General features: G+C 47.6%; 2 protein-coding genes and 1 long non-coding RNA gene across 3 annotated transcripts in view; 1 reads left to right on the top strand and 2 right to left on the bottom strand.

Annotated features, from left to right (window-relative positions):
• Positions 1–3596, top strand: part of TYSND1 (trypsin like peroxisomal matrix peptidase 1) — a 6058-nt gene extending 2462 nt beyond the window's left edge. Inside the window, exons 2-4 of the mRNA XM_082222085.1 lie at positions 46–176; positions 1639–1824; positions 3324–3596. Of these exons, the coding sequence (XP_082078211.1) occupies positions 46–176; positions 1639–1824; positions 3324–3541 (535 nt within the window). The 3' untranslated portion in view covers positions 3542–3596. The remainder of the gene's footprint in view (positions 1–45; positions 177–1638; positions 1825–3323) is intronic.
• Positions 3597–20672: 17076 nt separating this feature from the next.
• Positions 20673–61906, bottom strand: LOC309532214. The gene is made up of 2 exons (XR_014219659.1): positions 61772–61906; positions 20673–24999 (listed from the first exon to the last, which is right to left on the bottom strand). It is a non-coding gene; the product is annotated as an uncharacterized lncRNA (long non-coding RNA).
• Positions 26099–50861, bottom strand: LOC309532171 (testican-2). Its single transcript, XM_082222214.1, has 9 exons — positions 50817–50861; positions 45680–45794; positions 44349–44463; positions 37022–37136; positions 34845–34964; positions 31328–31546; positions 29438–29500; positions 28231–28368; positions 26099–27223 (listed from the first exon to the last, which is right to left on the bottom strand). Exons 2-9 carry the CDS (start codon positions 45709–45711, stop codon positions 27078–27080), a joined length of 948 nt encoding a protein of 315 aa, XP_082078340.1. The 5' UTR covers positions 45712–45794; positions 50817–50861; the 3' UTR covers positions 26099–27077.
• Positions 61907–71208: the final 9302 nt, after the last annotated feature.

Genomic DNA, 71208 nt, shown 5'->3' with positions numbered 1-71208 from the left:
TCTGTATCTGCTGTCTCCCTAACGCTTCCTTCTGTTTGCTCCTAGGAGTTCTGCAGCTAAAGGGAAAGTGGTGTTTGCTACCAAGGACTCTTCTCCCTATGATGTGGCACTGGTAGAATTAGAAGATGACCTTCCCACTTCCACAGAGCCCGCCCTGGCGTCAGAGTTTTACAAAGGTGAGATCCGGACACTCCGCCCATCTCCTTTGGGTCACTGCCCATTGGGTCTTGTGGTTTTATTGTGGGGAATAAACCAAAGACCATATAACATTCTGCCTACTAAATCATTTTGATATGGGCTGTTCTATTGAAAGTGGTATTTTAAAAAAATCTTGCTAGACTCCTTCCCCTGAGTAACCTCTGTTGAGCAAGTACAAAATCTAAGCTTTGAAACCATTTTGGGGTGTGAATATGTCCCCGTTGTGCCTCCCCCCTCCCACACAGGGACAGCTGGGATAGCTCAGTCAGTAGAGCATGAGACTCTTAATGTCAGGGTTGTGGGTTCAAGCCCTACAGTGGGCAAAATATTCCTACATTTTAGCGGGTGAAGATTACGTGGCCCTTGTGGTCCCTTCCATCTCTACAATTCTATGATTCTGTAATTCTGTGAATAGTTGAATTAGATGGTGGATTCAGTTCAAGTACCAAAATCAATCAATCAATCAATCAATCAATCTTTATTATGGTCCAGAGACCCAACAAATCGTTACAAAGCAATGCACAATTCAGACAGTCTACCTCCAGGTTAAACAAGCATTTTGTTCAGACTTAAAGATAGGGATCATTGGTTCTTGCATGCTATAGTAGTCCCAATCTTTAAGAGAGGCCACCCAAATGTACCCTCCAATTATAGGCCAATTAACCTGCTTTCAATAATTGGGAAGCTCTATGCCCGTTTCCTCAGTAGCAAACTGACAACTTTTCTAAATGAACATAATATACTATCTGAAGCCCAGGCAGCCTGGGCGAGAACCATTCAACATCAGACCACTGTCTAATGTTGCCCTTCCTAGCCAAGAAGTATACCAGGCCTCTACAGGGTAAACTCTTCGTGGCCTTCATGGATCGGAAATCAGCGTTCGATTCCATCCCCAGATCCCAGCTATGGTCCGAATTAAATCTGACCAAAATCAATACAATATGTTGCCTGTGGCAAGCAGGGCCGTTGATTTCTGTACTTCATTCATTTTTTATTAAATGTTATTCAATTAATTATTAAATTAAACTCTGATTTGCAATATAATGCTCCTGTTTTGGGAAGTCTAGGAAGTCACTGGAAATAGATTGGAAAGAGATTTAGTCTAATGTTGCACCATGGATCACGGCCTCCAAGGAAGATGGGGATGAAGTGTCGATGGCAAGTCTTTTGCTGGCTTCCGTTGTGGCTTGCTTCTGAGCTCTCCTGGAGTTATTTGTTGAGGGTTCTTGTAGGATTTTGTCTTGTTTCTCCCCACTGGGAACTGTGCATCTCAGAACTGCTTCTCACGTTGCAAAGAAACAGGAACTTCCGTTAGGTGGTAAGGGCGATTTGTGGGTCTTCTTCCTTGGAGAGACTTGGGAGCTTTGCCATCTCTCTGTGATACACAAACTGGACTTTTCATGCAGTTTTTCATTGCTTTGGTTTGTTCTCTTCATGCAGGAGAAGATGTGAGTATCGTTGGTTTCGGCGTCTTTGGCCAGGCCTGCGGCCCATCAGTAACATCTGGGATCCTGTCAGCAGTCATCACTGTGGGAGATGAGCCTGTGATGCTTCAGGCAACCTGTGCAGTTCATGGTGGCTCCAGCGGGGGAGCCCTCTTCTCCACACACAGTGGGAAACTCCTAGGTACAGCCTCTTTCTCCTTGTTCCTTGCTCTCCCATGACCTCACTATGTAGGTGTAGGGATTGGTGCAAGTATGGAATCCTGTAATCTCATACTTGCTGCTGTGAAGAAAGCAAGTTCCTAGTCCTTAGTGTGCAATGAGCTGGGTTAAGCGTGGAAGCAGTACTTGGTGAAATCTTGTTCAAGGCTGCTAGCATTTAAACAACATTGGTCTTCAACACTGTCTCTGTTTATGTGGGATGGATTTCTCCTAGTGCAGAGCCTTCCTCTCTTCCCACTTACAGCCCTCACCCACCCTCAAAATCTTCTCTGGAGTGTGGGAGGACTAGTAGATTTTGGGGGGAACATCATGGTGGCTGCAAGGCGAGGAGGGTGGAGCGAAATCCCACCACCCAATTTTAGAGAATTTCCCATGCAGCCCCATACAATGCATCTCCTCACTGTTGAGGGGGCGCCTTCTAACCCTCTGCAGAGGGTTTTAGGAAGGGGGAGAGAAAGATGGCTGTTGTGAGCTCACACAACCCTTTTTACATGCCCAGCAGGTTAAAAGCAGCAGTTCAATAGGCCGAATGCCCGCAAAAAGGAAATGTCTTTGGGTAGTGGAGACCAGGGAATTGGACTGGGCCAAGTGGGTCTCTCGTGGTAGAGACTTTCCAGAGTCTAGGACAGGGGTCTGCAACCCGCGGCTCCAGAGCCGCATGTGGCTCTTTTACATCTTTGCTGCGGCTCCGGGGCAGATACTAGCGAGGGGAGGAGGTGCATTGTGTGCCCCTACACTCCTCACTGTGGCGGGCGCTGTACTGGCTGTGACGTCGCATGGGGGCGGTGCGTGCGTTCGTCACGCACCATCCCGACGTCACCTTCCCACCCGCTGTCAGATCGTGGCTCCGGAGATATATTTGTTTTAAATGTCGCAATGGTTTTGCGGCTCCCAGTTGTTGTTTTTTCTTCGGAAACGGGTCCAAGTGGCTCTTTTTGTCTTAAAGGTTGCAGACCCCTGGTCTAGGACCAGCTACAGAAAAGGCCACATAAATCAAATGCAAGGAGGAGCTGGGTTCTTTACCCCAATGATGCATGCCTGGGTATGGCGTGATTCATAATCCTCATTTGTCTTTGCCAAGCCAAAGTACATTACACAACTTTCTCACGCACATGCACTGAGCCTTTGATAATTGGTTGTGTGTAGCAACGCTCTTGATAGGTTTTTATTCTTGCCAACCGTATCTGATCACGGAGGCAGGTTTGTTGTGGGTTGATTTTATCTCTCGATTTCAACCATGTGCAGTCGAGAGGTTGCAGCTCTGCAGGATGAAGCTCTTTTATTCCTCTGAATTATGAAATCCCCTTTTTAAATAACAGACTCTAGTTGCACAAGATTTCCTCAAGGTCCTCTCCACCCGCTTCCTTGCTCAAATACTTGTTTAAGTAGCCACTTCTTTGCAATTTGATTTTGGGTTCTCCAGATGTTTGGGAATACCTAATATTTTTTCCCCAACGGCAGGTATCGTTGCCAGCAACACAAGGGATAACAGCATAGGAGTGACGTACCCTCACCTGAACTTCAGCATTCCCATCACCGTTCTGCAGCCGGCCCTCTTGGAATACCTTCATAGCAGAAGCCTGTGCGGCTTCCGGGAACTAGACAGGGTGAGCCACAAGATCCAGGTTGTGTGGAGACTCCAAAGAGAGCCTGTGGAGGGACCGCTCAGCAAGCTCTGAAGAACTTCAGAAGAGAGAAGAAAAGCATTGTTTATCCATGCCCTGGTTGAGCTATAGCTAGCTATACCTCTCAGACGAGGCCGCAAAAAGTGCTTGTGGGCCACACATTGCCTTGTCATGCCGGTGAGGGGAGAAAGGCCTAAATTTGACACACATACACCCCCCTCCGGCCCTCGTGTTGCCTTCCCAAAGCTGGCTAAACAAGGCGTCAGAGTCCTAGAGCCCTTCCATCTCCTTCCCAAAGCTTGGAAAGCGATAACTAGGCTTTGGGAAGGAGGAAGGAGAACTCTAGGTACCTGTCAGAGACCTCAGGCCTCCTTCACATAGCCCAGTGCCTCCTGACCTGGCTTTGGGAAGGCAGTGTGAGACCCAAAGGGGGCGGCAAAAGGCATCGAGGGCCACATGCGGCCCTTAGGCCTATATTATTGGGCCAATGAACCATGCTTATGGGTGGGCTTGAAATCAGCTTTCCTTGGCTGATTTCAGTAGGGCTGAACCTTTTGCCCTCGTTTCCCATCATGCACCTCGCTGTGTTCTTCGCTTCTCCAAATCTCACTCGAGCATCAAAACGCCCCCTGTTTCCCTTGAGCTCTCTCCTGCAAACCCCTGTGTGCTGTTTCCACCTGTCTTCTGTCAGTTCTTTTTCTAAACCCTCCTTTTCTGTAGACTTCGCTCGGCAGTTGTCCTCTGTGCCCCCCTGGGAGGAGGAACCTCTGGCTCTCCTGAGGTTGTTAAGACTCCAGCTCCCATCAGCCGCAGTCAGCATGTCAAGGATCCAGTGATCAAGGATGATGGGAGTTAGCCTGACAACATCTGGTGGTGGTGGGGTTTCCTCTCCCTGTCTTGCCACTTCTCACAAAAAACCCTACGTTCTCTTACACACGTACAGAATCACAGATTTTGAACACATCTGCATTTGCTTATATGTATCCCCTGATACCTTCCTCTGTTGCCTTTATGCATGGATGAAATTTCTACTGTAAGCTCCTGGAGGCTGCTTAGATTTTGATTATATAAATAAACGATAACATAACTACAGTCCTAGCATTCTATACGAAGCTGTTGTTGTTGTTTAGTCATTTAGTCGTGTCCGACTCTTCGTGACCCCATGGACCAGAGCACGCCAGGCACTCCTGTCTTCCACTGCCTCCCACAGTTTGGTCAAACTCATGCTGGTAGCTTCGAGAACACTGTCCAACCACCTCGTCCTCTGTCGTTCCCTTCTCCTTGTGCCCTCCATCTTTCCCAACATCAGGGTCTTTTCCAGGGAGTCTTCTCTTCTCATGAGGTGGCCAAAGTATTGGAGTCTCAGCTTCAGGATCTGTCCTTCTAGTGAGCACTCAGGACTGATTTCCTTAAGAATGGATAGGTTTGATCTTCTTGCAGTCCATTGGACTCTCAAGAGTCTCCTCCAGCACCATAATTCAAAAATACGAAGCTATATGACATCTTTTATTAGTTGGTTGTAGTGTCCCTGCTTGCCACCAAGTGGTGCCACTGTTCCAAACACCTATGTAGATAGACTGTGTTCTAGCCGGGTCTGGTGTTTTGTTTTTTTCCCCATTTCAGTTTGCTGAAATTGCTTTTTAAGTTTTCAGTCAATAACCTTTTATGCAGAAGTTGTTTGCCGCTGTCTCTTGTGTGCGAAACAAAATGAGCTTATTTCAGCGGCTCCCTCTTGCCCGTTCTCTCTGGATCGTTCATTCGTCGCAGAATTGAGTATTTAGGAGGAACATAGGTAATGGTTCTTTTTTCTCAACAAGCCCAGTGCTTAGCCACAGAGAAGAGCTGCGCTTTTAGAGGCCCTGACTGTGCCCAGGGAGATCAGTTCTCTTTCCATGATGGCAATGTTCTCCCTTCTCTGACGGGGCCCGTGTTGCTTCTGAATGCCAGCGGCTGGGAATTGGGGGTGGAGAGAATGTCTGCTTGCCCTCAGGTGCTTTTTTAAGGCTCCCCATAAGCATCTGCTTGGGCCCCGTGAGAACTGTGTGCTCAACTAGAGACCTGATCCATCAGAGCTGCTCTTATTTTCCACTTGTGCTTTCCTGGACAAAGTAAACAAAAAACAAACTCTTCAAGCCCTGCTTGTATTCTCAGCACGAGATTGCAAGTGCTGCGATAATCGAACAGTAGCTCACCCCGCCCCCCCATGTAGTGCTCAAGGGGACTCATGGGTGCTCATGTCCGCTTCTTAAAAATAGACGGTAAAGGGAAACGCTGCTCTCCACTTCTCGGCAAAAGATGGACTCAAACCATTCTTCTCTTTTTCCTTTCCTCTTCCTTGGGGATGAAATGGACCAGGCCAGCAGGGCAGTCTTAGTTCATTTCATTCCTCTGTCGACTCAGAGGAGGCCAGGAAAAAGATTGCAATTTATGGAAGCAGGCATCCTGTGCTATGTTATGTTCATTCAGTTTCCAGTGCTGAAACTGAACAAACAGTTGTTTGGAGGGGCGAGGAAGTTGTGCTGCATAATTATTTTTCTGAACACAGCTTGCGCAGTATACATCTTGCTGTTGAATGTGTTCAAGCCACGCTATGAATTTCTAATAGATATGGTGTAGAGCAGGGGAATGAACTTTTACTGCTGGCTTCAGAGCCTCTCCCCTGCTCACCTGTAGGAAAAGTTCACAGCCAGCGCAGTGAACCCCACTTTGCATCTGACAGGCTGAGATCCCCTGAATTTCTGGCTTGGAGGGGCTTTGACAAATAAGTGGTATAGCTTCATAGACTCCATTGATCTGGGGAGCTCATATGAGCAAAGTCCTAGGGATAGGAGATGGCATGTGTCATACCCATTTATCTCCCAGTCTCCTTGAGACAAATGTCCACACAAGGAGCTCCACCGCTGTTGAAGAAAATGAAGACTTCTCAAATGGTCTCGCCAGCAAGTATAGCTCCTTCTCCCTCGAGCCATAAATATCTCTTGCTGCAGCCAATTCTTCCAGACACAGAGCAGAAGAAAAATACTGTGTGTTCTTAAAAGGATGAGAGTTTTTTACCACTTGAAGTTGTGAAGGGAGGGGAAGAGGCCAGCATTGAAATCTGTGTGGCTCCTGCTAGGAAGAAGAAGAAGAGTTTGGATTTGATATCCCGCTTTATCACTACCCTTAGGAGTCTCAAAGTGGCTAACAATCTCCTTTCCCCTCCTCCCCCACAACAAACACTCCGTGAGGTGAGTGGGGCTGAGAGACTTCAGAGAAGTGTGACTGGCCCAAGGTCACCCAGCAGCTGAATGTGGAGGAGTTGGTGGTCCTCACCGCCTCTTGAGGGAGAAAATTCTGTAGGCTAAACACTCTGCTCCTGTTCTGTAAAATTGTAAATAGGACTGTGATAGTATAGGCAGCAAGGAAGGCAATTAAGAATCACTTGGTGGACCCTAGCAATGTTGTCGTTCAACGGAGTGGGCCTGATCTAGATTCATAAACAGAGGCAGAGTTAGATCATAGAACCGTAGGGTTGGAAAGGACCCTGAGGATCGTCTAAGTCCTACCCCCTGCAATATGCAGCTGTCCCATGCGGGGATCGAACCTGCAATCTTGGCGCGATCAGCACCATCTCTAACCAACTGAGCTGTCCAGGCTTATGCCTGTTACCCCTTACTTGTGGATTCTGCTTTGCACGCCACCACCTGTGTTTTTCTGAAACCAGACACACATTACAGTGGTGCCCCGCAAGACGAAAAACCCGCTAGACGAAAGGGTTTTCCGTTTTTCGATGCGCTTTGCAAGATGAATTTCCCTATGGGCTTGCTTCGCAAAACGAAAAAGTCTTGCGAGTCTTGTGATTTTTTTCGCTTCCCCCCCTTTTTTTCTAAGCCGCTAATAGCCTTTTAGCCGCTAAACCGCTAAAAGCGCTAGTCCGCTAAGCCGCTAATAGGGTTGTTTCGCAAGACGAAAAAACCGCTAGACGAAGAGACTCGCGGAACGGATTAATTTCGTCTTACGAGGCACCACTGTAAAATCTTGTTTTATGCAGCAAGGCCTAGATCAAAGCCGGAATACTAGCCTGATCTTTTATTTTGAAGAACTGAATGCTGGATGTTTTCCTCGTCTGAGGAATGACTTCTCATTGTAAAAGCAGTGAGTGGACACTAACTTTGGAACATGCGTACAATGCAATAGGCGCCACACAGGTGAGCAGTACAGTCCTATACACTCAAAGGTAAACCCCATCGAGTCCATTGGGGCTTGCTCCCAAGCATGTATTATTGTATACGACTGCAGCTGAGGAAGACCATTCAAACATTCCTTCTGAAAACATCCTTTGTCATTCACAAAATTTTGGTTGCCAGTTGTCCTGTTCCCCGCTGCCTATGGGAAGCCTCCAAGCAGGACTGGAGGAGAATAGCCTCCTCCTGCCCATGTTCCTCGCCTAGTATTTGCAAACGTGCTACTTCAGATCATGGAGGAAATGCAGGGGCGTCTTGACAAGCACCCAGGAGTAGTAGCCTTATCCTCCATTCATTTGTCTTATCCAGGGTTTCCCAAACTTGGGTCTCCCGCTGTTTTTTTGGACTACAGTTCCCATCATCCCTAGCTAGCAGGGTCAGTGGTCAGGGATGATGGGAGTTGTGGTCCAAAAAACCATTGGGAGACCCAAGTTTGGGAAACCCTGGTCTAATCCCTTCCTAAATGGATGGGTTTGTGCTCCCAAATTCCATAGGGCTGAATGAACTGTGTCCTTCAACGAAAGGAAAATGCGTATTTCCCCCAGTCCTGTACAACACTTTCTTTTTTCTCCAAGGAGAAAAGGTCTTGGCTCAGCACAGTGTAAATCCTGCAAGGAAGAGCAAGTGTAAAAAGGCTTCTCAAACGCCTTAATGCAAGGCAGCATTGCATCACCGCACTTTGCAAACCATAACTGCTGATTTTGTTACACATCTGATCTGTACGCTGTGCAGCTTCATTTGCAAAGGGAGCGCCTTGCTGGAGAGCCAGTTTGCACACAGCTTGTGGATAATTGTGGACTGAAGCCCCCCAGGGACCTTCTCGTTGGTTGAGCTGGACCTACTCTTAATGCCCTCCCTTTTGCCTTTTACTGCTTCTCCTGCCACGGAAGCCATCAGAAAGCAGCCCTGCCAAGTTCCTAAATTGTGGGGTAAGCTGTGACTTCCGCTCGCACGCACTAGGGGGCAGTGTGGTCCTTCGGCAGCTCCGCTCTGCCTGCCTCCAATCTCAGCCTATGCCAGCAGCAGCCTATAGAGCTGCAGAGTGTTCATTTTGTGCAAATGGTGTGATCAAAGCGCAACATGGGGCTGCTGCTCTTTTGCCGGCTCTTAACAGCCACGTGATGGGCAACAGCCCCACGTTTTCTTTTTCCTGGGGTGGAATCCCAATTGCCTGGCCCACTTTGATTTCTGCAGAGGCCATAGGGGTTGTTTCAACGTTGGTGTGAGTTTCTGGAGTTCTCCTTCCTCTGGCTTCATCCCCCGCTTGCTGGCGTGAGATTTGATACATGGAATTGTAAGAGCTCAAAAGGGTTCTTTGGGATCAAAGGACAAGCACCCTGTTTTGCTTTCAGACCAGGGCTAGCTCTGGGCTTGTTAAGTATAAAACCCATGTACTAGCACAGTCACTAAATAAATATTGGAAGAGTGAGAGTAACGAGGATGTTGCAAGTAGCATGTGGTGCAATTCTAGGCATGTCTACTCGGGAGTCCCATCGCCTTCCGTGGGGCTGCCTGCCAAACAGGTGTATTGCAACCTGTCTGTCTCACCTGTTAAACACAGGAGGGTGTGGCGCTGCAATCCCTGCAGTCCAAGAATGCCCTCTTCTTGTGTGGTCTGATAGGCTTCTTCTGGTAACTGAAGAGTTATGCTTCTCCATTGCCTTGCCCATCGTGATGTCCCATTATTATTATTATTATTATTATTATTATTATTATTATTATTATTCCCCACCCATTTGGCTGGGTTTCCCCAGCCACTCTGGACAGCACCCAACAGAATATTAAAAACATGATAAAACTTCAAACATTAAAAACTTCCCTAAACAGGGCTGCCTTCCGATGTCTTTAAAAAGTCAGGTAGTTGTTTATTTTCTTGACATCTGGTGGGAGAGTGTTCTGCAGAGTGGGTGCCACTGCCGAGAAGGCCCTCTGCCTGGTTCCCTGTAACCTCACTTCTCACAGGGAGGGAACTGCCAGAAGGCCCTCAGAGCTGGAGCTGAACGATGGGGGTGTCAAAAGAGCAAAGAGGCTTTTGCTTAGCTAATTAATGGAACTGGAGGGATCTTCTTAAAGAACAAAAACTGTTAATTTTTAAAAAACAAAGTTGAGATAGAGAGAAAAGAGCCCAGATTCCAGCCTTTCATTCATTTGTGGGGTGAGGGAAAATTGAAATAACTTGACTTCAAGAATGGAAAGAAATTTCCATGTAGTTTTGAAGGAATGTCTAAATTCCTCATGTACCTTGATTATCAGCCTGCTTATACCCACAGGATCACAGAACCATAGAGTTGGATGGTACCCCAAGGGTCATCTAGCCTAACCTCCTGCAATGCAGGAATCTCAGCTAAAGCATCCGTGACAGATGGCCATCCAACATCTGCTTGAAAACCTCAAAGGAAGGAGAGGCTGTCACCTTCCGAGGGGGACCGTTCCACTGCTAAGCAGCTTTTACTATCAGAAAGTTTTTCTGTATGTTTACTCAGAATCTCCTTTCTTGTAACTTGAATCCATTGATTTGTGGCCTACTCTCTACAGCAGGAGAAAAACAAGCTTGGACCATCTTCCACGTGGCAGCCCTTGAGATATTTGAAGATGGCTATCATATCAGTCTCCTGTTTTCCAGACTTAACAGCTGTTTTGAGAATCAGCCCTGAATCTAGCATATTGTTTTGTAAAGTGGGATTACCTGGCGACTAGGTCACAACATTTTAACATAGCCTCTCATTATCCCTGTCCGTTGAACATGCTCTCTGGGGCTGATGGGAGTTCAACAACATCTGGAGGGCCACAAATTCTCTCTTCTCCCTCTTAGAATACAATTGTGTGAGCTTCTACACACACACACACATTCAAATTGCCACGATTATTTCTTAAAACTTAGGCAGTAGGTTGCCAACTTATTCCTCAGCCCCTGTGCCTGAAACAGCTGCTTGCTACCTAATAGAGACATGCCAACCAGACGTCGTTTTTGTCTCTGCCGTGTAAAGTGTCCCCTCCTCATTTCTGCAGATCAGGCCGGCGCTAAAGGCGCAAGAGCATACTGGCCTGGGGTTCTTTTTCGGTCAGTTGGCAACCCTATGCAACAGGAAGGCTTGGTCGCTGCTAGGGGAAGGCGGCCTCATCTCGCCACCCTGTAAGGAAAGTTGTTTCCAAGGAAACAAGCTTAGGACCTGCATCCTTCAATTGCCTTCCTTTCAGTGACTGCACGAAATCACCTCCAAGGAGCAAACAGGCAAATTTGCTATAGAGGTTGTGAATCAGCTCTAAGCTCACCACACAACTGTTGTTTTCATCTGCCAAATCCAGTTTCCTTCCGTCTCGGGAGACCTGACACAGACTTTACCTTTATGAAATCCTGGCTCCGTGTGTCCTAGTTTTCCTAGCACCTCGCTGGATTTATGGAGCTGATGAGATTCTTGGCTCTGCCAGCTTTGCTTCGAGCCGCCCTTGCTCATTCCTACGACCCATATTTCAGGTGCTGGGCGGCTTCTGCAAGGGAGGAGGCAGAATTAGATTCAGAGCGGTTGAACGGATGGTAGTATATTGTGCCTGTCTAGGTGCTCTTTTAAGTTTGGGCTCGGGAGTGAATTTACTGCTTGTTATTGTGGATATTATTCCGTCTGATGTATTTGTGTAGCCTCCCACCAAATAGGATTTGTGGGTGCCCTGCAATGTTCCAAGTTAAGACTGTGCTGCTTTGTATTTCTGGGGCTGCAGGAAATGGAAGGGAAGAATAAAGCACCACAGCCTAACCTGTATATTTGGGGCAGAGGAGGAATGATGTGGGGTGGGATCTCGCAGCATCAGTCGTGACCCCTGCAATTCACTGGGCCAGGGTCTGCTTGTTTCAGGGGTGGGGAACTGGTGACCCCCCCAGTCCTGTTTGGACTCCACTTCCCATCGTCCCTGACCATTGGGCATGCTGGCTGGGACTGGTGGGAGGCAGACTCCTGCAATGCCCAGAGTGCCACAGGTTCCCCCCCCCTGATTTGCAGGCAGTAGGAAACAGCACATCTGCTCAGTTGGGAGACCACGAGACTCTTAAAACAAAACAAAACCACTTCACTTTAATTCCGGAGTGGTGGACCTTTGGCCCTGCAGGTGCCGCTGAAATATAACTCCCACCTGCCCCAGCCAGCTGGCCAGAGATGAGGGGAGCTGGTGCCCAATGACAGATGCACCTGCAGCTCAGCCATTGCCCTGACTCCCTGCAGAAACTGAGCAGAGCGATCTGTCGCTTCCCCAGCTTGTTGTTTTGCCTTGCCGGTTCAGTGTTAGGCACTGGAGGCCACATCAGCCGGATGGAGGTTTCGGAAAGCGACAGCCCGTCGCCACTCGAGGGACAGGGAAGATGCTGCTAGCTAATGCTAGCCTCTCTGCTGGTTTCCTGGTGAGCATGCTTAGTCCCTCAGATGGCAGCTGCGGCTCTGGAAGGTCCTTCCTGGATGCTGTGCTGATGCTGGAGGATCTCAGGTGGCCTTTGCCTCAGCCGTCTCCAGGAGGGTCTTTATTTTCAGTAAAGGTCTTCCAGGATGACTGCAGTCTGGGATTTCGTGATTTCATTCTTGATTTCCTTTTGCTTTTCAACCTGCTTTCCCCCAAATAATACTACATTCTGCTGTTGTCAGAAGTGACGCGGTAAATCGTACCGTGCATGTTGGAGTTAACTCTTTATTAGCAAAAAAAACCATGTTCTGCAAGGACCTGGTGGAGCGTCAGGCCTAATGAGCACAGCAATTCAACTCTGGTAGGTCTGGCCCCCATGAAGCAGTTGCTGAGATGGAAGGTCCCTGCCTTCCCAGGGTCCTTTCCAAGCAATCAGAGACTATGCTGATGTGCTTGTCTCTGCTCCTCCCTCTTCATGCCTCTTCTGGTTCTGGGTGAGGGGAGCTGGTCACAGTAGGAGGGGGAGACCCTCTGGCTTCTTCATCCTCAGCCAGAGTCATCTCTGTCTCTTGGCCTCCCTCCTCTCCTGCCTCAGGAGGCCTTCCCTCTGTCTCAGCCTCTTCCTGCTCACTAAACCCTGTTACCTTTTCAGCTTCCTACACCACCTCCTCCCAGTCTTCTCCCTCTGACCACTCGTAGCCATCCCACCAACAGTCCCCGGGCTTCTTCCCTTAAGTGTTCCTTAGCTGGTTCCTCCCACCATTCGTCCAACCATGCCTCCAACCAGTCCATGGTGTCCGTACATGTCATTTTGCATAATACATTGTGCAAGGAGTTTCCTCAAGGCTCTGAAGGGGACTTTCCTTCAGGCTGATGGTCTCATCCCCTTCTGACAAAACTTACCCCCGTTGCTCCACCCACTTTTGCTTCTGGCCCCGCCCACCTCTAGCATGTGACCTCCGGAAGATTGCACACAGAAAGGAATGTGGCCCTTGGGCTTCCTTGCTTTTGCCCCGTAGGGGGGCCTAAAAACCCACCAAAACAAACACATAAATAGCAGCCTTACCCATCACCCCTTTGCCTCACCTTGGCCTACAGAGATGTCCCCGTTACAGAAGCAAACAGATGAATTTTCCCAGCAGCTGCCAAGGTGTCAGCACTTGTCACCTAGGTGAGCCCTCCAGGAAACGCAGGCAAATGCCCGAGGCGTTGGCATGCCGGTGGCTGCTCGGATAATAAGCTCCAGTAATGAACCGAGCTGGGATTAGCCTCACCCTTTCCCCGAGGAGGGCTTGCGGGCTAAACATAGCCCAGGCAATTAAAAAAATGTAAGTCCGCAAAATGGTTCATTCGTGACAACGGCACATTATAAGGTCCTCCTTTGGGCAGTGGAAGCCACAGGGTGGTGTTATGGGGTTGGGGTTGGCAGCCGTTAGGCACAAGATAGGACACCTTTCATGCTGTGCTAGTATCGTGCTAAACATAGCCTGGGGTAAGCCACTGGGGCGTTTTATACTTGACTCCGAGATAGGGGCAAAGCTGGGAATAGTTGGCTCTTCCTGTCATCGGGCTGCCCAGCTGCCCTCCCTATGAGTCTCGTTGGGCACAGGCCACCCCTGGATTGTGGAATTTCCCAAGGTTCTGCTTGCAGCAGGAGAAAGCAGCAGAGGACCCAAATATCCACATGTGGATCTGCTGGTGGACACAGCCTGTTTGAAAAGGTGTGACCCAGAATGCAGAGTCCTTTTTGACATACGCTGGACCCACCTCCACCAGAGTCCTAATCGGATGTGCTAATCGGATGCAGCGAGGACGGCAAATGTCGCCTCCCCACTTTCTCTCTCTCTTCAGCATTCATCCTCGTGAAGGAGGTTAGATGAGGTTGGCTCTTTTGTGAGCATTCGGATTCGTTTGCGGTTGCAAGTATATGACGTTGGGTCAAGCAAGTGTTATCTCACACTTTTCTCCTCGCTTTCCATATTGCAATAAGTCCTGTTTGTGGGAATGGATTGGTGGTGGCGGCGGGTTTGTTGCTCAAGAGTTGCCCGTTCAACTTCAACTGTGCAACCTGAATTTGCCAGTATGCAATTGACTCCCACCTGAAAATAGCAGGCGTCTGGAAGCACCCAGAGAGTCTGGAAGCACCTTAAAGACAAGCCTTTTTATGATCCATCCATGGACTTGACCAGAGTCTTCTTCGTCACATCTGCTGAAGTGGGCTCTGGCTCCTGACAGCTTATACCACTGTGAATGGTTCATATTTAGTGTGCGACAAGTAGGGAAAAGAGAGTCAATTCATTTTGCATTTAAAGCCGGGGCAAAATGTAGCCATCCTTTGAAATCCACACTTCTCCAAATTTTGCGGTGCAGGCCTTTAGCAAAGCAAGTTTTACAATAAATGTGTATACTGGGTAAAGTATGCATGAAATTTTCTTTTTCTTTTATTTACTGAATTTGTAGACCGCTCTATACCTGTAGCTTGGGGCGGGCCAGAACATAAAACTACAAAATAAAAAAACACACCTGTTAGTGAAAATGACATACAAAAATACGTTAAATCTGGGGAAATTGCAATGTGAAAATGTGTGCGTCGGGCAAAATTGCATACAGAAATGTTTATATTAGAAGAAATTCACACCAAAATGATTACTTTTTTTTTTTGGCACACTGACGTGGAAATGTGAAGAGCTGAACTTAAGATGGGAAAGGTGAGAAATTTGAGAGAAACCAAAATGGACAGATTTGGCCATCGCTAGTCACAAGAGACTATTCTCTCTTTCTGTGTGGGTTTTGCTAACCTGCTGTCTGATGCTGATGGGAGTTGTAGTCCACCAGGTTGGCAAAGGCTGCTGTAAGGCGTGTGCTGCTGAGGTCAGCGGGGCGGGCGGGTTGGAGGGACATAAATTATGAGCAGGATGTACTGTGCAGTCTGGCACAAACAGGCCATCATAGAAAAGCCTCTAAGCCTTTGCACCACTTTGATAAATCTACCACACTTCTCCCTCTCCTACAAATATGTCATGACCAGGCGGAAAATGATTAACCAACTGGGACTCTGGCCAGGGGATGACAACTGCTGTGTGCTGTGCTAAAGCCCTTGAGCTGTGAACTCCACAAAGCGCTCCTGAGAGCAGAGGAAAGCGACTGGTCAGCAGTTTGCATCTGCTGCCTTGGGACGCTGCTGAGCCATGCCTGGCCTCTCCCCTTAGAGAAGTGGTTAGGCACATTGGGGTAGCACGTTCTCCGAAGAAGGGATGCCCACAGGAACCATGCAGCCGAGATCAGAGAAGAACGGGGCCGTCTTCCGAGGGGGGTGACTAGGCAGCTGAACACAGTTTTCATTTTATGAAGATGAACTTGTTTGTTGGTGTGTGTATGTCATCATTCTTCACCTTACCTAATTTTAGAATGGGCAAAACTAGGGCATTCACTGCGGCAGCCTCGACATGGTGGAACAGAAGTGCGCTATAATTTTTTTAAAAAATGCCATTCACATGAACATAATGGAAAAGGTACCTCCGTCTGGTAACAGTCGTGCTTCTTTAAGAGCAGTTATCTTTCATAGTGTTGTTTCCAAGTGACAGAAGGTGGAGTGGTCAAAGAAGAAATTCCTTTAGCAGGTAGAATCGTGGACTTTTGGGGGAGGGGTTATCTAGGTAAGTTCTTTATTATTATTATTATTATTATTATTATTATTATTATTATTATTATACCCCACCCATCTGGCTGGTTTTCCCCAGCCACACTGGGCAGCTTCCACCAATAATACTAATAATAATAATAATATGTCAAACAATACAAACTTCCCAAAGATTAGTCTTTGTTCCATCATTTCAAGGCCATCCACTTTAAATCAGGGGAAGAGAACCAATTCCAGCTGGGGAGCCAGATCATTATCTCTCCAAACCTTGGGACATCAGGTGATTCTAATATTTCTTTTTAATCCATTAAATTTCTGTACTGCCCTTCATCCAAGGATCACAGTTTGGCTTCCAATACATATGCTGCACTTTGAAGCCCCAGGTGTTTTTTAATAAAAAAATGGAGGTGGAAAGGAGTAGCGTGGGATTAGTTCAGAGAGCAGCAGTGGGAGATGCTTTGCTCCAGCACAGTAGAACTCAGGAGACCACTCCAACCCGCCCTTACCTGTCCCACACCTGGGATGTCATGTATGTATGAGATCAGGTATAGGGTGTGCAGGCCTGGCTTTACCAGAACAGCTTTGCAGGTCCAAATGAGGAGCCTGGTGGTCCAGGTTTGACCCATGATCTGGAGATTCCCTACCCCTGTTTGCTTTTAAAGTTTGTGGGGCTTGTGTGGAGCTTAAGCAGAAAATGAAACCAGGGAATCTTTCCATATGGCCGGTCTCCTTGTCACTGTGAATGGATGTGTCATAATTCCCCCTACCATGTCTCTCGCCAAACCATCTGCATGTTTCCGGAGCTAGGCAATAGCTTGCCTCACAACATGACATTCGCAAGCATTTTAGATATTTTACAGCATTGTTTTCGTTATCCTTTACACTGGAAAAAATTAAGGATGGCAGCACCACTGCTTGTTTCGTTACTGTTTCTTCCACACGGTATGCTACTTTCTTCCGAATGGTGTTTTCCAGAAAGACATCGTTTTTCGTGCAATTCCACCACATGTGCATAAGCGCTCTGTGTTGCCCGCAGTCTCTCCAGCACCCTGGGAGACGTTGTTTGACTATTTGTGCCTCCAGGCTGCCACTATTTTGCGGGAGGGATTCAAGTGAACAAATAATTGCAGGGGAGTTGGCTTATTGCTATATGAAAAGGTAAAGGGAACCCTGACCAGTTGTGGATGACTCTAGGGTTGCGGCGCTCATCTCGCTTTATTGGCCGAGGGAGCCAGCATACAGCTTCTGGGCCATGTGGTCAGCATGACCAAGCCGCTTCTGGTGAAACCAGAGCAGCGCACAGAAACACCGTTTACCTTCCCGCTGGAGCGGTGCCTATTTATCTACTTGCACTTTGATGTGCTTTCGAACTATTATACTTACTGGTATATATTGCTATATAAGTATCCTGCAAACAAATCAGAATGAAAGCTACATAAAGATTGGGCATTGTCTAGCTTCCATATTTGTGCAACTGAATCAGAATGAGTGCTCAGTTAACAGGCTGTCTAGACGAAATCTGTGTGCAATAGACTATCAACTCTAAGGCCCCTTCCCTACTTTGTGTACGAATAGATTTATTCTATCTTTTACAGTATATACTAGTTTTTGCAATGTAATGTTTCTTTTTTGCTATTACAATCTAGTGTCTGTTTCATTTTCTGTTGCATTTTTTAAAATTGCAGAACTTGTTGCCTGATATTTTTCAAAGACCGTTCAAATTCTCCGTAATGGGGGAAGGATGAAGAACACCTTTGGGGTAATGCTGGGTCTTCATAGTGGTTGCCTCCATACTATGGAGCAGTCTAATGCAGGAAGTTTGGTCAAGCCCTGCTCTCCTGACTTTTGAAAAGGAATATCAAGCACATCTTTGGGGAAAATTTGTAACCTTACAGGCAGTGATATGGGGCTGAAAATTTTCCACTGCTCTATTTTCCCACCGAAAGTTTTGTTTCCTGGGTTCATTAGTAGCAATTAATGGGTGCCAACTGCAAATTAAATATTAGGCAAGCTTGGTATTTTCACAGGTTTTACTTTTGTTTGCTAACTGCAAGTAAAGGAAATATGCTTAATTAAATCACAGCCTGGGGCATGAGAAAATATTTCAGTGCAAAGTAAAAAAAAATTCCAAACTTGCCTAATTTGCATTAGAAAATTTTCCCGTCAGTTTTTTTCCAGAAAACCTACATCACTGCTCACTGGGGGGAAGTGCCTATTGTCTGTTGTTAACTAAGGATGTTTTATCTGGCAGGCTTTTTATTTTTTGAGTGTGAGTCTATCTTATCCGCTGCCTCAAGCGTTTGGACAGGCAGCAGACAAAATGACATTGGAAAATGTTGCTGGCGCCAGCCTTCCATTGGAACCCAAAGTCTCGGGGAAACAAACCAGGCAAAAAGGATTCATCTGATATTTGATATTGCTTGTGAGAAGCTGGCTGCCAGAACAAGCCACCTGGAAGTTGGTGCCAGGAAGATACAAGCTTTGAGAGGCAGAGTCAACCGAGAGCCAAACTGCTGTTTGAAAACGAGACATGCTGTGATCACGGTGCAGCCTGGAAGCTTCGCTGGTGCGGTTCCAAGTGCCCATAACAACCGAGGGCTGCATCTCACTTTACACTTTGAAATCCAGTGTGACGGACATCCAAGGGCAAAAATACCCAGGCCTCTTATCAGGCACAGCCCTGAGACAATTTGGAGAAGAACTGAAAGAATACCTCACCTCACTATTTGCAGGGCAGCGCATTCCACATAAACGTTCCTCTGCAGAGTCCTAGTCAGTGCTGTCGCTCTTCAGTTTGTTGCATATTCCATCCCTGATGTCCCATTGTGTCCCATCAGTAGCAGACAGCTTGTTGGGGCAACATCACTCACCTAGTCCCTTTGCTTCATGTTCCCTCCCCTGTAGGGTCCTTGACCAGACTAGAACTTTGCCCAACAGAGGCCTGGAAAGTTTGGCTTAGGGGAAAATGGGAGGTGCCTCCTGGTTTTTCCTCTTTCTGTCTTTCTCCAGAGTCTGTCTCCTAATGGTCAGAGAGTGTCCTGTGTCTGCACCCCCATATTGGTATGTGAGCTGTTAATGGCCTTTCCTGGTTGTGCAGGCCCAAGACATTTTGCCACCTGAAGCAGAGCTCCCCAGAACGATAGTCTTGCTGCTCCAGTCAGAGTCAGACATTCGTGTCTTTTATTTCCCGCTAGGGCCAGCTCGCCCATGAGGCAACTTGAAGCAGCCGCCTCAGGCAGCAGAAACCCAAGAGGCAGTGCTCCCTCTGCCCCACAGCAGAAGGTGCTGGCAAGATCTTGCAAGATTTCAGTGAATTCTCGCTGGGACCTGCTGTCATTTTGCAGCAGCCGCCATGAAGCCCAGGTAAGGGTTCAGGGCCACATCTGAAGGCAGCCCTGTTTAGGGAAGTTTTTACTATTTAATGCTGGATTGTTTTTAACACTCAATTGGGTGCCAGCCAGAGTGGCTGGGGAAACTCAGCCAGATGGGCGGGGTATAAATAATAAATTATTATTATTATACATTTCCCTTTTGCCTCGGCCGGCAAAATGGGATGTGCCACCTGATTTCCCACCACCCTCATCCTGGGCCCTGCTCTAAGCAGGTCGCCTCAACTTGCTGCCATACTAGGACTGACCTGGCATGCTCAATAGGCAAAAGTGGGAGTTGCGTGCCTTTGGTGTCCAGAAACCTATTTTCTTCGTACAAAATGCAACATGGCACGAGCCCCTGAGAAGCCAAGGAGTTAACCCTCTCTGCAGGTGCTGTCCGTGCGAAGCCTCGGCAAACAAGCCCGTCACTGTTCAGGCCCTGGAAGTGGGCCTAGAAATGCAGGCAGCTGAGGGGACAGCTGCAACTTGCGAAGTCTTGGCCTGGCGATAATGGGAAAGCAAGGAGAGAGAAAAATCCTCTGTGGCTTTGTTGGCTCGCGGCCTGCCAACAGCCGCCGCAGAGTGACAGTGAGCAATGTGCCCACACTGCAGCAGGAAGAGGCCTTTGGCGTTCTGCAGCGGCGACTCAACGCTTCGTTCCCATTTCGAGTTGGCATCGCTCCCTTTTTCCTTGTGGCTTTATGTGAGAGCAGAAAACCGAATCCTCGCCAGCAAGCCAGGACTGCTTATCTGGCAGAGCAAGGACAGCCTTTGTTGCCTCTTATTCTCTCACAATCATTAGGACTGCCAGGAGCATTGGAGCTTTGCAGTGTGGATGGCAGAGAGCTGCACAGTACTTGCTTCCGAATGCTACCATCGAGGTAGAGCAGATTCTCCACCAGGTGAACATTTTGCAACATAGGAATGCAGAACCTGTGGCCCAGCAGTTTAGTGGACGCCACCTCCCACCTGCACGGCCAGTTGCTGAGGATGAAGGGAGTTGTAGCCCACCCAAATCTGGAAACCTGTTGGTTCCCCCAACCCTCCTGCAAGATGTGCTCTGGGGTGTGTTGGGGGAGATGCTTTGAAAAGCACTCCAGGCTGATGGGAAGAGTGTCAAGGCTCAACAACTTTTGGGCTGTCCTGGTTTTTACTTTTTGAAACACGGCAACTGTAGTTTAGGCGCTTACTTGAGGCTGGCTCGGGCCTGCAATGGACACGGCCTAAAGTTTTGGGTGTGCCATGAGAGCCACATTTGGTCTGTGGACCAGACCCTCGCCATCTCTGCTCTAGGAGTTCCACATTTACCCATATGACTGCATACGCCCATTGAGCTGTTCTGCCCCTCCAAAGCAGTTCTGAGGCCGCCTCCCAGCTCAAATCACAGAAATGCCTTTCCTAAGCTAGCAGACGGCAAGAAGTGGGGATTCATCTTGGAAGTGCCACAGCTAGGTGAAGCCCAACAGGTGGGCATTTTTGCTAGCAGACGTCAGCACCCTTCCGTCTTCTCAAACTCTTCCCCGATCCCAATCCCCTCCCCAGTGCCATTACAAACCACAACGGAGTGATGTTTATAAATTTTTATTTTCTTTTTTTAAAAAATAAGGTTGTATTTCATTTCTTGGAATGGTGTACGTGTGTACTTGTTTCCTTAGGTTAAGTAAGTTAAGTTATTAGGCAGAGAACCGACAATGTGAAACAGTTTCCCAGGGAGCCGCTGGGAAAGCGATACAGGAGTGTCACAGCTGGGAGGGAGGGGAGAGGGCGCCCTAGGAACAGAAGGAGCCTGGGGGGCAAGGTCTCGCCCAAGTTGAGCTCTTTAAAGTCCCAGAACTATTTCGGTGGAAGGAAGTGTTTAAACTTTCCCATTGGAACCAACTGGACAGCTTTTGCCAACATGGCACCCTCCGAATGTCCTGGACTCCCATCAGGCCCACGCAGGGTCTGATGGGAACTGTAGTCCAAAGTGGATATCCGGAGGGCACGAGACTAGCAAAGGCCGCAGTAGGATTTCAACTTGGGCAGGCTTGCCCCCGCTGGTGTTCCAGCGCCCACCATATGCACACACATACGTTCTAACACTTTTTGTTGTTGTTTCATTTTTAATCGTCTAGAATTACCGAGATACACTTGCAGCACTGAAATATACAAACTGAAATCAAAGCACTTGAACACGATGTTTAACGCTATAAAGTTCAGAAGTTATTATTGCACATAAGACTTAAATATGTTATCAGGCTATAGGCGAGTTTGTTTCTCGATTCTGGTTTGTTAAGCGTAAAATGCTGTTGGTTTTTTTCCCCTTTCAAAAAAAAAATAATCAACTCATTTTAACACTTTAAAAATACACATTCTTTCCATCAACACTGAGCTGAGATTCAATACAGAGAAGAGAGAAAGGTTTAATAGAGTGGACTAGACAGAGCTACTTTCATTTGTTTGGTGTGGGGAGACTTGCGATAAATATGTAGAAATGATCTATTTGAGATTTGGACACTAAAGGGAAGAAGAGGGGTGTGTTTGTGTACAGGGCAAATTTCAAAAGCAGCACACCTGTGAGCCTAACTCCCCCAGGAACTAACACAATTGTCTTGATACAACATGAAGGGAATCCCTTATGTAGAAGCAGACACACTACAGCCAATGTGGATGAGTGTTTTGATCCAAATCTCAGGGCTCATCCGGAACTTAATGGACTCACAGGTTTCAGTTGTTGGTGCAGATTGGGCTGCACACCTCTGGCTGTTGCGCAGAATGAGTGCTGTATATGGAAGTCACTTCCAACTGAGCTCACCTCTGAAGCGTGCTTAAGAGAACTGCAACCTTTGGCTGCCGTCTTCAAGTCACATGCTCTACACGACGTTTTTGCATGAAAGCATCAGAACAGGAACACATCCCAATGGCCATTGACCAACTTTTGAGGAGGTGGTTCAAGAACTGCAGCCTACGCTCCACATTTTAAAATGAATTGAAGTCACTTCTGAATATAAGAACCTTTGGATGAAATGGATAGCTGCAGTCTTAGGAGTTTAATGCATTGCAAAGATTTCCTTCCCTTGGATGTTAATTCTTTTCAGCTGTACTCTGGAGAAGAAGAGTGGTCCATTTCCTTCCCCTCCAGCATCCAGAATCAATGAAGATCAAGGGGAAATAATATTTGCACACATGAAAACCAAGAGCTCTTCCAGATATATTCATTTGTCCTCTGATCATCGGCCGGTCAGGGGTTCCAATGGAAGGCAATTTCTTGCCCACCTGAGCTCTCCCAGGGAGGATCAGGGGAGCTGGATCCTCAAAGCTCAAAAGAATAGAAAGAGGACTTCACCAGCTCAACACAGCAAGGACCAGGCCCGTAGGGCTGTTTCATACATTACATAAAGGCAAATCTGAGTTTGCTACTGAGGGCACACTCGCCAGGTAATCGCTGCCAATCACAGTTCCTTGACAAGAGCACTCAGATGACACACAGATTCAAAACATGCTATGAACACCATACTACAGTTGCTCGTGTACACCTACGGTTGCAGCGTACACCTAAAAATGTGACCACCTTAGGGGCAAACCTAAAAATGTATGAAGGGAGACAAGCAACCAAGAAGAGGAGCACCTGCTATTAGGGAGACCCCTTTGGCCAATTGGTTGAAGCAACCAAAACATTACATACTTACGCTCCAAAGCAGGCTTGCTCTTTCTTATTTGCACAGGGCTCAAGTAAATGCATGAAAAAATAAATAAAATGGCGGCAATGCAGCCTGGTATTTTCAGAAATCCGAATCTGGTTGATACTAACGGTATGATAAGAGGCTTCCTCGCTTGTCTCTTCTCCCTCTCTGCCAGCACAGAGATGGCAAAACAGGTGAAGTTGTCACAACTGCCTGATACACACAGCTCCAGCGCCGGCATGGCTGCTTGATATGGTGATGATATCCTAGCTGCTTCCCTCAGGGAAGAGACTCTTTCTTTTTTATTTCTTTTAAGTCGTCTCTGGTGTTGAATTCCCAGGCTGCCTAAGACAGTTCCTGCTCTTATTGAAAACAAACAGCATTGATGGGGCGAACGTGGTGTGGAAAGCAAAGCTGTGAAGAGGAAGAACTTGTGTGTGCGAGAGACAGAGAGAGGGCGTGCATGCGCCAAGTGTTGTTTCCTTATTTACAGCATTCAGACTAGCTTGCAGGTTTGGAAGAAAAGAGTGAGATTTTGAAAAACTGGGATGATCTAACCAACCCCAGTGAAATCTAAGCAAAGTCAAGGGTTGCCAACTCCTTTCCCCAGCAGGGCCCTGTCCTGAGAGTCAAGCCTGCTCCAAAAGTAAGCCTCTTATCTTGAAAGACCTACCATGTAATCCCAGATATGTGAAAGAGGCCTATTTCAGATTACCCAGTAGGAAGGGGCACTGCACATGCTCAGAAGTTATTTGGACTAATCCACATACTCTTAAAGTTTAACCCTAGCAAAAAGGTTCGGGGAGCTGAGATTCGATTAACTAACTCGACACAAAGTCTTGCTCTCATGTCTTTGAACAGCTGCATGACAGGGGAAGCGCTACAGATAAATTAATCCCCACACTGCCAGTCATGAAGTCACAGTGATTGGGAAGTTTGCTCCTGCATATTTCTCTGCTCTCTGTTAGGAAAGTAGTTGGCAACCCAAAGGAGAAACAGGACGTCTTTAATTCTGCACCCAAGTCCACTTGACAAGCTGAACCCTACAGGGACGGCAAGAGTTTCTCCTACGGACGTCATTTGGGATGACGTATCTTCTGCTTCTGCTACCCTAGAAGTCAGAGAATGTGTCACGAGGTAATACAAATCAGCTAAAAATGCATTAAAACAAATGGGGTGTAAAATTAAGGCTGGAAGCAGAGAATAGGCAAAAGACATTATGTGTTCACCATAAGAAGAAAAAACGCTCTCCAATTACTTTTTAACTCCCCTTAAGAAAATGGAGAGGTTTCTCTTCCATTGGTGAATAAGTACGTCTTTTGTCCCATGGGGAAGTTTTTCTTTCAAAACTGGGCAGAGCTAGACAACCTGGAGAGAGAAAATAGTTCTTAAGAAGAGAGTTGAAAGTGGCATGGTTGACTTATCGTTTTCCATGGCACTGACACTCATTCCTTTGTCTTCAGTCGATGCAATACATTTTTGAGAAGTTGGTTTTTGAGCAGTTCTTGACAGCCAAAACCTACAAAAACCTGCGATCAGACACAACGCCAGGAATGAGGATCCATCACGGGCCACCATTTGTCTGCCATTCTACCTTCAACCCTCTGGAAACAAAACAAAACCCTATCATCCGTCTCCAAGGCTGTCGTCAAAAGGTGTCAAGGAGGACAAGCAATCATCAACCATAAGCCTTGTTATCAACACAGCACGCACACACACACAAAAAAAAAAATTGTCACCCCCCCCCCCAGTTCTACAGTATTCAATAGTGTCTGGTGTGGAGGGGCAACATCATTGCTGCTTCCCTGGATGGGGGAAACCAGGTTGGCAGGGAGAGGCGGGGGCTGGAAGAGCCAACACCGCTCCCCCTGGCATGTCTGCACAGATTTGGTCCTGCTGCCATCACTGTGCCATCCATTAAAACACCCCATCTTGGTCACTCCTGTGTCCAAATAGATGGGCAATTCTTCCCCTTCGCATTAATTTTGGGATGCTGCCCTGCCTAGTGAAGTTAGCAAAAATTTGAAATTTGAAAGATGTATTTACAGGTTATTTAAACATGCACCACTGGGAAATTCAGTCCCAGACACACAGGCAGAAGGGGGGGGGGGGAGGCAACAACAGTGGAGGAGCCCTCAAAGAGGGGCTTTCCAGAAACCAAAGCTTAAGTCACTGGATAGTTGGTGCTGAGGCTGCAGGTTCAATCCCTATATGGGGCAGATGCATATTCCTACATTGCAGGGGGGTTGGACCACGTGACCCTCAGGGTCCCTTCCAACTCTGCAATTCTGTGACTCTGTGTATTAACAAGATGCAAATGGATCTCTTTGCAGCAGAAAGGGAAGGGGCGAGGGTACAACAGTGCAAAGTCTAAGGAGGAAGAGGAGGAATTTCCCAAAGGACATGGACTGAGAAGGCCACTCCCTCCCGGCAGTGACAAGTTCCAAGTCTCACTCGGTCATAAACTATTATTCTCTCTGCAGAAAAGTAGAAGAAATAGTGGAATAAAGGAGGGGTGTGAAGCGTGCGGGTGTGTACATAGACAGAGACAAATAGAGAGGGAAAAGCCTAGGCAAGAAGGAAGGTTAAGAGAGGTTGACACAGCAAGGCTTGTTTATTATCACAGCTGGGCTACACAAGTGTTCTCTGTTATGGTGCCACCGCAAGCATGTGGCCGGGCTCACTGGGAGGTTTAGCTCACGTTAAAAAAAATAAAAATCCCACAGTTATTCATATTTTTGTGTGTGTATTTGAAGGATATGGAGCTGCACAGAAAGCCTAGATGGCTCTACCGGAAGCGCAGTTTTTGCGTAAGCTCTGGAATGCTCAATGTAATAAGCCAAGCTGGCCCTCCCTCATTCTCCACGCACGCACACAAACACCCGCCATCTGCTCACACTGCGTGAGGGCACCCGTGGCTGCAACACCCATGCACTTGCAACACACTCACACACAGAATCTCACACCTGCAGGAACCCAGGCCCACAAAGCAGTGGGACGCCTGTCTCTTTCAAAGGAGAATTTAAAGTTTGCCATGGTGCACCCTATCCAGGCGAAAAGCCTACAGTTCCCCCGACATGGAAAAGAATGTAGAAAAGAGCATCTTGCCAAGCATCTTTACCTAGAAACAAAGCAGCCAATAGCAACGCCACACTGCAACCCAAATCATTCGGAAGCAAACCTCCTGGGGTGGCTGTTTTGCTGTTGACGGATGATGCCCCCCCCCTTTTTTGTTTCTAGCTAGGGATGCCTTTTTGCCATCAGTTACCCTAGCCTGCCCCACAAATTTGCATTCCACAATCAATAATGTTATTTCTCCTTTTTTAAAAAATAAATCAGTGTTTCTCAGCCAATTGTGTGCCCAAATGCCTCTGTCACTCTGCCAGGGCACCGAGAGGCCATATGGAAGCCCATTATTCTACAGTGACCAGAGATAAAGTTGAGACATGTTTACAATGGGACCCTCAAAATTGGCGGGCACAACCCTGTGATCACCTGTTGGTTCTTAAATCAATACGAGGATGCCAAGCCGCCTGTGGGGAATATTCCAGGGAGGTAGGATTTTGCAGGACCCTCTCGGTGTCTGAGAAGTCCGTGATATGCTAGCCAAGTTTGCAACCAGCGCTGTGCTACCTGTCCCAGCCTGATACGGATCTAACATATGGTCAAAGGAAGAGAAAGGGGCTGCTCTTCATCCCTGACCTGTCAGCCGAAGTCCAGGTGATCACACCTCTTCCATTGCAACGAAGACCCAGGAATGCTTGGCAGAACTCCTGGGCGCTTGCAGAGCATGTGCTTGAAAGCAATCTGGTGCACCAGGGTGTACATAACTAACAATGTGTAAATTATTGGAAGCTATTGCTAGGAACCATAACACGAGAGATGATGGGGCAGGTAAACATATTTGGGGGTCTGGCTACGAGTGGAAATGTGTGATAAGACAATTTAAACATTAAATTAAATTACATTTTTTAAATATATTTATATATATAAAAAGACCACCCGAACCTACAGTGCAGAATACTTTGCCCCCTTTCCCATTTTGCTTTGATACAGCTTTGATCTCTGCTAAGCTGGGGGGTGGGAAACAAGATAATCCCCACGGCCATGTAAGGAGAATGGACTCACCCAGGGAGGTGCATACATACATACACTCACACACACACACACAACATGTTCTGCCATAGTTAGTTACATTCAACTGTGTTTCCTGATCATCTTGTTAAGCTGTTCCTCTCCTTCGGGTTTCGACGGCCGTCTCCCAGCCCTGCAGCCAGCATCCTGACCAAACTGTGCCCTCGGCGGCTTCTACCAGATGTAGCCTCCGTCGTCGGCCTCTCCCGCCTCCCCTTCCTCCTCCTCGGCCTCCTCACCGGCTTCCTCAGTCTCTTTCTCTTCCTCGTCTTCCCACCCGACGCCACTCCCAAAGTCCCCAGAGAATCCAACGATATCATCTGCAGTGACGAGAACAACAACAACAGCAGAAGCAGCAGCGTTAGTAAGGAAATGGCGGTGCGGCACTTTGGTAACCGCGGAGGGTGAACCCTCCCCCTCAGAAGGCATTCATTCACCTCTTCCATGGCGAGGAAGCCTGTCCGCTCAGCTCTACAAGTGGGGCCAACAGGAGCGAGCCAGCAGGAAATCACACTGAGCAAGTTGGAGTTAACTCTTTGTTAGCAAAAAACAAAACAACAAAAAACCCCCACAACAACAACAACCCAGGAGTGTCAGGCCTTGTGAGCACAGCAACTCGTCTCCGGCAAGTCTTGCCCCCTCCCCCCCACCCAAAAGCACTTGCTGAGACTAAAGGTTCCTACCTCCTCACTGCTGCCTAAGTCCATTGTCTGTGAAGTTAACTCTTTATTCAAAGAAACCAAAACAGTGCAGGCCTAGAGATCACAGCAACTCTTCCTAGTAGGTCTTGCCCCAGTGAAGCAGTTGCGAGGTCCCCACCTTCCCACCGCTCTGTAAGGCTCCTCCCTCAATTCCTTCCCCAGCAGCCGAAGGCTCTGTTGTCTTGTCTCCCATTCCTCTGCCCTCTTCATTTCTCTGCATGTTCTGGGAGACCAGGGGGAGGGGAGCTGGTCTCCGCAAGAGGGGGAGACACTTGTGCCTCTTCACTAGCCAGTCTCCTCTCTGCCTCTTGGCCTCCCTCCTCTCCTGCTTCAGCTTCAGGACTCCTCTCTGCCACAGACTCTCCCTGCTCACTCAGTCCTGTTACCTCTTCAGCTTCCGACACCTCCTCTTCCCAGTCTTCGCCCTCTGACCGCTCATTGTGGTCCCACCACCATTCCCTGGGCTCTGAGCCTTCTTGTGGGTTCCACAGCTGGTTCTTTCCTCTGCATCCAACCAGTCCACGACAGGGGCCACGTTGGAGGCCCCCCTTGTCGTGTGCAACGTGTACGTTTTGTGCTCCAACCCGCCAACAGCTCTTCCCACCTTTCCTCTCCATTCTCCTTACCACAATCTGGATTCCCATGCATCCGCGTCCCTGTTAGTTCCATGCCAAGGTGGTCCACGCACCAACACTCCCCACTGCTTGGGTCACACTGCATCTTCCGATAGTACCCATCCTCATCGCAGCTGGGGATGAAGATCCCTGGGAAAGCAAAGTCAGCAACAGGGCGTCAGTAGAGTTGGGATACAATGGTTGCAACAGCAGGACTTCACTGCTGGGAAATGATTTTTAGGAGTGCTGTGTTTTGAAGAAGAGGACACATTTGCCGACTTCTGCTTTTAACTATGGATTGCTATGCCAAAAAAGAGGACGTGTCCTGGAAAAAGAGGACATATGGCAACCCTAGCAACCCACAGCATCTTGTGCAACTGGGAATTTACATGAAGATCATACACTTTGAATAAGAAAGGAGCTTAGACTGTAAGGAATAACTGGCCAGAGTACGGACTTTATATTTAATTGTGCTTAGAACCACCTTAAAAATTTAGCTTCTTCAATACACCAAAAATGATCTGACCTCAGAGGTACTTTCCCGCATAAACATATGCAATGGAAAACGACAAGGGAAAATCTTCACACATCGATTATTTCCCTGACAAGAATTATGGTGTGCAAAAACCACTGACAAAAATCATAACGTGTAGTAAGTGGATTGCCATACATGCACACAGCCAGGGCATTGCACCGCTACAAACACCCCTGGCCTGCGACAATGAGCTGTTGCACGATTATCACTGAAATCTGCCCAGATTGGGGATTTGCTCGCACAAATGGCTCCAGCCATAAGGCTGCTTTGGGCATGGCCACCCACATGTATGAGATGGACCAGGCATCCCCAATCTCGGCCCTCCAGCTGTTTTAGGACTACAACTCCCATCACCCCTAGCTAACAAGACCAGTGGTCAGGGATGATGAGAACTGTAGTCCCAAAACAGCCAGAGGGCTGAGTTTGGGGATGCCTGAGCTGGACCTTAGGGAGGAGCCGTTAGATCTGCCTAAATCTTCATTTCCATGACACCATCATCTAAAACAGGTGTGGCTCCTCTGGCCCTCAGCTGTGGGGCAAGCAGAGATGGGGCTTGGGTGAGAGAAACTAGCCCTGCTGGGTGACGTACCTTCCAAGCATTGACTATCAGCACCGAGACATCCACAAGATCCCTTTCCCCTTCCCTCACCCATCCCCAAATAGCTCCCCATTTCCACAACTCACCAGGTTTCTTTTTGGCTGCTTCCTGGATCTGTATCCTCTCCAGCTCCACAAGGCAAGGAGGCTCTGAAACACCCAAAGCAAAACACGCGTCCATTCCAGGATTGCCAAAAACCAGCTCAAAACAATCTCAGGGGAGCCATGTGCTCGTCAATAAATGAGCCGCTCTCTTCCAGTAATCTCTGATACGAGGGTAAAAGAACTGGCCTACCTTGCATGTGCAAAGCACTTTAAGCCCTTAAGAAAAACCACTTACATAAATACCAGGTGTTTCATTTACTAACAGCACTGGTCTACCTTGCAGGTTTGTTGCAAGGATTACTGAAGTATATATGCAAAGGGCTCTGAGTTCATAAGAAAAAGCACTACATAAACGCGAAGCAAATATTCTCCCTCCTAAAAACTATTGGCAGCTTCTGGGGAGAAAATATAAGAGAGACCAGCTTCGCTGCAAGTCTGGGGAAAAGCATGCTGATAGAGACTATCAAGGTGGGGTGATGTTTTGGGGCTTCCGTTGGGGTCCAGAATTAATCTTGAAGGTGCCTTATTTACAGGAATGTTTCTGCGCTTTATTAGTAGACCTTAAAGGTAAAGGTAAAGGTACCCCTGCCCGAACGGGCCAGTCTTGACAGACTCTGGGGTTTGTGCGCCCATCTCACTCAAGAGGCCGGGGGCCAGCGCTGTCCGGAGACACTTCCGGGTCACGTGGCCAGCGTGACAAAGCTGCATCTGGCGAGCCAGCGCAGCACACGGAACGCCGTTTACCTTCCCGCTGGTAAGCGGTACCTATTTATCTACTTGCACCCAGGGGTGCTTTCGAACTGCTAGGTTGGCAGGCGCTGGGACCGAGCAGCGGGAGCGCACCCCGCCGCGGGGATTCGAACCGCCGACCTTTCGATCGGCAAGCCCTAGGCGCTGAGGCTTTTACCCACAGCGCCACCCGCGTCCCCATCGTATATTAGTAGACCTTACTAATGTTCAATTTTTGGTATATTTCTTACTGAGATGCCGAGATGTTTTGGTTAACTTATTGTTAAATTCTGTTGCCACTTAGCCAGTTTTGCCACCACGAGCAAAATTCATGACGGAAAGGTGGCATGCAAATAAAGGACGATGATCTTTAATCTAAGTGGGGCTGTAACGAGCACCTCTTTAAATAGGTATCTGTGTATCTGAAGAAGTGTGCATGCACACGAAAGCTCATACCAAGAACTAACTTAGTTGGTCTTTAAGGTGCTACTGGAAGGAATTTTTTTATTTTGACTATGGCAGACCAACACAGCTACCTATCTGTAACTCTTTAAATAGCTTGAACTTAGTACTAAAGGTAAAGGGTAAAGGGACCCCTGACCATTAGGTCCAGTCGTGACTGACTCTGGGGTTGCGGCGCTCATCTCGCTTTATTGGCCGAGGGAGCCGGCGTACAGCTTCCGGGTCATGTGGCCAGCATGACTAAGCCGCTTCTGGAGAACCAGAGCAGCGCACAGAAACGCCGTTTACCTTCCCGCCGGAGCGCTACCTATTTATCTACTTGCACTTTGACATGCTTTTGAACTGCTAGGTTGGCAGGAGCAGGGACCGAGCAACGGGAGCTCACCCCATCGCGGGGATTCAAACCGCCGACCTTCTGATCAGCAAGTCCTAGGCTCTGTGGTTTAACCCACAGCACCACCCACGTCCCTGAACTTAGTACTATGCTATGGTAAAACACATCAGCCAAGAAGAGGCCTTTTGCTTAGTGCCATCAGTGAAAGATAGGGAGAAGCCCATTTGTCAGTGTGTGTGTGTATCTCTTTCAGCATCACTTACAACAGTTGGCACTATATAAAGAACGGCGGGATAGGACTGACTGGAAGGAGTCAACACTAAAGGAGCAACCTTGCAGCAACGCACTTTCTCGCCAGAAGCAGAAGCACCACTCTGCGGTGGAGACGCGGCCGTCCTTGTAGGTGTCGCAGGAGTTGAAGAAAGGCCGGATGCAGATCTCGTACTTGTCCAGGTTGATGGCTGCCAGCTCCGTCTGGTCCAGGAAAAGGTCGCCGTTGGTGTCCAGCTTGGAAAACATCCAGCCAATCGAGTCTTTGCAACTGGCCACAAGGCTCTTGTCCAGCACTGCAAGCGGATGAGGTTTGAAAAAACAACAACAGAAGAGAGTGAGAAAGAAGAGTAAGGGGGAGCGAAGGTGCCTCTGCGCATATAGTTCTAACGAGGGCCGCTTGCGCCCACAAGTGCGGGATTTGGATGCAGGATTCATCACCCTGAGGACCTCAGCTTCCATTGTTCCCTCTAAGAGTGAACTCAGGTGGTTTGGAGCCGAAATGGGGCTTCTGAGAGATGAGACGGGGGAAGCAGCGTGTGAAGGTGAACCTCAAGGTAAGAAGAAGTATAAAACTTAAAAAATACACCCCTAGGAGGCAAAACCACCCCAAAGACAACCCAATGGAGACTGAGCATGCTCAGCAGCTGTGGAATGTTGAGTGTCAGCTGGTAAACAAAACAACCCGAAGTGTGTGTCTGTGTGTTGCAATGGAGTATCCTAAGGATAACATGTCTGTCTGCAACTCTGAACAGGAGCCCTTGCACTGAGAGGTAGATCACCTGCAGTGATTTGTTGCAGGTTCTACTCGTTATTTTAAAGAAACCAAGCAAGCTGCTAGACCTTATGGCTACAAAGACAGTGGTGATTAAAAACGTGTAGGTGATGCTTAGGAGCTACACAAACGAGAAGCTGAGCAGAACACCCTGTGGCTGAGAGGCAGGTGCTCCTGGAGTGCCTTGCCGCTCCTCAGAGAAGCTGCATGCATTATGCAAACAGGCTCGATCTGCATAATTTATGCCGCTCACAGAGTTCCGTCTTCCTAGTTGCGGAATTTTTACTTATTTAAAAGCTCGTGCATCAACACAAGCCGGTGCATATGCAGGGCCTCTCCTGGAAAGGCTGTCTGTTAATGCTGCTGTACACAGGATTCAAATGTCAGGCCTGCAGGCCTGAAATTCTGCACCGGAACCCCAAAATACCGCCATCACAGTTCTGCTGGGCAAATACATGTTAAGCATGTATGGAGCAGAGGTGAACAACTGCAGGCCCGCTGGCAAAATCTGGTCCTCTACACGGTACCAGCTGCTACCCCTCTCTTTCCTGAAGCCAAGCTAGAGGCAGAAGATGAAAGGAGGACGTGTAACGCAGGGCAGCAGAAGACAGTGGCAGCCCGCCTGAAAGGGTCATGGCTGCGGCATCGGCCTGCCACGCTCGGCTCGCTTCTCAAAGTGGCCCTCTAGGAAAAGCAGCTGCTGTTGAAGGAGACGGGAGCCTTGCCATTTCCCCGCATGGCCTGCTTCACTTCCTATCTCCTACGTAGTTTGTGATGCTGCTGCCAGGCTGGTTCCAGATGGACTTCCTCGCTGCTGGAGGTGAGCCACGGCGGCTCACTGCTCTGCTTACGAAAGTCAAGGGACGGGAGCGGCAGAGCCAAGGGGGGCACAAGGGCATCGCCCTCCCAGCGCGGCAAGACTTCATCCAATGCATCAGGCCCGCCTGTGGGAGAAGCACGAGGCTTGGCGCTTTCTGTTCACTGACATTTAAACTAATGATCTTCTTCCTGACCGGTCGCACTTCACGTTCTGCGTGTGCTCTGGGACCAATCTGCCAACTCTGCTCAGGGGCTGGGGACTTGTTTAAAACAAACAAGTGCGCAAAAACCTGTACCTTGCTGTGCTCACACAGCAACTGGCAGAATGTGGGTGGCCCACACAGAAAGCTCTGCTCCGTGGAAGCAGCCAGGAGATGAGCAGGGCTTGCTTGGTTTAATGTACAAAATGTGCATTTGCTGACGACAAACCAGTCCAACTTTCTGTGCTAAGTACATTTCTCCTTTTATCAAACTACAAAAGGAATAATAGTAATAGTAATAATAATAATATGAAAATTCCACAAACTCTAGCTTGTCGTTAGAGCGTTAATTTCTCAGATCAGCTCTGAGAACAAAGTATTGTACTTCAGCCAATGAAAATGTGGCAAATGGCACATGTAAAGCTGCATTAAACGCACCAAATCTGATTGGATGAACATGATGGTGACTCAAGAACTGTTTAGTGCAGAGATGGGGACGCTGTGGCCCTACAGAGTTTATTGGACTACATTGCCCATCATTCCCAGCCAGCTTGGTCGGCAGCTGGGGCCGATGATGGGATTCGTAGTCCAGCAGCATCTGGAGGGCTGCAGATTCCCCGTTCCTGATCTCATGGCATATAAACTAATAGAGTCACACATAAAGACCAGTTTAGTGCCGAAATACGACAAGCTGCTGGCACCCAACAAGTAACTGCTCAGCCAAAGCAAAAACAATTTAGTTTCACAAGGGGAAATAAGAGCTGACACAACAGGAGGAATAAAGACTGACGGAACCAGGCACATCTGCTGCACCCGCTCCGGCGAAATAAATGAGCCTGTGGCTCTCGCAAAGTCCTATTCATTGCAACAAGGCTGTCCCTCTTTAATGGGAGTTGTTGGAGGGCTGATTGTGGTCACCTTCCCTCGTTCAGTGCAGGACACAGAGCTTTCTCAGATTGATCCTGAAAACATGGCGGAATTTTCCCACTGGTGTGTCTGCACTGCAGAAGTTACAGCTGAATGTGTTCCTGCGTCTTTCACACCTGAATGAAACAACCTTCTTCCTGGTATAACTTAGAGGAAATAGAGGAGTTAAGCCAAGGGGGGGGGGTGACCAGTGGCCCTCCAGATGTTGTTGGACTACAACTCCCTTCCATCCTTGTCCATTGGCCATGCTGGCTCTGGATGATGGGAGAGTAACCCCTGGGTTAAGCCAAAGTATGCATTCAGAAATATCCTATTGCGCATAAGTATCCCCAGGACTGTACCACTTCGCAGATTGTGAATCACATGTTTCAGCATTATCCCCTATGAAAAGCTCCCTGTGTGTGGAAAACCAGGAAGAAATATATAGAAGAAACATGGGTGGTATTCAACAGAACTGTTGCATTAACACAACTGGGTCCCTGGCCGCTGTCCTCAAATCTACTTCTGAGAGTTGGAGGAAACCCCAGAAGAGATTTAGGGGGGAAGCAGAGGAGGAGAACATTTCCTTGTGCAAGCAGAAATCCTCATCCTGACTTAAGGTTCGCCTTAATGCTACTACCTTGAACGCAACCCTTTCTCCCCAACGTGCAGGCTTTCCAAGGACAGAAAAGTGTTTGTTTTTTAAACCTATTTAATCATGCAGTCATCCACCTGCAGCTCAAATGCGTTCAGTCTAAGGGAATCACTGGACACAGATATCAGTCCAGTAACTGCAGAGAGAATCTCTTCGGAGATTGCATGGCTCCGTCCCTGTCTTTCCATGACTGTTTGTGTACACATATGCATATGACAACGGCCACAGTTTCTGCATACCATTCACTGGATTGGCCCCTGCGCTCCCGGAGCTGTTCTGCTTGGCATTCTCATGCAGGAGCTGGAACCAGTCACGGAGCCGATCCCCCAAGTCTGCCAAGTCTTGCCCAGTACAGGTTTCTGTAAATCAAATGCAGAATTATTAACTGAGCACCCCGAGCTGGGAAGAATATGAAAGACACCCAAACTCTATTTTATTCATTGTGCAAGTCTCTTTCATGTAGCAAAACATTCCACCTTCGTGGAGTAAAGTCAGTTTGTTTATGTGTGTAGTACAGAAAGGACTGCTTACTAAGGAGTTGGGGAAGGGGATGACTTGTGACATTTATTAGCTTGGAAATCCCTGCCTTAAACAAAAGTCTGAGCTGTCCAAATGGTGGATAAACTCTAGGATTTGACAAGAGCACCACTCACTTGCCTAACCAGAGTGTGTTACACATCTTGGACTTGTCTAGAATTTGGCCTTCTGTACTTTTATGGGGATGTAAAGCAGCAGACAGAAGCCTGCCATTTTAAGGGTTTAGGTACAGAATAGCATACAACTCAGAAACAACCTTTATACCAACAAATTGAACAAAAGTTACACAATTAATTTGCTAATTAATTTGCTAGGTTTTACTCAGGTAACAGTGCTTTATTCACTAAGTAACATTAAGCTATATATATATATATATATATATATATATATATATATACACACACACACACACACACACACACACACACACATATATATCATGCATGCCTCATAGCAGATACTTACCTCTTTATCTTGGCCTTTGATGCCTATGTTATGTTTTTAGGACTCACCTTATTTTTTTGATTGTAAATTGGTTCACCTGGTTTGAATACTGTCTAAACCTGCCTTGGGTCCTTATGGTGAGGGGCAAGGAAGAAATCTAAGCAACAACGAGACAGACCTATTTCCTTCCTTCCTCCTCTTTGCAAACGACGGTGTAGCATGAACTGGATTTCCCATTCCCATGCGTCTAGCTCTTGGCAGATGTGCTGAAATGATTTCTGAATCTTTATTGTATGGACCAGAACTGCAGTCATTGGGGAACCTGACTTTTGGTGCTTTAAGCTTTCCCACAGCTCTTAGGTCAGCACCATATTGACCCAAGTCTAGGAGACCCAAGGTGTGTGTGGGTGGGGGGGGGACCTGGGCAATGTGTACTCTTTATGGGAGCCCTTCCCCAGCAGTGGGCTTACCTGGCATTAGTGTGCAGCTGAGACTGTGCTCTGAACACTGCCCTAGAATGCCCAATGCTGCACTGTGGGGAAGGGAGCATTTTAATAATAATAATATAATAATAAAATTTTATTTATATCCCGCCCTCCCCAGCTGGAGCTGGGCTCAGAGCAGCTAACAGCAATAAAAGTAACACAGCATTCTAAAATCAATATTCTAAAATCAATTCAAAATCAAATGGCAACTACTGGGCCAGAGTTCTACGAGGATCTCCAAAGGAGGGGGTCACTCTGTGCCCTGGCCAAAGGCCTGGTGGAACAGCTCTGTCTTGCAGGCCCTGCGGAAAGATGTCAAGTCCCGCAGGGCCCTAGTCTCTTGTGACAGAGCGTTCCGCCAGATCAGGGCCACAGCCGAAAAAGCCCTGACTCTGGTTGAGGCCAGCCTAACTTCCCTGTGGCCTGGGATCTCCAATATGTTTTCATTTGAGGACTGTAAGGTCCTCCGTGGGACATACCAGGAGAGGCGGTCCCGTAGGTATTTCCCGTAGGAAATTCAAACAGTGAGTAGACCCAGAGTAGAGAACTAGCTCTTTTTTTGTTTGTTTTTTTAAGGTGGGTCCATGGCAAGCAGTAGCAGTGCCCGCTGCCACAATGCTGGAGCCCTGAAACTGCCCAAGGTTGCCTGGTAGCAATGCCAGCCCTGGGGTCACCTTTCCAGAACAGAATAATGACAATGCACACGGAACTGCAGCGTGAGATGTGTTACTGGGGGAGGGAGCTTGCCTGCGCCTGGATCATGGTCTCATGTAGTTTGCCTGGCAGACAAATGCACATGGCATGATCAAGGGAGACTGGGGCCCCTTGGAATATGATTTAGCGCCAGACTCTTAGGCATGCTTTCTGTTGTCTACACAAAAAGCAGCAGAGAGAGAAAGGGAAGGAGAGGATGCCGTTATCAGACTATTCACTAAAATGTCCCCCCTGACCTTGTTTGGTGTCCGTGGCTGAGGTGGGGCTATGCTCACTCGCGCATGGGCACTGCCCCTCGCACTTAACCGTCAGCTGTTTGCTGGACAGGCAGGCTTGCTGCTCCAGTTTGCACTGCAAGACAGAATGGAGAGTAGACAGTCAGAGAAGTCAGCACTTGCCAATCAAATGGGGGGCGGGGCATCCGGGCTCTGGGACTCTGCTGGTCTAGGAGAGCCTGCCATGAACCTCCTCGACCTCATCTCACCTGCTCCTCTGCTGCCGCCTGACGTTCCCCTCCTCATTTGGTAGTCCCTGTCTAGTCTGTCCAACATAGATCACACACCTTTAGACAGTAGACAGTGCCTCTCTCTCCTCTATCTTTTGGCAGCAGGAGCAAGAGCAGAAGGGGAGATGGGAGGCAGGATCACTTCACCACCTCGGTCAACAGGCCAGACCCTTTTGGCTCCTCCTCTCCTTAAGTTGTTTCCATCCCAGCTGGTCCTGCAAGACCTGGTGCCTGAGTCTGCTTATCTTCCCTCCATCCCTTTCCCCCTTTTCGTATCATCTCTTTTAGATTATAAACCTGAGGGCAGCAACTGTCCTGCTTTTTAAGTGATTGTTAAGTTGCTTTTCAGCTTCCAGAGCAGGGTCCAAACACTACAAACAAACAAACAAACAAACAAACAAACGGATACTCTAAGTTCTGCACTAAGATGATGATTGACTTACTGCTTAATGCAATGGCTGAATACTCATGCACAAGTTCATAACGGTTACTCCCCACCCCCCTGCCCAATTGCCCAATTCCAAATTCCATGAATAATATTCCTCCGAACGCTCCTTGATGGGAAACGACTTCATTAATCAGCTTCAGTGTAAACACATTAATCACAGGGATTAGCGGCTGTGTATATCAATATGCTGACATTCAATATAATAAATCGGAGGGTGTGACCATTTCCCTTTTGTCCGCGATAGAAAGCACAGCGGGTCTTGGAAAGTATTCCTATGGCAGTATAATGAACTCTGCCTCTGGAGCCATGCCCAGCGAGAGCAATGGTGCTCAGCTGATGTAGTCCAACTTAGGAAAGGGTTCTGTTACTAGCCAAGGCTACACACCTGCCGTGATTTCCATGGGGGGAGGGAGGGAAAGGGGCACCACAAAACGAGGCTTCCTGAGAATTTCAGCTTTTATGAGTGGGAAGATATATACACAAGTATGTGTGCAAGGGAGGTGAAGGAAGCGAGGAATAAATAAGGCTTTTGGTAGCTGGGGTGGGGCTTCAGTGCATGAGGCAGTTTCTCATGCTCCTAATGACTAGCACAAAATAAATGTTGCAGAATTCTGCATTTAGTTATTGATCGCTATTTTTCATTATTAGAGACATCTTGCAAATGGGCTTATTTTTCACCCGCTTACACAGGTCACAGAATTTGGCTTGACATGGGATTTTGATTGCAAAGGCATGGACGGGGTTTTTAATTATAGTGCACCCGATTCAGCTTATAAGGTAAAGGGACTCCTGACCATTAAGTCTGGTCATGGCCGACTCTGGGGTTGCGGCGCTCATCTTGCTTTATTGGCCGAGGGACCCGGCATACAGCTTCTGGGTCATGTGGCCAGCATGACTAAGCCACTTCTGGCGAACCAGAGCAGCGCACGGAAATGCTGTTTACCTTCCCGCCAGAGCGGTACCTATTTATCTACTTGCACTTTGTGCTTTCAAACTGCTAGGTTGGCAGGAGCAGGGACCGAGCAATGGGAGCTCACCCCATCACGGGGATTCGAACCATCAACCTTCTGATCGGCAAGTCCTAGGCTCTGTGGTTTAACCCACAGTGCCACCATATCTCATGCCAAAATACAGGAGGGCTCTGCGTAAGGATGGGGAATCAAACTTTCCCCCCATGCTCTGTGAATGTTAGGGCTCCATGGCTAGATCCTGCCTCCTTCCCATGATGATTCCTGCTCTTTATTCTGAGTACATTTAGGAGCTCTAAGTTCCAGCAACAAGCATCTCTCTCCCGCTGACCCCTTTGAAATCCAAGGGCAGATTGCAACAGAAGGGTTTTGCGGCAGGCCAGCCTTCTGATCCTGTTACTTTTTTTTATTTAACTCTTCAGGCAACGAGGAACCAAAAGCAAATAACAATGAATCTTCTTAGTGCTAATCTCCCCCGAATGAAATTTCCTGCTGTGTCCTGGTTTCGAACTAATCGGGCTAAGGCTTCTCAACATTCTTTGGTGCATAATAGGCTACAAACTGGCTGCCTGTTGCCTGCAAACTATAGAAAAATATTTTCCCCAGGCATTGACTTGACCTGCTGTGATTTCATGGGGAATTCACAAACATCTTAATAACTGATGGGATGGGAGAAAGAGTAACATTTTTTTTTTTAAAAAAAGGGAAGGACCTCAGTATATTTGGCTGTGACAAAACGCCACACACAGACCATATGGAAATGGAGCATTTAGTTGGTGGGAAGATGAAGGGGTAGATTCACAAAACCCAAAACAAACTTGAGCAAGATGGCCAATGGAACTGATTACTTAGAGGGATGGTGCAGTCTCCCTCACTGGCATAAGTGATGGACAAATCTTCAATTTATTCCAGTTTTTCATTTCTCCAAACTTAAATTTGGTTCTCCATATTTCCACATGGTTGTGATTTTTTTAAAAAAAAAACTTACCATGAAAGTTTACCAGCGTTTTTCTGTAAATTTATCCTAATCTACACATTTGTATGCAATTTCCCCTAATGAACAAGTGTACACAAAACAATTTCTCCTAATACAATAAACTGTTTCATGTCATTTTTTACTCATATATGCATTTTTATGCACACTTTACGCCAGTATGTGCATTTTTGTACACATTACTTCTCAGGAGAGCTGCACTACAAAATTCAGAAAAGTGTGACTTTTGAAGACTGGCTGTATTGTGTTGGAAAGCATGAAGTAGGTTCGTTCATCTTTACACGCAAACTGAATTGAATTTCTTTTCCCATCCCCTACTCATTGGAGGCTTTCAAACAGGCTGGACAGCTCTGGATTTCCTGCATCAAACTACATGTCCAACAAGACCACCTCCAAATCTATGGTTCCAAGTGGTCGGTTCAAAGCATGTTACAGCTATTTACATAGCGGCAAAGCCATAATTCCAATGCTCCACCTCACTGCCAGATCAGTGCTCGGGATGCGAGGAGACAAGCAGGAAAGACTCAGAATCCTCACTTCCTGTTGCAAATTGCCCCAGCCACCATACGGAGCAATCCAAAAATGGCCGTAAAAGATCTCTGAATCGCATGCTTCAGGAGCTGTATAAAAACCAGCCTCAGTTTTTAGCAAATGAACCATGCTTCGGTTTCTGAATCAGTTTACCCCAGGCCGGGAGGCGATTCTTCACAAGCCTCGCTTCTCTATTTTGAGAGAGTTAAATGCAATTGTATGTGCTAAAGGCAAGAGCTTAGTTGGAACAGACTCCCCCATTCCAACAGCCAGAAGGCAGAAAAAGTAGGTCAGCACAGCATAACAAGGGCTACCCAAACGAGCTTTGGCTCAGTGAGTCACACCAATCCTGCACAGCTTCACTGTACTGCATGCAACGCAAAGGCATATTGCACTCACTTCCAATACTGTAAATATACCACTGCACTGTTACCCAGAGACTCACTTTGTCTAGAAGGAAAGTCAAATGACCTCAAACCCTTGGCGATACTTGTATTGCTGCTGTCCGTCTTTTTAAGGGACCTGCTTTACATTTCATGGAATCAAAAAGTTGGAAGGTGCCTCGAAAGGTCAACGAGTTCAGCACCCCCTACAGCAACCTTAACAGAGGGCCAACCAGCCTCTGCTTAAACAGCTCCAGCAGAGAACCTCCCAAAGCGGTCAAAGAGCTCTTACTGTTAGGAAGTTTCTCCTAATATTAAGCGGAAACCTGCTCCGTTGCCATTTCTACCTGCTGGTTCCAGTCACGATTCCGTGGGCCAAAACCATTCACAACGTCCTAACTGTATGCATTTTGTTTCCAGAATGTGATGTTTTGATACCAACATCTGGGTAACATTCTCCCTTTTCTAACCAACACCAGGGACAGCCAATAGTATTTCCTTCCCCAGAAATGAAGGTGCCCTTAAAAAAGAAAAAAGGATTCCTTGATCTTGCTGCCAAAACTCATCTTGATTTCTGGTCTGGTCAATGGGCCAAACACGTTTTCATATCGTTTCAAAAGCCTGTTTTATTACAGGTGACAATGAGGATAAAATAAATTTGTAGAAGGGCCGTAGCTCATCTGCCTTCTGTATAAAGGTAAAGGTAAAGGGACCCCTGACCATTAGGTCCAGTCGTGGCCGACTCTGGGGTTGCGGCGCTCATCTCACTTTACTGGCCGAGGGAGCTGGCGTACAGCTTCCGGGTCATGTGGCCAGCAATGACTAAGCCGCTTTTGGCGAACCAGAGCAGCGCATGGAAACGCCGTTTACCTTCCCGCCGGAGCGGTACCTATTTATCTACTTGCACTTTGATGTGCTTTCAAACTGCTAGGTTGGCAGGAACAGGGACCGAGCAACGGGAGCTCACTCCACCGCGGGGATTTGAACCGCCGACCTTCTGATTGGCAAGTCCTAGGCTCTGTGGTTTAACCCACAGCGCCACCCGCGTCCTGTGCCTTCCGTATAGAAGGTCCCAATTTCACTCCCCGGCGTCTCCAGGCAGGAGTGATAAGGCCTCCTGCCTGGAGAGCTGCTGCCAGTCAGTGCAGGCAATACTGAGCTGGATGGACAATTCGTCTGACTTCTGTTACTGTGAGTCTGATTTGACTAACCAGTCTAATAATAATCATCATCATCATCATAATAATGTATTATTTATACCCCGCCCATCTGGCTGGGTTTCCTCAGCCACTCTGGGCAGCTCCCAACAGAGTACTAAAAACACAATAAAACATCAAACATTAAAAACTTCCCTAAACAGGGCTGCCTTCAGATGTCTTCTAAAAGTCTGGTAGTTGTTTATTTCCTTGTCATCTGATGGAAGGCCTTCCACAGGGCAGGTGCCACTACCGAGAAGGCCCTCTGCCTGGTTCCCTGTAGCTTCACTTTTTGTAGTGAGGGAACCGCCAGAAGGCTCTCAGCATTGGACCTCAGTGTCCAGGCTGAATGATGGGGGTGGAGGCACTAGCAGAAGGCTGCACAAGGAAGCCCGCACAACTGGCCGAGGGTCAGTACAGCATGAGAAGGGAGGAGAAGGGAAACCACTCTGTCAGGCAAATAGAAATGTGTGCGCTGACAGAGTCATCTCCTTGGCGCTACAAATCCCTCCCTCTGTTACTAAATGTGTGTCTGCACCAGAGGAAGTGAAGCCTTCGTATAATTTGTTATTCTCTTAAAAGCTGTGCCTCATTTTATTATTGTCTCTGTGCCTTTTTGGTTCTTTTCATCATACTAGCATTCACGAGAATTCTGCAGATCTGCAGCGTTTAGTAATGACAATTTTAGCTGCCCTCAAAAGAAAAAAAGGGGGGACCAGCTCATAATTATCTCTTCTTTATCTTTAAAATCAACCAATTACTCCACCTCTGGGACCTCCACCAAAGGGTTATATATAATCCTGATATAATTTTGTGGGTTGGTGATAAATTAAGCAGAGGTGCCAGAGAAGTTGTCTTTGTTGTTTATTATCTTTAATATCGCTCGCTAGCAATGCCTCCATATATATATGTATGTGTGTGTATGTAATTTATTTAACTGTACTGAAGTACTAAGTACTGCTCCACAGTTTGGGTTAATGTGTCCTTACAATTTTCACAAAATTTTTTTTACAGATTTTTACAGATGGAAATGAATGGTGAGAGGACTTAGGCCACCCACTGATAGCCTAGAGGAGAAGAGCATTAATGAAGTACAAAATTATGTCCATGAAATGGCAATGTAGGAAAGAGGGCAAAGTTTCTAAGCTTGAGAGGAGAGGTGTTGTGAGCAGTCAAAAGACACATCAAGAGGAAGGGGCAGGTGGCTTCCATGTCTTCTGCTCACACTCCTGAGTCTCGTCCTAAGGAAGCAGACAGGCACTTCCCTCACAATGAGATGGCCTCACTCCTGAGTCTCCCAACAGAACATGCTTTTCTGCACTACAATCCAGAAATGCGGAAAGAGGAACTATTAGTCCCTTGAGCAACCATTCTGAAACAAACAGGCCCCAATAACAAGTTAAAGAACCAAGCTTTTCCCATGGCAAAGTGTTGCATGAGACGCAAGTAAATATTTATTTATCTGTTACATTTATACGCTGCTACCTTTCCTGCTTTTGAATTATGGTGCTGCTGCTTTTGAATTATGGTGCTGGAGGAGACTCTTGAGAGTCCCATGGACTGCAAGAAGATCAAACCTCTCCATTCTGAAGGAAATCAGTCCTGAGTGCTCACTGGAAGGACAGATCATGAAGCTGAGGCTCCAATACTTTGGCCACCTCATGAGAAGACTCCCTGGAAAAGACCCTGATGTTGGGAAAGATTGAGGGCACAAGGAGAAGAGGACAACAGAGGACGAGATGGTTGGACAGTGTTCTCGAAGCTACCAGCATGAGTTTGACCAAACTGCGGGAGGCAGTGGAAGACAGAAGTGCCTGGCGTGCTCTAGTCCATGGGGTCACGAATTGTCAGACACGACTAAACGAATAAACAACAACACCTTTTCTTCGGGAAGCTCCCTTGTATTATCTTCTTCTCCTTCTTCTTCTTCTTCTTCTTCTTCTTCTTCTTCTTCTTCTTCCTACTACTACTACTACTACTACTACTATTACTACTAGGATTTACAAGCTATTTGTAGAGCTAACTCCCAGTACACCATAAAGCCAGCTGAATAACTTTGGGTTCATTACTAGGTGGTTGATTTTGTTTTGTTTTTAAGCTTAACCTACCTGTTCTATCTTCTGTGAAGATAGAACAGGTGAGTGGGTAGAGAAACAACAGGACTTGGAGCTAATTCTAGCAGCTCAGTTGCCTAGAGTGTGGTCTGATAATGCCAACGTTGTGGGGTTCGAACCCCTTAAGGGACAGCGGCAAATTCCTGCACTGCGGGGGAGGGGGCTGGACTAGATGACCCTCAGGGACCCTTCCAACTCTGCAATCCTATGACTCTTAAGAATGTAAGGAACAAGCAAAGACTGTAAAACAACTCAAGAGAACAGAGATACAAAAACTCCCTGCACGCCCCCCCCCCCCGCATAATACTAAACAGGTATGAAATTCAGACCAGACCCCCTGAAACGTTGCAGCTACTTCTTCCCCTGAACGATTGCCCTCCCGCCAACCTCTTTTCCAGGCTTAGCTGCTGCCATTTTCTCTCACCACGGAGCTGTAAGTGTGTCCATCGGAGCCACAGACAGATGCGAGCTGGGTCATGTGACAAGGCTTGCACAAGCTCTCCTTGTTTCCATGGAGTTTCAGGGTAGGCTGCTTGATTCTGTGGGTGCACAGGAGGGAGAGATAAGAAAGAAACAAAGAATTCGTATTAAAGCAGGGATAACCTCGCAGCAAACACGCCCTCAGGCACAAGATGCGCTCTTCTCTGTTTGGCACTTGAGGAATGTGAAATATCCCGAAACTGCAGACCGGAGAGTGCTCCTCAGGGATCACTGTAAGATAAAAGGCAGGGATCCACAAGGGAAACTTTTCACAGAGCCACGAGGAGCAAAAGCTTCACCTATGGATTTCTGCCTGTTGTGCTCCCATGAAAGCCACACGGAGAGCTTCCGCCTGCCAAACAGCGACAGCTTTAACCTTCAGTTATATGATTTGTTCGCAGGAGAAAGGGGCGAAAAGCCATCGCGGCCAAAGGCCTCTTCAGCCATTTGGGGCGAATGGGCATGGATTGATAGAGGCAGGGGCCTGCACAGAAACCCCAGTCCCAGCGTCACTGCATGGGCCAGATCCACTTCCACACCATCCTGTATCCAGAGCAAATGTCTGAAGGGAGATTTTAACGGTGTTCAGATGAATGTGTGCATGCACCTGTTTTCTCCCCGCTCTTAGCTCACAGGAGTTTGGGCGAACCCTTGCAGAGAGCTCATGTGTGAACACATAATGTTAAGTGAAGGAGTGGAAGAGAGCCTTAGCCACAAGGAATGAGTTCACCTGCGCAAAATGGCCTCCCTTAGGGATACTGCCTATTCCTCCCCTGCCTTTTCACTCTTAAATTCAAAAAAGAAAAATTAATTAAGACTTATGGAAATTGTGCAGGCAACTCTATACCTGCTTGTTCAGTGAGAACAGGCAGTGGGGAGCAGGATCTGGCCAACGGGCCAAATCCTGACCACCCCCATGGGCCATTTTGAGAGATGGGCAGTGCCTCCATCACCTGACATCACAACGATGTCACATGATCCGAAATATACCTGGTCCTGAGTTTCAGAGTCCTGGCTAACAAGTGCCACTTCAGCAGGTGGCTGACAAGCACTTGGCACTTTTAAAAACATTCATTCAATATCCTGAATAAAACAAATCACTTTTAAATCTACTAGCCAACTGTATTTAAGTGTGGGTTGTCCTCCGTTGACTTATAAGTCCATTGACTTCCTGTTGTGCCCACCACAAAAGGACTCGTCGGAAGCAAGAGCAAGTCACTCAGTAACACCCATTGCCCCACCAGGGACTCGTGGGGAGGCCAGCTGCTTCCTTACCTGTGCTCCAGCTTTTTGCGGCTAATGCACATAGCCCGCTGGTAGCCCTGGGCGATGCACACCTTGTGCCGGCTGCATTTCACTTTCTGGCAGGGATCCTTAGTGGTGTCCACACCTAAAGCCAGAAGTAAATGGAGTGTGAATGACTAAATGCTCCTTTTTATAGCAGAGTTTGCTGCCTGATATAAAGCAGAAGCTTGCAGACAACCACACACAACATGCTAAAAACCACAAAGCAACCACGGTCTGCAATACTTCATTACATGCAAGTATATCAGGATCAGAAGCTGTTTCACAAATCAACTTAAATTGAGTCTGATAATTGGACTAGTTTCCCATTTGTAGTGTTCTCTTATAAATAGGGCCGCCCTACGTCCGGGACTCCCGGGTGTATGGCAATGTCGGAAGTGTTGATTTTTTGGTAAATTTCCTTAAAAAAAAAAAAGCACAGCAACTTCATTTTGAGATTTTGCAGGAAAAGCTCAACAACTTTTGTGTTCAGATACTCACTTTTTGAAATACGGCAACCCTATTACAAACAACGGGACGCGGGTGGCGCTGTGGGTAAAAGCCTCAGCGCCTAGGGCTTGCCGATCGAAAGGTCGGCGGTTCGAATCCCCGTGGCGGGGTGCGCTCCCGCTGCTCGGTCCCAGCGCCTGCCAACCTAGCAGTTCGAAAGCACCCCCGGGTGCAAGTAGATAAATAGGGACTGCTTACCAGCGGGAAGGTAAACGGCGTTCCGTGTGCTGCGCTGGCTCGCCAGATGCAGCTTTGTCACGCTGGCCACGTGACCCGGAAGTGTCTCCGGACAGCGCTGGCCCCCGGCCTCTTGAGTGAGATGGGCGCACAAACCCCAGAGTCTGTCAAGACTGGCCCGTTCGGGCAGGGGTACCTTTACCTTTACCTTTATTACAAACAACTTTGCTACAATCAACGATTTCGAAATTATTTACACGCAGTGTGCCGTGTACTGCCGACTGCCTTTGCAAACAAGCCTAAACTCACCGCTTTAGGAAGACAGCTCCCCAATATGCAACAGCAATGAACCTTCTTGCCATGTGCTCTCTCTATGACCTGCGTGGATTCCCACCACATGCAAAAAGGTGCTGCGAGAGAACCACCTGACATGGTACGTATAAGCATTCACATTCCCATCTTCACTGAGGAACGGGTAGGAATGTGCAGCTGCAGCTGTCCTGCACGGACACAGTCAAGGGTCACCTTACACTTGTCATGTGTGCCTGTCAATATGCTGCCAACGTGGGCCTCGACAAATCAGCTGGCTTACTCACCTGCAGCAGTGTCCAATGCTGAACTACATATACTGAAGGCTCTTTGGAGTTGCATTCAGGGCGTGTTTGTGTGTGATGGAGGACTTTGTGCAAGAAAAGCCCTAACCACGAAGGTGAGGTATCTGCTGGGTTGAGACCAATATTTTTGTCATGGTTCTCTACAGAACTAGCACCTGCCACCTGAAATCTAGTCTCTAGCCACTCCCCTTTCAAACACATTTTTGTTTAGATTTATTTTTTTAACACACACACACACTCTATGCATCCAAACATCTAAATCCCAAATCGATGAGATTTAGGTAATATGCCCACAACAACTAATCATCGCTAAATTTGGGAAACAGCTATAGCTCAGTGGTAGACTGCATGCCTTGAATGCAGAACGATCAAGTTTCGATCGCATCTCCAAGCAGCTCAGGGAAAGACTCTCTCCTCAAAATCTGGAGAGCTGCACCCAGTCAACGGAGATAATCCTGAGCTGCATGGACCACTGGGCTGGCTCAGCAGAAGGCAGCTTTCCATGTACGCTGTGTCAAATCTAGAATAACAGACAAATTTCAAGCCGTGTGCTCTAATCCGGCCCGAATGACTGGTCTCCTGAAACAGCCTCCTGCTTGCATTTGTCAATGAAGGTACACATCTCCAGCTGGGCTGCAGTGGTTATCTACCCTCTACCAAATTGTCTGGCAGATGTAGTTTGGAACTTCCTGAGGGCACCTGAGGTTGGAGAAGGATAGGCTAGATGCATCTTTGGATGGGAATGGAAGATGTGCCTCTAAACCCAGTCCCTCCAGCTGCACATCACTAGCTGCCCGTGATTGCTGTTGGATTTGGGCCGCAGAGGACAATGCAGCGTAGAGCTAAGCGCCCTTAAGCTCGCCGCTTTCAAAGGGCATAATAAGCATGCTTAAATCTGCGTGGGTTCAAAGCCAGCAAACTTTACAACGGCAGGAACTTTGCAGCCTGGATCAGGCAGCCTTTGAAAAACAAAATGCTCTTGCACTATTTTCTGAAGGTCAGCAAATCAGTATTCTGGTCAGGCCAGAGCAGTCAAGGCATTCTTTAAATTGAATTGCCTTTATTTAATAAAACCAAGGGAGATCAAAGGACTGGTGCTCAAGTACTCAATTTTCTAAAAGTTTAGGGGGGGGGAAGTCTGGTGCCAGCAGTGACTTGAAGATCAGGCGGTGGTAACCAGCGAAACTCCAGCTCCTCAAAGCTTGAATGTATAAACCTGCTTTAAACAGAATCAGGACCTCAGTCCACCTATTTCAGTTCTGCCCAAAGCAAGATGGAGGAATTTGTGGCCTCCATGTGCTGTGGGACTCCAACTCCCATCATCCTCAGCCAGCAAGGGATGATGGGAGATGGGAGTTCATCAACATCTGAAGGTTCCCCATTCCTGGCCTACACAGATTGGCTTTGGCTTTATAAGGTCTCGGAGAGGAATCTTTTCCAGCTCCATACCTGGCGATGCCAGAGTCTGAACCTGGGAGCTTGGGTATGCAAAGTATATACTCTTACTTATTTATGTGTCAATGTTATTTAAGTCAACCATGTCTACACCACTTGCCACCTTAGCATCTAAGTGGTGTACAGGAAGGATAAAAGGATGTGATGAATTTAAAGCCAATCAAAACTGACTGTGATTTAGAAAATAAATAAATTTAAAACCATCTGCAATTGAACTATGGTCTGTTCTTATAGCTTGAGCATGCTGTTCTCTTGCATAGATTTTTCAACAGAAGATCGTGTTGCTCAGGAAACATGTGGATATACTCAAGTTGCTTGCCATAAAACACATGCTTTGATTGCAATCCCTAACATCTCCAGGGAGAAGGATCAGAAAGCAAGGAATGGGGAAGGCTCTTGTGTCAGTTGAAGTAGCAGACTAGACAGACCCAATGGTCTTGCCTAGAAGAAAAAAACTTTCTCTGTTCCAGGTTGGCTAGGAAGCTTAAGTTTCGTAACCACACAGCATCTAAGTCAGCAAACTATTCCATCAGTTCTCCCTATGCCCCATATACGTACTTTCCCTAGAATAGGGAAAGGGAAACCTCAGGTCTGGTGGCCCCACCAGCGCTCTCTTTTGGACCCCCAGAGCTCTCCATCAGCCATATCCCCTCTCCCCAGACCACACAATTCACAGTTTCGGCTTCACAACCTCCCTGAACGTTTTTGCCAGTCTGGAACCTGCTCCTGAACTCTACACTCATTGTTTTACCTATTTTTGTTTCTGGCCCCACCCACTTCTGGCATGTGGCCCTCGGGACATTGCTGAGAAGGTAATCTGGCCCTCTGGGTGAAAAACATTCCCCATCCGTGTGCTAGAATATCTACCCCCTTTTTTTCATCCAAGTCTCCCTTTTGAAAACTAAAATTTCCCATCATGCTTTTGTTACTTGACCTCTTTACATAAATGTCCACACCACCCTTCAGTAGATATCCCTGCTGAAGTGGTTTAGATGGAAAGGCCAATGCAAAAAAGAATCAAAATGCACGTGAAGAATCGCATAAACACAAAGGCCAAAAAGGCAGCCGTATCTGAAAGCTGTAATGCCGCCAATCAGAGGAGCACAGCTGCATTTACCCTTCCTGTTCCTCTTCCCTACCTAACAGCTGATCAGCGCAACTGCAGTTGACTTGGCAGAGCTACATGTGCACAGCTTTGGCTTGTTGCACATGGATATTGTTGGATCAGCGCCAACTGCCCCACTTGCAAAAAAAGGAGAGGAAATACACAGCCAGCCACCCACACACACACACACACCCCTCATATCCCACTACAAGGCTTAGATTAAAATTAGACCAAATTTAGGAAACCTTCAAGCACAGGAAGGTCTTTAAAGCAGATTTAAAATTAATCAGAGGAGTGCCCATTTGGACTTCTCTGGCAAAGCATTTGTGCAAACTGCAGTACCACCCGAGACAGCCCTACAACATCTAAACTCAACTGCTTTAAAACGGCCGTGGACGTCTCCCGACGAGCCCCTGAAACAGCCATTGATTCAGATTATTTCCTCTCCTGCATGAAATTGAGTCCTGCACCATTCCACTTTTTTATTATCTGGACAGCTGCTCAGGGCTCAACTCTGTGCTTCTACTCCACAAATTTTTCCTCTGTCACATCAACCACCCACCCAATAATTTTGGCTCAATCATCTGTGAAGTCACAACTCTGGAGGCATCGATTTCAAGTAGCAATTAAATGATACTAACCAAGGAAACCAAACCTGCAAACTGTAAACATTTAGAAGCGGGCCTCTCCACTAACATAAAAGGGGGTTATTTCCATCACTCGCATAAGCACAATCAATTCTGCTCAATGGCACACAACAACCTCATCTAACATGCAGGGAAATAGACTTAACTAACCCAAACACCTGGAAAAGCACCAGAATTCACCCCAGAAGAAAGTGATTAAGGCCATGGGTAGCCCACTCTAATGAATTATCAAGGGCAGGGAAAACTTTGGCCTGTCTACAAATTGTTTTTGTGTTTTTAAGAATATGCATTGGCAGGTAGATTGTATATGAAAGACTACATATACAAATATACAATGCAATTCCTGCATTGTACACACATATTTTTTGCAGCTAGTAAAACCGAAACCAGGAAACACATCTCTCTTCAAACACGCCTGTACTCTGGCTTGATAGTCTTGCCTTCAAAGCCATTTTCAAACGTCTTTAGAACAGATGAAAGCAAGGTAGACGCAAGTGAGATTTGCTCTCATATTTACCATCTTGCAGGGCAGGGGGAACCTTGTCCTAACAAGGTCTTGGGCACTTGATCGCAACAGGTCCTTTAAAAAGATTAAGCGGAACCAAAAGGGAAAAGGGTACCTTCATCAACTGGCTGATTATCCTCCCAGCTTTTGATGTAGTCATCCTACATGGGGGGAAAGAAAAAATGACAGCCTAAGTGAATTAAAAGAGTTTGAACAAGAGAAAATGTCAACTATAAAAATCCAGATGCTGAGAACTCCAGGCAAATCAAAATCCATACAGATAATATTATGCAGAGGATGCGACAGTGATGCTTCCTTGACAGCCTGAATTCCAGGAAAGAGGCTCTGTTGCTGTAATTTCTCTTGGCTTTACCCTTTGTTCCCTTTTTGCAGGAGAAGCTCAATGATTTGATGGGCTGGCGCTTAAGAAGGCTGAATCTTCTCAAATCCTCAATTCTTCACAAAGCAAAGAAATGGACTAGGCTCTGTGGGATTTGTCCATGCTTGAACAGCGATGGGAAACCTCCGTACGATGAGCCTAATCAGGCTCCCCAATTCCAATTTTGGCCCACAAGGCCATTTTAGCCAAGCCACGCCCACCTGACATCACATATGATGTCATGCTGATAGAGATGTGTCAGGTGTGGTGCAGCTAAAGACCTGACTTAGCCAAAATGGGGTTTGCAGGCACTGCTGATCAGCTGATTGGCAGCCCCTGCAAAGTGATACGCCCTTTGTCCTAGCAAACCCTGACCATCAGCTGATTGAGGTTTGCTATGCCAGGGCTCAGCCATTGCAAGACACTATAGTGTAGAACTAGGAAGAAGATCCAGGCATTCCAGAATACCAGGTCATATTCTCTTGTCGTTCGTGACCTGTTTTTTACTTTTTTTTTTTAATAAAAAAAAATCTCTTCACATTTTCCAAGCTAGCAAGCAATCAGAAGTTAGCAGCCCACTGCAAATCAATGAAGCCATTTTCTGCTTTAAAGTGTTATGCAATCAGAAATAAACATGCTCTACCAACCAGAAAAACAAAATAAAAGCAGTTTAATGATAGAGCCCTTGGCCATCCCGCTTTCATCAAAATGAAGTGTGTGGGGATTGGGGGGCAGGGAATCCCCACACCTCAGCAGTTTTCTTTCTTTCTTTTAAAAAAATCTCATCCACTATGGCTCTGAGCTGACCAGTCAGAACACCATTATTATTATTTAGACAGACTGCTTCCCTCTTCCGTGTGGTACAGTGGTCTTGTGAAGGCACTCCTGTGTTGAAGCGCATCTACATTTTTTTTAGGATATGGGAACTGGTGATATTGCCACGTGTGACCTGACAGGCAGGAGAAGGAAAGGTTCGCCTGTGGAGGAGAGGGGTGCACCTAGCCCTCTTACTGGGTTCTCACAAATATGCTGCCAGGCTCTGGCGGGAAGGGAGTTACACCAATGTCACGGAACCATCTAGAATGTCCCTCTAGATGGAGGGCCGGATTCCCTCCTGACCAACCTCTGGAGGGCCTTATGACAGTGGTGGGCTGGGCCAACTGGGAGGAGGAAGACACGGGACAGAAATACACCACGTAAGAGCCAGAGGTTTCTAAACACAAACACTTCTCAATTGTCCACCCTGGCACACCGTTCCAGCCAGGCAAAAACATCTGACAGGGGCACAGAGCAAGGCCTGTGAGAGGGGTTGCGGTCTGAGGAGAGTCTGAGAGGGCTGCATCTGGCCCTCAGGCCCACCAATCTCCCCATCTGCTCTCCATATTTTTGGGCAGATACCTGATCCAAGATGGTGAGCCAGGGCAGATGTTAGCTGCCAACAGAGGCTGACGCGAAAGAGCAATTTGTGCGAGCAGCGCCACGTCAGGCCTGGAGACCACGGAAGGTCAGAGCAACATGCAATTGTTTCTAAATACAGCATTGCATGATTCCCTGCTTCACATGTTATACCACTCAAGAGATATTGGAGCTTATCGGGCAGCTGCAGGACTGTGTCAACTCATTCATGCGATTTTAAAGACTCTGAGGGAGCACAAGGGAGCAGGTGGTGCCTAAGGTGGGCAACCCCCATTGTTTTCAAAGTGTGGGGGGGGAGGGGAAAGGCAGTATATGGGCAAAAAGAGATTTATATTCTGACTCGCGGCAACAATCTCCTTAAAGGAGCGTGGGGCGTGTTCTGCATCCCCACTCCAGTCACCTTGCTCCAGCAAAAGGTGCTTTTGAAAAGACTCAGCTGGAGCTCAAAAGTTCCAGAAGAAATGAGAGTGTGTGGCTGGGTGCGCCTCCTGCACAGCCTTCTCGAGAGGATGTGGGTGGGTGATCCTTATTTTGTCTTCCTCTCTCCTTGTATCCTCAGGATTTATGTATGTGCATCAAATGTAAATGCAGACTACACTTGTGTTACAAGTGAGAGACTTACCTGCGTGGAAGACCCTGTGTAAAGCAGAGGGTTCGGCTTAACCTCTTCGGATATATTCCAGACCTCTGATTCAAGAAAGCAGAAGTAGTTCACCAGGCGGTTGCTGGACTAGCTTCCCAGCAGGCTGATCGCTCCTGTTCACTGAGAAGGAGCGAGGAGGCAGCCGGGAGGTCAGCACGGTGCAGGAGTACCAGCAGAGCCAACATGGTGCTGATCCTGGTGCATTTGCACCCTGCCAACCTCCTCACCTCACCCTTCACCCTCCTGGTAATCAACAGAAAGCTAGTATATCAGTTGCGCTCCACGTACCAAGCCCTAGAAAGTGCCATCCTAGCCAAGCCACACAGTCAGAAGAATCACATGGCAACAGCCCTTGCTGAGCTCGACCACTTCCGTCTGTAGGTGAGAAATTACATTTTGGGTTCTCCTACCACATAGAAACAAAAAGCAGCTCAAATTTCCCTGCCACAGAAAACAAGAATGTTGGAGACAACACTTTTTCCTTTCAGGCTTTCTACCCAAGGAACTTTTTCATGTCCTTGGAAGTCTGAAATGGTCCGCCCAGCAAGAGATGCCTGCCATGTTGATTCTTTCATTCTTGTAGCCCGGCTATTGATTCAGCTCTAAAGCACACCATCCTTGATGTGGGTTTATAGCAAAATTGGATTTAGTTTAATGCAACCTTTGTGCTGTGCCCGTTCAGGCACCAGTGATTTCACTGCAGGCAGACGGACGCAGGTATCGAAACATGCAGAGCCAGGATGACTGGCCAAATTTTCACAGACCACATTCAACCACTTAGAAGGTCCTCCAAAATAAACCAGAACCAAAATGAAGGAGCTGCAGTAGAGGACAGAAGGAGGCGATACAGATGTGATGATAAAATGAAACAAGATTATAAAAAATATTTAAAAAATCAGTACTAACCTCCACCTCCTGGATAATTCAGACCACAGCAGAAGGGCAGCAGAAATAACATGAAAAGGAGAGAAAAAGAGAAGTAAAAAATCCCACACATGAAGACAGCATTACATAGCAGCTATACCAACACGGCAATGCAGCCACTGCTATTCCTCTGCTCACATTCAGAGTAATGTCAGGATTCATTTCCCAGAAATGATGTTTTATTAACCATTCTACTAATGCAATTTTTCGTTTTGTTTTTTCCAATTTGCATCCATTAAGCCATTTGCCTGTAACAGTGAGAGCCGTGGATTCGGGTTGTAAGGGATATAAATCAAGACGAGGGCCTGATAATTTGGGGCATTTATTAAGCAGGCGGCGTCTTCCTCAGGAGGTTTTCTGTTGCCTACAGGGCATGAACGGCAAAGTCTCGGAAGGATGCGCTGGAGTCGCACACTGTATTTCATACCCTTTTGGACACCCCCACCGATACACGCGCTTGATTATTTTTCCTTTTTTGCCTCCGCCAATAAAGGCCACGATCCAGACTATATGCTGGCGGCAGCCATTATAGTGCAAGCCTGCTAGGCCACCTCCCTTGAAATGTACCCGCAAAGAAGTAAATTAAGAAACAGGGAAGGGAAGGGATATATTTGGCTGGGTTCAATGCTCTGTAGCTATATACACTGCCCATAGAGAGACTACAGTTGAGGTCAACGATCCACCCACGCTCTTGTCCAAAGGGGTTTCAGCAGGGCAATCCAGCCCCCCCCAATCCATTCTTCTAGGTATTTAGATGTGGTGGACGTGTTTCTCCACCTGGCTCCATTCTGCGTCTGCTGAAAGCACAGGCAAGAAGCTACCATCAGCATAAGTCCTTGAAACAGGAGGAGAAGGCAGAGCTGAGCCTTCCAAGGAGCTGCAGAATTCTATGCTGGTCCAGCTGCCAGTGATGGGCCTGATCCAGCCCTCTCTGCTCAGCCAACCTGGAGCTGGTAAAGCAAAAAAAGGGGGGCCAGCCATGCGGTTACTGTCCTCCCACAGTAAACGGACTCGTCTGCTCCAGGTCTGGATACTGCAACAACTAAGGGTGCAATCAGTTCACACGGCCCAATAATGTAAGCGATTAGAAAAATTCTTAAGACTGTGTTATTTCCCCCCATCCTTCCACAGAAAGGGGTACCTATTCTGAAATCTGAGGGGTCAGCACAACTAGCAGCTAGTGACAATTTAGGCCTTTTGTTACGAATGTGGTTCAAGGTTTTCAAAACACTCCATGGATATGAATGACGAGGCTTTACTACCACTGTGAAGTCAATTGCCATGTATCCCTGATTAAAGGAACAACGCAAATCCCTTCCAGTGTACTTCTATCCTTATTTGCCCCGACAACAATTAATTTGGACCCCAAAGTGAGTGCCTGTCTTTGATGAGTCTACTGGGGACATTCTTAAAAGACCCAGAATGGGTGTAGGTGGGGCTTATTGAAGGGAGATGTGCATATAGCTGAGAACTGGGTATGCAGCTGGAAGTGACAAGCCACTGATCTGTTGAGAAAGCGGCTTGCCTCTTCAGCAGCAAGGAACAAGTGTAGTCTGTTGCCATGTCTAGCTATGGACCATCAAGGCTTGGTTCACAGGGACATATGCATCACTTGATATAAACATCTGCCATTCTCGTGCTGCCTGTCGATGGGCAGTTTCAAGTGGGCTCTCCCTCCGATCCAAGATCTCAGCTGTTTCTCAGCCCTTCGGCAAGGGATCCATTTACAAGCAATGCCAGGATTTGTACTGGGCAAAGTATGGCTCGCCCCCCCCCCCATTAGGAAGCTGCCTTCGAACTTTGGGCATCTAACCTTTCATCATGCCTTGGCTGAAGTTTGGTAGGGCGGCCATGAGCAAAACAAACAAACAAACGTTACCCTGGTGGCGGTGGCAAGGTGCTGTTCTTGATTTATGCCAAGCCTGTTCCCCTCCAGATATTGCTCCCATCAGCCTCAGCAAGCATGGCCGGTGGTCAAGGATTATGGGATTTGCAGTCCAGCCACATCTGAAGGGTCACAGGTTGTCTCAAGGAAACATTACCAGGGCCCATTCCGTGGAAATCAGTAGAAGCCATTCTCCAGCTACTGCCACACTCCAGAAAGGCTCATCCTTTGAACAGGACTGCCTTTTCCATCAACAACCCCTTAAGCATTCAGCCCCATTTCCTCCTCTCCCCCTTTCCGCCTCAGGTCTCCAGCGAGTCCATTCATCTTCTCTGTGCACACCTCTGCAGCAGCTCTTCCTTCACCCAACTGCTGCTCTCTTTCAATGCCCTGGCTGTGTCCCCAGCCTCTTTGCCCTCGTCCATGTGTCTCCCCCCCCCAAACAAACACACACAGCTGGAACACCAAGCAATGAGACAAGGGGTCCCTGCAGGTTGAAGGAGCTGCACCATCCAAGGCAATTGTGCGCTTCCTCCCCCCGCCTGCCGAAATCTGCCTTCCCAGCTCTTATAGCGAGGCTGGCAATTGCGAGCCAGAGAGAACAAAACCAATTTATTCTCCACTGCACGCTCAAGACTTCCAGGGCGTTCCACCCCCACTGGGAACGTTTTCAATAGCACCAACCGAAAGGGAGCACAGGGAAGAAGAAAAAGCAGCATAACAATGTCTCTCCCTTCCCCTCGTTCTCGCTCTCTTTCTCTCCAGCCCAACCCGACAGGAAACGGCACATTGTCAAAGCTGGCACCCTGCCACTCTGCAGCAGGCTCTGCCAAGGAAGCAAATGAGGCTTCACATCGGAGATGGTGGCGCTGATGTGCTGTGGAGCCACCTGCCGCTCTGGGGACCGCTTGTAAGCACAGGGAGGTGGAGGGGGCTCTCTGGGGTGTGGGCAGAGGAAAAGGACCGATCCAAGGTCCTCGCGATAGAATCCACACCCGGCTGCGGCGTTCAGTGGGTGACCTTGAGTCACCATCCCTCTGGGTCAGTTTAACCCACCTCCTTGGGGCGGGGGTGAGGGGAGGGCTTCCAGACCATCACCATTTTTGGGTGGGATTCAGTCTCTGCACGATTACAGCCGATTGGGAGGCAACCAACCTGCTCCACCCCCACCCTAAACCAGAGCTTTTGCCACAAGGAAAGCAGCTGGAAAATGCACAACACTGTCCAAAAACAAATCAGAATAGCATTGCCTGAGCTCCAATCAGGATAACTGCTGAATGGACAGGTCGTGTGGAAGCAACTGGGGTTGTCAGTAGCCAAGCAGGATAAAAAAGGAGCCTGTGTGGACCAGAACATGGGAGGCCAGGGTTCAAAATCCCCACTCAGCTATGAGGCTCATTGGGTGACCTTGGGCCAGACACCGCCTCTCTGTCTAACCTACCTCAAAGGGTCATTGTGGGGATTAAATGAGGAGAACCAGGGCTCCCCCCCCCCAGCAGGAATTGCCAGAACTCAGTTCCAGCACACCTCAGGTGGGCGCCATTGCCATTCTAAGAGAACAAGAGAGCATTCATGGTGAGTTCTGGCACCTCTTTTTCTAGAAAAAGAGCACTGAGGTGAATGATGCAAGCCAGCTTCAACTCCTTTGGGGGAGGAAAATGTAATAAATGTAATAAATAAGTAAACCCCATGCATGCTCCTCAAGTGCTTTAGGAAATAACAAAATTAGATAACCTCAGATTTCCCAGGGCAGACAGAAAACACCAGGAAGCTGCAGAACCCCTAAGAGGATAGTAAAGTACTGTTAGCAAAGCCACCCTCCATGTATGTCTCTTGCAAGGTGGCCATTTTAAAGCCCCTCCTCCCTCCCCTTTTAAACTCAGGAGCCATGCTATGCTGTGTAGTGGCTACAGAGGCTGGGTGAAAGCCAAGGAGACCTAATTTCAAATACCCACCAGGCCACAAAATTCACTGGCTGGCCTTGAGTTAAATCACTATCTCTCGGTCTACCCTACCTCACAGGGTTGTTGTGAGGGTGAAATGGTGGCAGGGTGACAGGTGCAGGAGAACCTGCCTTCAGCTCCATGGAGGAAAGGCGGGATAAAAATGTACTGGGGCGAGCGCACAAACCCAACACTCACGCTTCATTCGGCCCCAAACGCTTGGTGATAAGCAATTAAGCAATCCGCTGGCATGCGTGCAGAACAGACCCCCAGCCACAGCTGCAAAGCAGTTCTGTCAAAGGCAAGCCCTTCTGATTCTTTCCCCCCCCTCCGCCCCCAATATATTTAAACAATCCTTTCTAGCCAGCGCTTTCTGTTTCTGTCATGCACTTTCCGGAGGGGGAGTGAGGACTGTTGACAGGGTAGGTCACTCGAGACAGCGGCTCCCTCAGGAGGTCAAACTACTGAAGGAGACTGCGCCTGACCTTGGCGCTACTGAAGGGAAGCGTGTTTGCTCAGCGAGAGGAGGGAGTTACCAAGGGCATGCTGGGAGCTCAAAATGCTCTTCGGCCTTTATTTTCTGTGCCGGCTTCTATGGTGTAATAACATCAAAATAATCCGCTTTGAGAGCAGGTCTACATCTGAGGGCTCATCTTCAAAGCCCCACGCAAGGCTTATCGGAAAGGTGGGGCAGTCCAGCAGTGCCCAGAGCATTTTATGCCACAGCATAAAATAAAAACGGCACCTGTGCGTCTGGTCCTTCCTCGCTCATCTAAGGCATCTCTGTACGATTCACTGAGAGTTTCTCTCACCTTTGTTGACATCAGTCTGTCTCAAGAGACAACAGAGTACGCCTCAAACCACGCAGCTCTGAAGTGACCTCCCCCGGGGCACAAGCCTGGGTGCTGTGTATGGAGGTCCTGCGATACCCAGATACCGCCTCTTGGCCTTGCTGATGTGTCCAAAGGAAAGCAGAACAATGTGTTTCCCACCAGCTTAGCTCCATGAGTTGCCGGAAGGAGGCATACAAGGCGCCATTCAAGTGTCATAGGCACTCTACTCTGGATTGGTCTAAGGTTTTACACCTTTTCTTCTCCCGAAGGTGTCCTACAAGAAAGTGGCTACGGATTTTTCCATGGGGTTTACTTTTCCCAAAACGTTTCTCACCAATGAGTAGAGAGTTTTCCTCTTCCTAGATGGGCTACCTTCCCAGGTGGACAAGCCCCATCTGCCCCTTCGTTCTCTCCACAGCTCACATGCGCACACATATGCCACACATTATATAACATGTGCTGTGTGTGAGAGAGTGAGAGACAGGCTGCACGCTCTTCCTATTCCATCATACACAGTATTTCTCCTTTTGTGTGAAGTAGCCCTCTAAATCCTATAGTTCAGCCCAGCATTGTCATGGAGCTGTCCAGCAGAATAGCTCCTGAATGGCACGACTAAGGCTCGTCAGTACTGTCACACAATTCATAGAATTGTAGAGTTGGAAGGGACCACAAGGGTCATCCAGTCTAAGCCCTGCAATGCAAGAATCTTTTGCCCAACGTAGGGCTCGAACCCACAACCCTGAGATTAAAAGTTTTACTTAACACAAAACCCTAAAAGTTGGCAAGGGGGAGCTGCTCCTTAACCTTTTCTCTTTTAAAAAACTTTCAAAATCTGTCCATTACAGCTGTGTGGAGTTCTGGCTGCTGCTGGAATCTTCCTTTGAGAGGGAGGGAGGCAGCTCTGTTGGGAAGCAGCCATTGCACTCAAGCCAACAGTATTTCGATGTTGGGGGTGGGTGGGGAGGGATGAAGACAAAACTCTCCACCCACTCTGGTTTCACGGAAAACTCTCTTCCCTTAAAAATCACTTCCGGGTTAAAGAGTCAGCAGTCACCCAGTTAATGGAGTGTCAAAGTGAGCATTTTGGCCCACTCTCTTATATACCCCAGTTCAATGTGTTTGGAAAGCCGGTTTAGCAATGGAGAGATAGACTGCTGCTGTCAGTCAAACAACCATCACTTTATCATGAGCACAGAGGACTGGGGGGGAGGGGCAAGGTGAGGAATCAATCCAAATCCAGTCGTGCTCAGAAAGCTAAACATTATATATTGAGCTGTGAGTCAACAGTTCAAATACTGCCTCAGTCACGAACCGGCAAGGCCTCTCATTCTCCTCAGGATTCCGGATTGGTGATCTGTGTAAGAAAATATGAAGCTGCCCTATATCAGTTTGGACTATTTGTCCCATCTTGTCTAGTCTGTGGCACCAGCTCTCCAGGTTCTTGGGCACAGATGTTTCCCCATTTTGTTAACTGGTCCTCTGTCACTGGAGGGGGCCAAAGATTGAGCCTCTAAATGAGAAGCAGCTAAGCCGAAAATAAAAAATACACACCAGAAAGGAAGCTGCTTGTGTACCACCACTCTGTTCTAGCCAAAGGAGGAAACTACAAGGAGGTCAGCCACAAAACTAAAGGAAGCCTCAACAATAAGCTAGAGCTGGTCAGGTGATGCTCCTGGGGCCTCCATAGAAGTCTCAAAATTAGGCCTTCTCAATATCCTGAGCGACTAGACGACCTGCTCCTGGTGACTACAAATCATATTTGCCTTTTACGCAATCTCTTTCTCTTTCCACCCCCCACAGGGATTGAGTCACTGAAATGTTCTCCCAGCTGCAGGGGACCAACTCGGTTAAGCGACTCCCACGAGGCTGAAAGAAAGTGTAGAGGACCCCGTGAGCTTCCTCAGTAGGGAGCTATCGCCCATCCCGGGTGGCTCGCCAAAGGACGTCTCTGTGCAACGCACACGTTGACAACCCCATCTGCCTCATGTAGACGATCCGCAGATTTAGATGTTGCTTTGGGAGTAGGGTGTAACAACAAAAAAATGCCATGTGCTAAGGGAACCTTGTATTTCAGGTGATGTAACTCAGCAGGAAGAGTAGGCTTGCACACTTTTTCGTTGCGGTGGCTACTGATCCCAATATCTGCCTCCCTGCTTCCATCGGTTTCAAATCTCAACACCCCAGCCAAACCAGAGAAGTGTTCCCAGCGTGACCCATTGACGCGATCTGCCACTTTCCCCAGGAACAGCGTCCAAGCTGCCTGATTGTCCTTTCCTGAGCCACCTGCCTCTCAAATAGCTCAATGTTCTATTAGCTTAAAAACCTATTAACAACCCTTTTAATGAGGCGATGTTGGGCAAGGGGGGGGGAGAGGAAGAGAGAAGAGACAGTATCATGCTGCCAAGGAACCTTTCATCTCTCTGCCGCCAATTCAAACCCACAGCAGATCAGTGGTGGCCAAAAACGCCTTTTCCAGAACACATTTACATCGTACAAAGACTCAGGCGCACGGCACAGCAGCTCCCTGGGGCCGTCCAGCCATAGCTTCCATTTTACGCGCAACAACAACAAAAAAGGGTATAAAATTTTAACGACAAGAAGATGGCAAAATGATGGTTCCTACCACTCTTCAAGCAGGCGGCTACTGCGTATTTCAGATATATGCAGCAGGAGGTGGGGGAAAGCAGCAGAGAATAAAGTCTTATACTTTTATCACAGGCCATTAGCTACTTTTCAGATAGAACATGGGTTCTTTATGAACCATGTGGGGCAGGGGGAGCTAAGGTAAAGACCCATCAAGTAGGGGAGGGATCATAGCTCATTGGCAAGGTGGATGTTTTGCAATCGGAGTAGACCTCTGCCTGAGACCTGGGGTGCCACTCCTGGTCAGAGAAGGCAATACTGCCCTAGATGGGCAAACTCCATACATAGGAACTCTGCTGGAAGCACATAACACCGGTCCTAAAAGATCTACATGGGCTCCCAGTATATTTCTGAGCACAGTTCTAAGTGTTGGTGCTGACCTCTGAGGATGCACAGAGTGCCACCTGCATTGCAGGGGGTTGGACTAAAGGATCCATGGGGTCCCTTCCAACTCTACAATTCTGTGACCACTTTTATCCCCAGAGGTCACACTTTACTTCCAGGTCAGCTCACTGCAGCCATGATTCTCTCCTCAATCCAGCCTCGAGTTGTTGTTCTTGTTCTTCCTGGGCAGCTGGCTTACCCACACTCCCAAGCTAAAGGTTTGTTGTTGTTTTTCAAGGACTCCTGCCCTGTCCATTCCCTCGCTTTGCTGCACCAGAAGCCAAAACCACACAGGCATAAATCACGGCAAAAACGCCACTGCCCATATTTTCCACACAAAACAACCTGGAACTTCCATTGCTCTTGAAGAACAAAAGGGCCATAAAATATTTCACGGAACATCTATTTGCACCTGGCTGAAATGTATGTCTGCTGCAGGAAAAACAATATGTGAAAGGAGTTATAAAGATGAAAGTGTGGGGGATCTTAAAGACAGTCTCGGGTCATACTGGCACATTAAGCAAAATATGAAAATGGCCTCCCATCAAGAGTACAGTTCCTGAATCTGGAATTGTGTCCCCCCCCCCCACGATTTAGCCGTGTGTTTTTCCAAGACCCACTGACTATAGAGCAGGGAGAGGCCTTGGCTGGTCACTTAGTCCCAGCTCCCTTACGGCACCCTCCATGCAGACATAAGAGGATATCAGAAAGCTGGGGGAAACCCCGGGGTTTGCAGAAGTGCAATTTAAAAAATCAAATACCCTAAGCAGGGGGTTGGGCAATTTCAAAAACAGCCTAATGTTGACTAGGCATACTGAGAAGACACAGAATGCTGAAAGATTGTTTGGGGGAGCAGGGGAGCCAGAAAACAGGGTTGCGGGTGGAATGGAGTGTCTAGAATCCGGAAGAGCAGCACTCCACGCTGCAATGCCATGTTGCTGCTCCCAGATGCAACATTCCATTCGGCAGAAGCCGCACAGTTGGGCATCTTATGAATAGATAAGTGACAAGAGAATGCGGGAGTGTTTTAGGTTACTTCCTTAGCGACGCTGCCCTTCATATACCCATGCATATATATATATATTTAAACCCTCTCATTGCTATTATTTTTCATCCTGATATTGTGCAGAACAGCAAGGAGCTAGTCCCAATCCCCGCCAGGATAAACAGTCTAGATCTGGGAGGCAACATTTGCATTCCGAGTCGAAATCAAAAGGTTCATTTCTTGCAATGCTGAATAAGACTGCAGAGGGACCAGCTGCTACATCCTGCCGCTGCTGTGTTCACGCATACAGCACATTCACAAAAAGAGAGGGGCGGCTTCCATGCAGGAAACTGATCCCAACATTAACCATATAGACTTAATCAGCCCCAAACTGACATGTTATCAGTGTGCTTTTAAGGGGAGGGCCACTGGGGCAGAAAGCTCCATTCTTCCTCAAATTAATAATGTACCTACCTACCAGTGGCAACTGACCATTGCAAGCATGCAAGCTCTGGGGAAAGACTCAATTCACACCTGCCTGCCTCTCCAAGTTGGTTTGGCACAGCAAGGAAGGACTCCATCACACCATTGGTGGGCACCAACTGCCCATTAAATCAACAGACCCAACCAGGGAGCAGCACATGGGTGGCCAATCGGTGCAAGACATGGTGCTGGCATCTTAAATTTGGGCCCTCCCTCTCTCTGCCAGCACCACAAGGGCTTATTTTTTTTGCAACAAAGCCAGGCCTGCTCTACGTCCCCAGTGCTGCGCTCCTGCATAAGACAAGCCCGGCTAGATCAAGCCAGTGCCCATCTAGTCCAGCCTCCTTGTCTCACAGTGGCCAGCCGGATGCCCATAGGAAGACCTGAATGCAGAAGTGCCTAGAAGTGATTCCATTTGTATTCAGCAGAGGTAGAACACAACCACTGCAACTAGCAGCCATGGATGTCTTGCATGAATTTGTCTAATCCTCTCTGAAAGCCATCCATTCTGATGGCCATCTCCAAATAGCGGATTCCATAGCGTGTGCAAAGAAGCTCTTTATTTAACCAGTCCCGAGATTTCCCACATTGCCTGTCCTTATTCTTCTAGCTGCCATGCTCTCTGACTCAGTAGCATGGAGGAAACACTATTCAAAGCCACAGCAAACTCCTTAACTGTGGTGTCCTGCTGCGGAGCCACACCTTGGACCAGACACACAAAACACTTGCCAAAACATTGGGGCCCTTGGAATAAGAAGTCAATTCCATTATATGTGCTACTAAAAGGATGGCCCTAAAAAGTGCCAGTGGGAATAGGTGTTCTTCCGCCCATACGTTCTTATGACAGCAAAGAGAGAAAGAGAGAGAGAGAGAGAGAGAGAGAGAGAGAGACTTTTACCTCCCATTAGTGCGATTGATTTTGAAAGAAGCCAGAAGAAAAAAAGAAAACCGGCTCTTCGGTGCATTTAGCCATAATGTTGACATTTTGTGCAGCCTCGGCAAAGCACTGATGAGTTCTGCTCTTTGAAAAGTCAGGCTTATTATCTTTCTTTCCGAAGATGCCATATAATGTTAAAAGGTACAAGGAAATGAGCAACTTGTCTCCGTCAGAAAGATCTGGCTCGCCAGTGGATGGGGGAAATCTCCCCTCTTTCACTGCTCCTGTTTTGCCCAAACCAAGAAACTAGGGTTACCAGCTTTGGAACAAGTTAGGATCTTACACCAACTTCCACCTGTAGCCTACAATCCTGGTTTCCCCCCTGAAGCTGGTATAGTTTACTGGTTTGGATGAAACTATGGTTAATTAGAGCCTTCCTGAATTAATCATGGCTCTTGAAAGGCAGCTGCCTATGCAGGCAAAAGCCTGGTCCATATTTCAGCTTATTAAGCCAAAATACTATAATCTGAAAGCAGCCAGTCTCCAAACATGCTCTCTCATTTGTGGCCAGCTATCTTAAAAAACACAGAGGGAGGCTTTTCTGGTCAGATCACTTTTAGCTTGCAGCAGTTACCCTTTTACTGCTAGTAAATCTAAATTAAGTTTGTACTTGGCTGGTGTCATAGCCTGGCTGCTACCGCTCTCGGCGTATTGTCAGTAACTGAAGCATTTGCTACCATAGCATGTGATTGCTTATGTTGCACTAAAGCATCCACAGGATGCTTATGTTGCACTAAAGCAAAGGAAGAGACAAATTCATGGGGAATGGGCTCATCAACTGATATGAGCCACAATAGGTGAATGAAACTATCTTCCAAGCCCATATTCCTCTGATTAACATGAACTAGAGGACAGCTCTATGCTTCCAAACATCTAGAGCAGGCTTCCTCAACCTCGGCCCTCCAAATGTTTTTTGAGACTACAATTCCCATCATCCCTGACCACTGGTCCTGCTAGCTAGGGATCATGGGAGTTGTAGGCCAAAAACATCTGGAGGGCCGAGGCTGAGGAAGCCTGATCGAGAGTGAAAACTGAACTGTAGGTGATACCTTCTTAGGGTTCATCCATGCTACTGTTTACCTTGCTGCTTTCTCCCAGGAAAACCCGCAGTTTAGCACCGAATCAGAACCAGCGTTAGAAATGGCTCCTTAAACCAAGGTTACAGTTGCCAAAACAGAACGCCTAGTTGCCATTTTGGGGGCCAGATGGCTCAAAAGCCGTATTTTTCAATACAACTGTTGGGATCCTGAAATTCATTTGGATTGTGCAGATAAAATATAACTGGATAGACTTCTACAAGATGTGTTGCTGGTTCGTAAAAACAGTCCAGATCCAAGGATCCCCAGGCACGCACCACCCAATGTTGGAGTCATCAGGTGCCATCCTGACACCCAGGCATCTTCACTTGGTCGCAAGTGGCCAACAGCCAGGTGCAAAATGCACCTAGTGAATTCCAAAAGCTGGTCTGAGCCAACGGCAATCAGGCTTTCCATGGATTGCTGTTGGTTCCAATTGAATGCTAAACTGGGAGGAAATAGCAGGGCAAAAGCAAAACCGCTTGGATCCATGCCTAGAAACTGTGGGACAAGCAGGAAACAACTTGGACCCATACTTTCTAGGCACAAGACAAGTGCAAGTATTGGCCACTCTTAGTGAAGTATATTCAGGCTTTGGATTGGCTATGCCCAACCAGGTTCGCCACTGCATTCTCCTGGGCAGATAGGACTAGGGCAGGCCCTGGAGGAGCCTTACTTGAGTGACACAGTCTTCTTACTCTCAAATGTGTTCTTGCATCCTTGGTCCTGGCTTCTGGCTTCCTTCGGAACCGTGCCATCCTAGTTTGGCCTTCAGTTCTAACCTCCGGCTTAGCTCTGGCTTCTGGCTCATCTCAGACCCACAAGCCCCGTTTTGGCATGAGAGGCACCTTCTGGGTCACCACTGGAGACAGAACACTGGGCTAGATGGAAGCCAGTATAACCCAGCTCCTTAGGAGCTGCACACTTCTACAGTTCCTTCGGGAGTATTATACGGAGAGCAAGGGGTAGGGGGGAGAGCAGAGAAATGATTGGGGAATGAGTGTGCGCGCGTGTGTAACACGGAATGACAACGATCTAAAAAAGAATGTAAAAAATGAATAATGGGAACGCCCGAGCTGTAAAAATGAAAACAAAAAAGTAAAGAATTACAGGAATGTTGAAAAAGCGACACATGAAAGGACAAGCATTTTAAAGCAATCTAAAGTTTATATTGGAGAGGAGCCATCAGTTCGGAGAGTGGTTGAAGGAGGGTAAGCACAATTGCCCCCGAGAATGTATTAGTACAGGATACAACATCTGGTGTGTTCTAGTGTCGAGGCTCAGTTCACAAGGGGAGCAGCGAGGAGCAAGTGGCCTGGCCAGAGCACTGCGCAAACTGTGTGTCCTGAACCAGTCTTTCCCAAGCTGGTGCCCTCCAGAACTTTTAGATCACACCTCTTGCCAGTCCCAGCTGGCATAGAATCCTCTCCAATGCTCCCTGATTCCACAAAAGCAGAAAACCACTGGGCCACCAAATCTGCATGGGAAGGCCAACGGTCTGCAAAGCAGGGGCCAAGCCTACTGATTTGCTATTCAGTCCGAGGGCAGAGACCTGTGTTTGGTTTGTTTACTACAAACACCCAGTTGCTTGAAGGGGCTGTAGAAATCGCAACGGAGCAAGGGCTTAAACTCGTTTCTCTTAGGCAACAGGGTTCTCTGGGAACAAAATGAGAGCGAAACACGCAGAGCGAAGCGGCAAGTTCTGTATAAGCCTGTAATTGCAAATGTTGTAAAATGGGTTGCTATTTACACCAGGGGAAGGAATCGCGCCATTAGCTGAGCGACACAGGACTCTCACGGCTGGCTCATCAAATCCTGGATTGTGGGAGAGGAAACCTGGGATGAGAATGTATGGCATGGGGAAACTAACACCCAATAACCTTTTTCTGATTAAACAGGGGACTGGACCGCATTGCCCTCGTATACTGACAACACATATTGTTGTTAAACCCGAGGCCTTGCCCAAAGGTGGGGCGAATGGACTCTTTGGAGCCTGACAGCACAGTCCCTGATCCCCCCCCCCCACAAACTCCTAACAGCAGGTGAGTAACACTCAAAATCTTGGGGATTCAGAGTGGAAGGAGAGAAAGGCAGAGAGACCAAAAGCAAGGGCACCCAAAGCTCCTTGCATTAGCTTGCAGCAGACATTCGCAGTTCAGGGAAAGCAATTAACCCTGTTGCAGGAGCTGCATCTATCCCAGCCTGTGTGCTCTGCTTGGAGTGAGGTCATTCCACTCTGCATATCCATTACAGCCACGCTCTGCCAGGCACATTAGAGGAAACATGAATACATTGACTTTGAGAGAGAGAGGGAGAGGGGGAGAGACAGGCAAGGTGCGCAGCACAGCCTCATTACTCACTGGTCCCCAGACACACATCTCCAGAGGAACTTCCCCCTCCCCAGCGCTCCCGTTAATGAAGGGAAGAGAAGCTGAAATGGCAACCGGAGCAGGGTGGGGATGCTGATAAGGCCAGCAACCTACATTAAATATCACAGTGCGCTTCCTGAGCACAGGAGCCAGCTCCCAAATGAAGGAGGAATGACAGTAGTGGCTTTTAAAAACGAGGATCTCTTTTTCTCTCTGTGTGTGCCTTGAGCAATGGGGCATGAAGACGAGTCGCAGAACCCAAGTTCCCTTGGAGGAAGCCTTAAAATTGCTGGCTGTGGACCTGCCTTTCAGAAAGAGAGAGCAGATATTATCCCAATGGGTCACTCCAGCTACAGCGGTGGGCAAGGACTGGGCGCTCACATATAGGAAATTGCTTATGGTACGTGTTATGTACTGAGTTGAATAGGATACAAAAGGCAGCAGTCTGATTGGTCCTAGAACAATAGGATCCAAAATGCAGCAGTCTGACTGGTCCTAGAACAATAGGATTCAGAATGCAGAAGTATTGTTGGTCCTAGAACAATGCAGTATGATTGGTCCGCAGGAGCCACCCAATCCAGCTCCAGGTGGAAGTGAATCTGCAACCTGATTGGCCTACAGGAGAATCCCAGAATTAACCAATCACGTGCAACCCATTGTGTAAATAATGTATATAAAGCAGGTATTGGGGGGGGGGGAACGTTCATTCCTCACTACTATGAGCTGAATAAAGAGCATGAAATCCACACTCGACTCCAAGTATATTTCAGTACGGCACTCTCTGGGCTCCACCATTTTAGGATGCAGATTGGGGAAGGAGCTGCTTGCTAGGGTATGATGGAACCAACCCTCGGACGCTCCGTGTATTTGGTCTGTTCCTCTGAGCGAGAAAGAGATTGAAATGGACAAGATAACAGGATCCGTGTCAGCTTGCATCCTTCGCAGGGTCAGATCAGGCAGGTGCAGGGAGGTGACCTGTGCATACATGGAGCCCGATAAAAGTCAAACTCCGTCTGCATTCTTTCGCTGCCGTTATCACCGTGATGATTCTTGCTTACTTTAATTGGCAATACTCACCTCATAGCTAACAGACAATGAATGGGTTTATAGACATCAAGCCGTTAAAATCTGGCAAACCTTTCAAATGTGACCTATTCTAAAAAATGCTTTTATCAGATGACAGGTCTGGAGATCCACAGACATATGCATAATTGAAATGGTGTAATGTGTTGTTATTGTCTGAATCCTAGCAAACAATACCAAGATAAGGACTCTGGCACAAACCACAATGGGCATTTATTTATAGAGCCATTTCTTCTCATCTTTTTTCTTCTAATTTCACTTTTGTTCCTATAACTGCATGCGCACACAGCAACATTCTCTGCTTTCAGATGATGAATTTGCTGTTCATTTTCTGCCTCATTAAAATCTTTCAATTCTCACCCGGTTCTAATCCAGATCTTGGTAACGTGGCCCAGAGGTCTGAGGAACCATCATGAGTTGGGTTGAGTTGAAGGGGCAGATGGCTACTGGCAGAAGGACTACAAGAAAATTTGTGATTAAATTACATGCTGCTAAAATAAAGCCATAACTCTAGGTGGTGAAAAATTTGTGGACACGGTGTGTCTATTCCACAAAATTTCTATTCTCAAGCTGATAGCTGAAATATGACATTATTATGACCCAAACTTTCCAATGCTGTCAAAGATGGACTTTGTAATAATAGCTATTTTGGACACAGAACTTAATTCGTTCCGGAGGTCCGTTCTTAACCTGAAGAACCACTTTAGCTAATGGGGCCTCCTGCTGCCACCGTGCCGCTGGAGCCCGATTTCTGTTCTTATCCTGAAGCAAAGTTTTTAACCCAAGGTACTATTTCTGGGTTAGCGAAGTCTGTAACCTGAAGCATCTGTAACCTGAAGTGTCTGTAACCCAAGGTACCACTGTGATTCTTTCTGAGCAGTCATTTAAACATGCCATCTTTTCTTTAGGAGCCTTTTGATGTTACAGGCTTGATAGAAAAAACTCTGGCTCAAGTTTGGGCAGAGCCTCCAGCTGGAGAATGGAGAAGGCCAGCTGGATCTATGCACCGAACTCTGGCTCGTCTCTGAAAAGAAGCACAGCCCATTCTTTCCATTGCTCACTCTCTCGTTAGCTTGCCTGGAAAGACTGTCAGAGCAGATGCTGCCATTAGAGTCGAGCATCAAGCAAGGTAAGGCATGGCATTGCCTGCGGCTCCAAGTCAGAGTAAATAAAGCAAGCCTGTGCTGTTGCATTCATCTTTCATGTCTACGGCGAGAAACAATGGGCAAAGAGGCGCATTCCCTCCTGTTAAAAGGGACTCGGCGGCATGTGCAGCCACCAGAACGTGGACGAAGGGCTGTGCTAGGACAGCTCTACCCTTTGGCTCTCTCTTGTTCTCTCTCCCAGCTTGAGGCTGGAAATCTAGAAGGGAGACGAAGAGAGTCTCCAGTGTATCACCTTGTTCAGACCCTTTGGCTCCTATGTCCCATGCGCAGCTGCCATAGCACTGCCCTGTGTTTAATACTTTAATACTATGGAAGCTGCACAAATAGTGCTCTCGTGACCCAGGAGCACCAAGGACGGAAGTGAGCAATGGGGGGGGGGGGGAATAACCAACCTTCCAACACATTTGCCTCATCCTGAAGCAAAGTTTTTAACCTGAAGCACTATTTCTGGGTTAGTGGAGTCTGTAACCTGAAGCGTATGTAACCTGAGGTACCACTGTATTTATACCCCGCATATCTGGTGGGGTTTCCCCAGCCACTCTGGGCGGTTCCCAACAGAACACTAAAACAGAATAAAACTTCAAACATTAAAAACTTCCCTAAACAGGATGCCTTCAGATGTCTTCTAAAAATCCGGTAGTTGTTTATTTCCTTGATATCTGATGGGAGAGCACCATTCCTTGAGTGTTTATTTGCAGGGTGGTATAGTTGGGAAGCAAAAGCAAACATTAAGAGATTCCCTCATATTGAGGGCAGTGCCAAGGGGCAAGCAACAGACACACAGAAGGATGCTGATTATAAATCTCGGCACATCAGCACGTCTTCCGAGCTTTTATGAGCTTCTCTGAATCAAAGATTTGTTGCAGCCACCTGCCACATGTTAGCTCCTGCAAAACCAAGCAGAATCTTTCAGCAAAGCTCTCAACCAGGACATGACACCTGGGAAGCCACAAACACCCAAAGATTGAGTGATTTCTAGCCTAGTTTTACAAATGGCAGGGGTGTGTGTGTGTGTGTGTGGCTGCTATTCTGAGCATACTCCTGCAAACTGCTCTTCTTGTTTCCTTACATTGGATTAAAACGCACAATTTTTTCATCCCACTGTCACTTCCGGTCAAAACGGTTTATAAGGTTTTTGAAACCATACAAAAAAAACCTGTCAAACTTGCTGGGCCACAGAGTAAAGCACGATGAACACTCACACCCAATCCCTCTTTCAGGCCACCTTGAACTCGTGTGTGTTTGTGTGTGTCCATCTTCAGCCCAAGTTGAAATCACCATCTTGCTCTTAACATTCTTCCATGTTCCAAAACTACCCCATAAGACAATTTCCTCGTGCCCTCCAGTCTCTGAAGAGC

Source organism: Podarcis vaucheri (assembly GCF_965113315.1).
Source record: "Podarcis vaucheri genome assembly, chromosome: 5".
Lineage (NCBI taxonomy): Eukaryota > Metazoa > Chordata > Lepidosauria > Squamata > Lacertidae > Podarcis > Podarcis vaucheri.
This window is presented reverse-complemented; position numbering and strand designations above follow the sequence as displayed.

Coding starts and splice junctions, on each gene's coding strand:
- LOC309532171 (XM_082222214.1), bottom strand. CDS start 45,711: ATGTGCATTAGCCGCAAAAAGCTGGAGCACAG. Junction 31,547..34,844: donor AGGGGCCAATCCAGTGAATG/GTATGCAGAAAC, acceptor ATCCGCTTGCAG/TGCTGGACAAGAGCCTTGTG. Junction 29,501..31,327: donor CTTCTGCTTCTGGCGAGAAA/GTGCGTTGCTGC, acceptor TGGGTGTTTCAG/AGCCTCCTTGCCTTGTGGAG.